At 45.8% G+C, this 71,918-nt stretch overlaps 1 protein-coding gene, 1 long non-coding RNA gene and 1 other non-coding gene across 38 annotated transcripts; all 3 read right to left on the bottom strand.

Annotated features, from left to right (window-relative positions):
* Positions 1-30,102: 30,102 nt before the first annotated feature.
* On the bottom strand, positions 30,103-34,864 carry LOC120651283. Of its 13 annotated transcripts, none has more exons than XR_005666064.1 (4): positions 34,743-34,864; positions 34,612-34,645; positions 30,888-34,377; positions 30,103-30,204 (listed from the first exon to the last, which is right to left on the bottom strand). It is a non-coding gene; the product is annotated as an uncharacterized LOC120651283 (long non-coding RNA). The 13 variants fall into 13 exon arrangements; XR_005666070.1 differs by having other exon boundaries at positions 30,888-33,229; positions 33,382-33,447; positions 33,939-34,850; XR_005666069.1 differs by having other exon boundaries at positions 30,888-32,508; positions 32,591-32,621; positions 33,082-34,849.
* A 4,619-nt stretch (positions 34,865-39,483) lies between these two features.
* LOC120651284 (translation initiation factor IF-2-like) lies at positions 39,484-46,406 on the bottom strand. 24 transcript variants are annotated; one of them, XR_005666081.1, is made up of 7 exons: positions 45,596-46,406; positions 45,050-45,131; positions 44,411-44,713; positions 42,163-44,236; positions 41,834-41,914; positions 41,536-41,651; positions 39,484-41,450 (listed from the first exon to the last, which is right to left on the bottom strand). XR_005666081.1 is itself a non-coding variant. In XM_039928742.1 (4 exons), exon 4 carries the CDS (start codon positions 43,911-43,913, stop codon positions 43,011-43,013), a length of 903 nt encoding a protein of 300 aa, XP_039784676.1. In that variant the 5' UTR covers positions 43,914-44,236; positions 44,411-44,713; positions 45,050-45,131; positions 45,596-46,406; the 3' UTR covers positions 39,484-43,010. The 24 variants fall into 24 exon arrangements, 1 of the variants encoding a protein (XP_039784676.1); XR_005666088.1 differs by having other exon boundaries at positions 41,536-44,236; positions 44,411-44,463; positions 44,628-44,713; XR_005666089.1 differs by having other exon boundaries at positions 41,536-44,236; positions 44,411-44,466; positions 44,628-44,713.
* Positions 46,407-54,055: 7,649 nt separating this feature from the next.
* Positions 54,056-54,162, bottom strand: LOC120653144. Its single transcript, XR_005666824.1, has one exon. It is a non-coding gene; the product is annotated as a small nucleolar RNA R71 (small nucleolar RNA).
* Between the last annotated feature and the right edge of the window lie 17,756 nt (positions 54,163-71,918).

Genomic DNA, 71,918 nt, shown 5'->3' on the forward strand with positions numbered 1-71,918 from the left:
TGTGTACAGCTGGTGGACTCTACTGTGAGGTATCCCAAAGGAGTCATGGAAAACCTCTTGGTAAAAGTCAAGAACACCTTCATACTCGCAGACTTCATGGTCCTCGATATGGAAGGGGATCTCGGGATCCCGCTCATACTTGGTGTTGGGTATTTTAGCGTCACGAATAAATCCGCAAGCACACGGATACCATTGTAGTTTTCACCCACTACGTGGTTTTCCCCCTATAGCCACGAAACGTTTAGGCATCACCACTAATTTGGGTGCAATAGGGGGGTTCTATGGCACCGAAATAGTGATTCGGTTGTAATATGCGCGCCTATTACTACACATAAATTGTGTTGCGATATTTATTTTTTGTGTTGCAACAGGGTTATGCTAATGCAGCCATTTTTAGGTTTTATGTTACAATTGGTTGGGAATATTGCTACACCATTTCTGAGTTGCATTAGCATGTCGTGTGTTGCAATAGAAAGGTGCTATGGCAACCATACTAGCATTGGTTGCTTCTGAACAGCAATATAGCAATGTCTGATTTGGGTTACAAATTTATTGGTGCGTTGTTGCAATACATTGGGGGCTATTGCTTCCTTTCTTGCCTCACGATGCAATAGCATGTAAGTCTTGCCACAAAATTTTGTTGTTGCACTAGTTGTCGTAGTCGTTGCAACTGTATCAGACTTATTGCAACGAGGTCTTCCTTGGTTGCACTTAAATTTGTCTATCACCACGCTTTTTGTTCCTACGGGAGAGCAATGATCAGCTCGGGAGTCATCCTTGATCGGGACCTGATCTAATTCCAAGTCTTTGATCTCCATCCGGGGGCAGTGCATGTCCTCCACGACGTCTAGATCTCCACCTAGATCGGAAGGTATACCCACGACATCAATCAACATCTGCGGTGCCACCGGTACGGTTGTCTTGATCTTGTATATATCTCCCCTGCATATATATGCATATTGGTAGATCATGATCTCTTGGTCGTTTCAAACATGCATGCAGATTAATGGCATCACATGAAGGTAGGAGTTGGATGCACTTGCCTCGACATTCAGAGGTGTAGAAGAGGAATTTCCGATCTTTTATTAAAACCTTTGGCAAATCATCGCGAGGTCATGCATCTGTTGCGTGCCCATGTACTTCATGTCAATGCATGATCAGATATCATAACGTGTTTGAGATTCAACTTCATTTAGTGAATAGAGGGTTTGCTGATTGTTTCATCAATAATGAAATCGAAGGCCAAACTAGTTCATCAGCTGATGGTCGTGTGAATCATGATGTCAGTCCTGATCTCAATAATACTGGTATAAGAGAACCTGAAGATGCACAACCTACAGCTGATACGGCACCTTATTTTGGAGAAGACGATGAAGAAGACGCATGTGATGACCGTGCTGCCACTAGTACTCTGATTAGAAACATTATCAGTGGCTCTATACATGGACAAATCATAGATGCTGAGGAGCCAAATAAGAATGCAAAGATATTTTTGAAACTATTAGAGCAGGCAGAGAAGGAATTGTATCCAGGATGCAAAAATGCAACTAATGTCTCTTTTATCGTGGAACTTTTTCTAATAAAGTGCTTGTATGGAATAGTAATGCAGCGTTGGAGGCTATACTTAATCTGTTTTCAAAGGTTCTCCCTGAAGGCCATTGTCTTCCTGACTCCTTGGATAAAGTGCAAAGGGTGGTTCGAGACCTAGGCTTGGACTATGTCAAGATACACGCATGTAAGAATGATTGTGTGTTATTTTTTAAGGAATACGCAAGTCTGGAGACATGTCCCATTTGTAAGGAGTCAAGATGGAGAGTTGTAGAGAAAACATATGATAATGATAGTGCAGATGGTGCTACTACTGTTAAGAAGCGGTTACCAGTTAAGATCCTACGATACTTTCCTCTTATTCCTCAGTTGTAAAGAATGTATATGTCGAAGCGCACATCAGAAGAAATGCAGTGGCACAAGAAAGAATTGGTCAACGATAGAAAAATGTGTCACCCTGCTGACTCATTGGCATGGAAGCACGTGGATAAAGAATATAGCTGGTTTGTAAAGGAAGGTCATAATATTAGGCTTGGTCATGCTTCTGATGGCTTCAATCCCTTTGGGATGCAAAATGTTACATACTCCATATGGCCTGTTATCCTAATACCTTACAATTTGCCTCCATGGTTGTGTAAGAAACAATCAAACTGGTTGTTGTCAATGTTGATACCTGGTCCAAAATCTCCTGGAATGGATATTGATGTATATTTGAGGCCCCTTATATTGGAGCTCAAGGAGCTTTGGGAAAAAGGTGTTACAGCATGGGATGCAGGGACTAGGAAGAATTTTAAATTGCATGCTTTTCTTCTTTGGACAATTAATGACTTCCCAGCTTATGCTATGCTTTCTGGTTGGAGCACGAAAGGAAAGTTTGCATGTCCATACTGCCACAAAGATACTGAGTATTTGTGGTTGAAACATGGGAGGAAGCACTGCTACATGGGACATCGACCTTTCTTGCCCCCGGACCATCCATGGCGCAACAACAAGGTCAGCTTTAACAACAAGGTCGAAACCTGGGAGGCACCAGTACCACTGACTGGTGCACAGGTACTTGAGCAGTTTGAAAGTTTTGAACAAGTGAAATTTGGAAAGACGACAGCATCAAAAAAAGGAAGCGTGATGAAGACAAAAGATGGCACAACTGGAGGAAGAAGTGTATTTTTTTTTAGCTCTCTTACTGGTCTTCTTTACTCATTAGGCATAATTTGGATGTCATGCACATTGAGAAAAATATATGTGAGAGCATATTAGGCACTCTGCTTGAATTGGAAGGTAAATGTAAGGACGGGGAGAAGGCCCGGCTTGACATGGAGCATCTATGGATACGACCAAATCAGCATCCTATGATTAATAATGATGAGTATAGCTTGCCACCATCCTTGTACAGGTTAGATAAGGAGGACAAGGAAAGTTTGTGTGCATTTCTATATGGAGTGAAGATGCCTGATGGAGTTTCCTCCAATATAAGAAGATGTGTTGACGTAAAGTCATGTAAGGTGTCTGGCTTGAAAACTCATGATTACCATCTAATTCTACAGAAACTGTTACCCTTAGTGGTGCGTAGGATTTTGCCAGAAGCTATTGTCATCGCATTGATTCAACTTAGTAATTTCTTCAATGCACTATGTTCCAAGGAGCTGGTGGAAGCAGACTTGAACAGACTTAGCAGTTCAATTAGGGAGGCTGTTTGTCGACTTCAGATGCTATTCCCACCTTTATTTTTTGATATCATGATGCATTTTCCTATTCATCTAGCTGAAGAATCTAAAATTGGCAGGCCCGTGTGTTACAGATGGATGTATCCAATGGAGCGGTACCTACGTACTGCGAAAGAATATGTGAGGAACAAGGCGTACCCTGAAGGTTCAATAGCTGAGGGATACATACTCGAGGAATGCCTTACATTCTGCTCAAAATTCTTGGACGTGGACACCAAATTGAATCGTGTTGATCGACATGAAAGAATTGCTGTGAATGAGCCACCATTTGGTCTGAGCATATTTCTTGAAATGGATTACAAGAGGAGAGGATAGACTATCGAGATCATTGAAGCAAATGAGATGCTGAAGATCAGGCACTACATAATTTCTAATTGTGATGAAGCTAGACCATGGACTGAGTAAGATATGTTACTCAACATCATTACTTTTAAATTTTATATTTTAAACTAACAGTAATATTCATTTCTATGCAGTGCGCATTTGGAAGAACTGAAGAAATATGGATCACGAAATCTTAATAAGCGACACGAGGATCAATTTGTAAGATGGTTCGAAGGCAAGATCAGATATCTACATGCGAAAGGGGAAGTAAGTTCAAAGATGTTTGCACTTGCTCAAGGACCGGACAGTCGAGCTCATACATTGCATAGATGTCATATCAATAATTGTCTGTTTCGGACCGTTGACATTAAGAAAAGCCTCGTAACACGAAACAATGGTGTGCTTGTCAAGGGCGACGGTACTACTGGCAACATGAACTGGTATGGGGTGATTAAAAGAATGATCTCACTAGAATTTCCTGGACAAAAAGATGTTATTTTGTTCCAGTGTGACTAGTTTGATGTGCCTGCTACCACTACCAACAGAGGTAGAGGATACAATAAGGATCAATTTGGGGTTATTGATATCGATACTACTCGATACAGGTATAAGAATGAACCCTATATTCTGGCGGCACAGGCAGAACAGGTGTTTTATGTGAATCTGGTAAACAAACCTGGTTGGAGCAGTGTTATTGCATTGAAACAAAGGGACTTGTTCTCCATGCCTGAATTAGAACTTGAGGACTCAATTGATGTGGGTATCGAAGGCATTAATTTACTCGGTGGACAGCAAGATTTGACAAATTGGACAAGATCGGACAAGGAAGGCACAACCGGGGATGTCTCAGTTATTACTCAGGTGCAGGCCCAAGCAGTTGATGAACTAGACGATGCGGTATTTGATGTTGATGATGAAGATGACACGTACATTGATGATGGAGTTGTTGCACCAATTGCTTCTGTGGTACAAGGCCAAGATGATGACTTTTTTATTTGATACTTACACGATTTTGTTTGGCGTCTCAAGAGACAATGAGCCATTTGTTTGGCGTCCTCAAATTCGGATTAAGTATGACCGAGAAATACCAGTTACAAATTTTAATTCTAGATTTAAAGGATTAATACCAACTCTATCTGCATCCCATAGAACTGGGCCAATCGCGTGTTTACACCCGCAGTAGCTATAGAATAAATACAGGTAAAATGAATTCAGCTTCCATGACCAAACACCGAAGTTGTGTAGTAGTAGTGCTTGCACCAGAGGAGCATCAGGTTTCAGGTTCGAGTCCCATTTTGCACTCTTTTTTTTGGCACAAATCTTTTTGCCAAAAAAAATAGGGTGATGCCCCAAGCCAAAGCAGGACTCGAACCGCGGTCGCGGCGTTTCAAAGAAAATAGCCATACCATTGCACTACTGAAGTACGTCCGGTCAGTATCAATATATCTATTTACTTATCCAAATAGATTACAAGCTTAGTATTTACTGAAGTACTTATCCAATGAAAACAAACTTAGTAGCCACATGATAGGCTGATTCGATGTGTGGAGTTCTAAACTCATATTAGTTGGTTTCACATTGTTCATTTTGACATCCAATGTTTACAAATTTTATAAATTTTGTCCATGAATGTGGTTGCAGGGTGACCACACATGGAAGTTGTCTTATGGTACTTGAAGTGAAGTTTTAGGCGAGTGCGACATGTCAAATTGTTTGTGCATCTAAACCTCATACAAGACCCACATGTTAATGACCCATGAAATTTGTATTGATTTGTCAAACTTTAAATCATTTGATAGGCACAAGCATATGATTTTGAAGAGTGTTTCCATGATTTGTTTCTGAATTTGCAAATCTTTCAGGATATAAGATTGACATGTGGGGTCACTCAGAGTCATTGACATGTGGGTCCGGCTGCCATATTTCCATTAAGTCTTGACCATTGCCCGACGTATGTATACTAATTTGTGGGCCATGTGTGAGCCAAGACATGGCTAGGTCCACGCGCCAGGGACATAAGGGGATTCAATTCTCAGGAGGATTGTCCCAACCCACTCCAAACATAAAGAACAATCGCCGCCCCTTCGTCTCGCACTCTCCCATTCGCCTCTCTACAATGCAGACTCCGATCACTTTGCAAACCACCCCGCCGCCGGCCCCTCACGCGATCCCATCTAGCGGAGGCCAGCAGAGCGAAGATGGCCGACTCGTCCTCGACGGCGGAGTCCAGGGTTTCGATGCGCCGTCGTGCAAGGAGTCGGGCGCCGAAGCCCGCATTGGCGGCAGCATCGAGGCGCCCGGAGACGGTGGTGGCAGCGATTGCGAGGGGTCCGGTGGCAGCGGCGGCTGCAGCGGCGGCGGAGTGGGAGCGCTTCCCTGATGTTTTGCTAGGATTCAAGAAAGCTGACGCTGACCCCGCCCGGGTGGCTCTGAAGCGCAAGGCCGACGAGGGTTTTCTGCACCCCAACAACAATAAGGCCAAGAACGAGGCTGCTTCGCCAGACGAGGAGGAGGAGTACCCGCCGAAATTTCCAGATTTCGACTGGCTACGTCCGGTAAGTTTTGTTCCTCCTACCAAATTGCCCCCTTTACAATTGGAGAACACAATTTTTAATTCTCCTTATTATTCAGTGTATTTAAGTGACTCTTTCTGTGTGTGTGAAATTGTTTTCACGTTGTAATTAATTTTATGACTTCAAATTTTGGATTTATTGGCTAGTATACCATGTTATGCATTCAGTGCCAGCTAGTATGCAAATGTGAACAGAACTTTGTAGCATAAACAAATTTCTGCATTTATTTAGTGTAGAACTATGTAGCATAAACAAATTTCTGCATTTATTCAGTGTAGAACTATGTAGCATAAATTGAGATCACAGTTTAACTTCATTAGACACCTAATGATGAGGTAATGCAAGTCAAGCTGCTAATGGTCTGGTTTGCAACCGGTTATATCAGTTTGGGTTTCAACTGGTTGAGCTTTGGTCTAGTGGGAATGGACTGGGACTAGAAAATAGTTTGGTACGGTTTGGTTTGTAGGTAAAAGCAGTTTGAATCGGTTTGGACTGGGCTTGAATGGTTCTTGCAAATGTCCCAGATGCCACTCATCATGGCTTCGACGCTCCACACGCCACCACTGACGAGTAGCAGTGGTGGGTTCGGTTAGGTTTCTAGACCATTAGCAGCTTGAAATGCAAGCTGACAACGTACCATGTGTTAGGTCATACATTGCTTGCATTAACTGAACTTGCACTTCGTTTAATCAACACTAAAATCTAGTTTTCCAATTTATGTGGATATTGTCCTTTTTTTGGAAAAGCATATCATGCAAATGCCAACGGACAACTAATTTTACTAGGAATTTCATATACCATGTTAGGCACTCAGTGCTAGCTAGTATGCAAACTATAATATATCTGTTATTGTAAAATTTGTTGCATCCAAAAATATTAATATCTGTTACATTTTCTGCTAATATCTATCCTTGCTGTTCATTCATTTCAATTATTACATAATTCAGTATTAATTCATGACTCGATTTCTTAATTTAGGGATGTGGGCCGAAGGTGACGTATGAGCTGAACTTTCCGCTAGTGAGGATTTTCGTGGAATGCACTTATGACAGTGATGATGAGCTCTACCGGCCCCTCACGCATAGGGCCCCTCCTAACACCGAGGTATTTGCTTCATTCCCTATGTTCTATCTATTCCATATGCCAATATTGATGTACTTATCTCTAATAATGCATACTTAAAACATGTCAGATCGAGGCTATGGTGGAGGACCTTCGCGTGGCAATCAAGCGCTGGACTTATTTCTGCCCATAGGATAGGAGGGAGCATACTGACCAGTGTGTCAGATAACACCACCGTGATGTCTTGTGAGAGTGTCATGGCGATACTAGCTCGCGAAGGTTGCCAGGAATTGGAGAAGATTGCTGCTCGGGATTATGCCTTCCCGGAACATTCTGAGCTTGAAGAGGATATTGCGAAGGTTCAAGCTGTAAAGAAATCCTTTCTTCGTAAATTTTGGAAAGTTTCTGGCCGAGAGGTTGTCCAAGAAGTCGTGCAGCAAAGGCTAGAAGATGTTAGCACCTCTTTCCTTTTGCCTTCTTCAGAGTTGATTTGTTGTTGCGATGATATGCTACTGACTGTTTCACTCTTTCTTTGCAGGCAAAGGGAGCTCATCAGGCGGCGAAGGGTATCGTGGAGTAGGGAGCTCTTCTGGAGGACATTGCTGGGGATTCTGGTGCCAGTCAGCCTGAAGGCTCCACCGATGCAGGATCTAAGGTTTAGATTTGGTCCTGGGGGAGCAGGGTTGTGATTCTTTGAAACTTTCAACATGACATGTTGCTGTTATTTTGTTTAGGCGATCGTGCCTGTTGAACCGGCCTTGATTGTTTGTCCATTGCAGATACGTGGCGATGGTATCGTTGTAAGTGGAGCGGATTGGGAACAGTATAGCTTTGCTAATCTAGGTGCCAGTATCGCGGAGTTTTTGCGATGATCTGGGCAGGACTTGTAATTAACTGGTTGTGTGCCTGTGGGAAACTGAATTTTCATCTCTTTGGTAATTGTTTGGTCTGGCCTGTCCCATCCTTCGGGATGGTTTGATTTTGCTCTGATCCGTCCTTCGAGAGGGCAAGTCTAAGTTGTGACCCGTCCTTCGAGATGGCTATTTGGTGGTTTTTGGTGGAACAGGGGCTTTTATTGTAAAAAGCGTCTCCCCCTCCCAAGCTCTTGTTCCTCTGGAAAATGGATTTTTGGATAAAATTTGCAAACTTTTTGAAAGCGTCTCCCCTTTCCTTTGCAAAATTGCTCCGAAGGTGGGGTCTTATTAATTTAGTATGCCATGGTTTTCGGGGGAAAGACCGCAATATTCTTCGAAAGCATCTCCCCCCTCCCTTGCAGCCTTGCTCCGAAGACTTGGCTTGTGTATGGGATACATTTTTGCTTTAGCATGGCTTCAACTCATTCTTTGGGTCGTCTGCCCCTTGGCACTTTTTAGTGCAATATGTACACTTATTTTTTGGCCGAAGGTTTTGTGGCTCTGACTTCTTTTAGTCGTGGGCCCCTTGGCATTTTTAGTGTAATATGTACACTTATTTTTTGGCCGAAGGTTTTGTGGCTCCGACTTCTTTTAGTCTTGGGCCCCTTGGCATTTTTTAGTGTAATTTGTACACTTGTTTTTTGGCCGAAGGTTTTGTGGCTCCGACTTCTTTTAGTCATGGGCCCCTTGGCATTTTTTTAGTGTAATTTGTACACTTGTTTTTTGGCCGAAGGTTTGGTGGCTCCGACTTCTTTTAGTTGTGGGCCCCTTGGCATTTTTATAGTGTAATATGTACACTTGTTTTTCGGCCTAAGGTTTTGTGGCTTCGACTCGTTCTTTGAGTCGTAAGCCCCTTGGGTTTTGTTAGTGTATAATATACACTTTTATTTTTGGCAGAAGGTTTTGTGGCTTCGACTTGTTCTTTGAGTTGTAAGCCCCCTGGCATTTTTATAGTGCATGATATACACTTTTGAGATAAGTATGCACAGCTTGTTACGGTTGCGAGCTGTGCTGACTTAGTAGTTTCTAGCCTTGGCGTAAATGCGAAGGTCGATGTTTGAGGCCTTGTGGTCGCTTTGACAAGAGACATTTGTTTGAAGGGAATTGTTTATAAGCCTAGGGATTTTACATTAGGAGCCGCCTCGTCAAAAACCTCACCTCCGAATTGGAGTTCCCTTCTGTAAGGAAAAGAGTATGGTCCTAGACTCAAAGAGAAGAAAAAGGCACGAAGGTCTGAGTGTGCTTATATTTTTGCCACTCGGCCCTTTACAACTTTGCTCTAGACATGAAACTTTTTGAGACTATCAGCATTCCATGAATGTTGTAGCTCGTTTCCTTCGAGGTCTGCCAAATGATAAGATCCTGGCCTGTTGGAGTATAGCACTATGTAGGGTCCGTCCCACTTGGATTGGAGCTTGCTGATGGTTTCGGCATTTGGCTTCCTTTTTAGAACCCAATCTCCTTCCATGATGTCTTTGTTGACGATTTTTTTTTTGTTTCTCCATTTTCTTGTTTCTTCTTGGTAAGCTTCTAGATTTTCGAAGCTTGCAAGATGTCGAGTTCTGTGAGGTCGGCCTCGATCGAAGGTTTGAAATTGTTTAAAACTCTGATGCTTTTGTGCTTGAGTTCTTCTGGGCTCATGGCTTCGGCTCTGTACAGCAGCTTGAATGGAGTGAATTTTGTTTGTCTGCATTCAGTTGTGTTGTGAGACCAGATAACCTTCGGTAGTTCATCTGCACACTCACCCTTTTTCAATCCTAATAGACATTTTTTGATGGCATTGAAGAATAAGCCATTGGCTCTTTCTATAGCATCATTAGATTGAGGGTGATAAACTGATGCGAACATGACCTTCGTTCCCACAGAATGGCAGAACCCTCTGAAGAGTTGGGAGTCGAATTGTTTCTCATTATCGATAGTTAGCTCCTTTGGCACCCCGAACCTGCAGATTATGTTTTGCTAGAAGAATTTTCTGACAGCTTCGGAGGAAATGTTCACTAATGGTTTTGCCTCAATCCATTTGGTGAAGTATTCCACAGCAACAATAGTGTATTTGTAGTTGCCCTGAGCTGTTGGCAGTGGGCCAACCAGGTCCATGCCCCATCTTTGGAGTGGCCATGCCGGAGGTATGAGCTGTATTGGGTGCGCAGGTCTGTTGGATTTGGGTGCCATCATTTGGCATCCTTCGCAAGTTTTGACTATCTGTTCGGCGTCCTTTAACGCAGATGGCCAGAAGAAACCTTGTCTGAAGGCTTTTGCGACCAGTGGTCTTAAGCCAATATGGGATCCACAGAGTCCAGAGTGTATTTCATTCAAGAGCTCTTGACCTTCGGCCGTTGCTATGCATCTGAGCCAGGGGGGCAACTACTCCTGATTTGTAGAGCTCACCTTCTATAAGGGCGTAACTTCTTGCTCTTTGAAACATTCTTTTCCCTTCCTTTTCATTTGCGGGTTCATAATGTCCCCGAAGGTATGCCATGATTGGCGATCTCCAATCTTCGCTTACAATGGCATTGATTTGCTATGCCTTTTCTGCCCTTGTGGAGGGTTTTGTGATTTTTTCATAAAACACGTCCGGAGGTAGTGGCTCTTTGCATGCAGCAGCTTTGGCTAACTTGTCTGCTTCATCGTTCTAAGCTCTTGGGATGTGAATGGCTGTGAAGCCCTTGAAATATTTTTTCATGGCTCTTACTGCATCTAAGTACATTTTCATTTATGGCTTCTTTGCTTCAGATTCCTTCTTTACATGATCAGTGATGACCTTTGAGTCTGACTTGATTACAAAGTTTGGATGACCCAATGCTTTCATCTTCCAGAGGCCCAACAATAATGCCTCGTACTCTGTGGTGTTGTTTGTGCAAGGGTCTGCATCATTGAATTCCAAGCGTGCAGTGTATCTTAGTTTCGCACCCAAAGGTGACTGAATGATTGCCGCAATGCCAACTCCTTCATTGCACCAAGCGCCGTCACAGTGTATTGTCCACGGCTCTATTGGGGCTTCTGCCTTGAAGGTTGGGGAGGTCCAATCCACAACACAATCCACAAGACCTGGGATTTGATAGCTGTTCTTTTTTCAAAGTCAATGTAGTGCTCTGAAAGTTCTGAAGCCCATTTGCTTATTCTTGCTGACGCTTCTCTGTTGTGGAAAAGGTCATGCAACGGTTGGTCTGTGATTACCACAATCTTGTAACCTTCGAAGTAGTGTCTCAATTTTCTTGATGCCATGAAAATGGCGTAGGCAATTTTCTCTAGCTCAGAATAGAATAATTTGGACCCAGATAATGCCTCTGAGGCAAAGTATACAGGCAATTGCTTTTGCCGACCTTCGACTGTTCTTTCCACCACTAGGGCTGCACTGATAGCTGTTTGGGAGGCAGATGTGTAGAGTAAGAGGGTTTCTTCGGGGTTGGGTGAGGTCATCTTGGTCAACTTTTCCAAGTAATTTTTTAGTTCCTTGAATGCTTTCTTCTGTTCTTCGCCCCACTCAAATTTGTTGGAGCTTCGAAGAGTTTTAAAGAAAGGTAAGCTTCGATCAGTTGAAAGAGGGATGAGTCTGTTCCATGCTGCAATTCTGCCAGTTAACTTCTGCACATCCCTCACGGACTGTGGCTCTTCCATGTTTCTGAGTGCTTTGACTTTATCTGGGTTTGCCTCTATGCCTTTTGTTGATACTAGGCATCCGAGGACTTTGCCCTTGTCTACTCCGAAGACGCATTTTTCGGATTCAGGCTAAGATTCGACTTCCGAAGGTTGGCGAAGGTTTCAGCCAAGTCTGCCACATGGTTCTTTCTTTCTGCACTTGTTACCACTATGTCATCGACATAGGCCAACACATTTCTTCTGAGTTGAGGACCCAGGACTATTGACGACATTCTTGAGAATGACTGTCCGGCGTTTTTCAAACCTTCGGGCATTCTGACAAAGCAGTAAGTTCTGAAAGGAGTTGTGAAGCTTGTTTTCTCTTCATCCTCTCTCTTCATCCAGATTTGATGGTATCCGGAGAAGCAGTCTAGGAGTGACATCAGTTAGCTATTAGCTGCATCGTCGACGACTTTGTCAATTCTTGGCAAGGGGAAGTCGTCCTTCGGACAAGCTTTGTTTAGGTCAGTGAAGTCTATGCACATTCTCCATTTGCCATTTTTCTTTTTTACTGGCATGGTGTTGGCTAGCCAAGTAGGGTATTTTACTTCTCTTATGACCTTCTCATCGAGAAGCCTCTGAACTTCCGCTTTTACTGCTGCAACTTTGTCATCAGACATCTTGCGAAGCTTTTGCTTTTTGGGCTTTATCTTCGGATCAATGTCTAGCCTGTGTTCTATGATGTCTCGGTTGACGCCGCGAAGGTCACATGCTGACCAAGCGAAGACATCTTTATTTTTGTTTACGAATTCCAAAAGCTCATGTTCTTCTTCTGGTTTGAGAGCTGCACTAATTGTTACTTGCCTATCTGGGAGGTGCCTATCAAGTGGTACTTTTTTCACTTGGCACTCTTGCTGGAACGTTTCTTCTTTGTCCCTGTTTAGCTCTTTGAGTGGCAGGGGTTTTTTGTCAGCTTCGACCAGATGGACATTTTTCTGTCCGGGAGTGACACCCCGTTCGATGTCTCTAGCCAATTGTTGGTTGCCTCGAACAGTGATTACTCCTTTACTTGCGGGCATCTTCATACACAAGTACAGTTGGTGGACGATTGCCTCGAATTTGTTAATGAGGCCACGACCGAAGATTGCATTGTAGGGGTAGTTCATTTCTACAACGTCGAAGGTGACGTGTTCCGTTCTTGGGTTTGAGAGGTCCCTGAAGGATACTAGGAGAGTTATCTTTCCTAAGGCGTTGACCCGTTTGCCTCCAAAGCCAATGAGTGGGACATCTGCTGGCTGTAGGAGGTTGCGGTCTATGTTCATGCGATCAAAGGTACTTGAGAAGATGATGTCTGCGGAGCTTCCGGTATCGACCAGAATTTTTCCGATGGTCCAGCCTTGTGTGAGGAAAGCTGAGCATTTGTGCGAGGAAAGCTGAGCAGGTCTACATCTTCTTCAGAGAAAATTATTGGCATGTGTGACCATTGGGTTTTCTTGACGGGTCCATCCACCAAGATAGAGTGGACCTGTCTAAAGTAATTTCTTCTTTGCCTTTTGTTCTCAAATTCGAGGGATGATCCCCCTGATATTGGCATTATCATGCTGAAGGTTGGAAGTGCTGCAGGTTGGGTATTTTGTGTAGTTTGGTTTTCTTGCTTGAGTGGGGGGCCTGGTGGAGGTGGTGGCAGCTCTTCTTAGGTTGCTTAGGTTGTGGCCTGAGGTGGCAGCCTTGGGTGGTTTGGCTGCAGAGGTTGCCAGTTGATTGGGTAAGGATTGTAGCCGAAGGTTGGCATGGGTTGAAAGGGAGGGTTGTATGTTAGTTGTTGAGTTTGGAACTGTTGCGCTTGCTGAGTAGGCCAGCTAGTGTGCCCCACAAGTTTGGCTTTCTTTTCAGCCTCCATTCTCTCAAGTGTTTTCTTCATTTCGGGACACTAATTGGTCTTGTGACCAGCGTCTGTCCCATGAAAGTGACAGAATAGTTTTTGCGGGCCTTCCAGAGGTCCACGGCCTCAGCCTTTCCCTTTTCCGCGGCCCCTGTTGGACCTGCTTCTTTGGTTGTGCTCCTTGGAGTTGTTGTTATCTTGCTACTTCAGCGGTTGTGTGGATGGTGGGATTATGTATGGATCAAGCTCTTCTTGTTGATCTGGGTCTTGCAAAGGTTCCACGGGAAATATGTATTGGAGTTGTTGATTTGTGTTGATTTGGTTGTTTTGCTACCAGCTCTGTTGTTGCCTCATTAGCTTCCTTTGCTCTACTCGATGTTTGTGGTCTGCATCAGACTTTGCATACTTTTCTACTTCTGCGTATAGTTCTAATAGACTTCTTGGTGGTTCTTTGTCAAGGTGGGATGCCAATTGACTGGGTAGGAGTCCTTCAATGAATTTTTCAATGGCGTCTTTTTCGGAGAAGTTTGGAGTCAGTGCTTTTTTTGCACAAACCTCTGGAGGTATTCGGGCGGTGGTTCTCTATCCATTTGTATGTAGCTGAATTGCTGCAGAGAGGTAATGGCCATCCTTTTGAAGACTTGGAAGTCTTGCTTGAGTTTTTCTTTGAGTTGTACCCAGCTTTGAATTGAGAGTGGCTGGATATATGAGTACCAGTTTGCAACCGGGCCTACGCATGCCATGACGAAGGACATTGCCATGATGGGATCATCTCCGCCAGCTGAGGCAATTGTAGCTTCGTATGTCATTAGGAGTTGTGCGGGATCGACTGATCCGTCGTACTTTGGCAGTTGGATTGGTTTGTATCCGTATGGCCAGGGGTGCACTGCAAGGTGATTGACAGCGGTGATGTTGGGTCGAATGGAGGGTTTGGGTGGAAGTGGTGATCTTGATGGATGTGATTTGTCTGTCGAAGGTCTTGACCTTCGTGGTGTCGGGATGTTCCAGCTGCTATGTGATGGTTCTGTGATTCTTGTGCCTGCCCAACTTCTTCCTGCAATTTCTGGATTTCTGCCCGCATTTCTGCGACTCTGCGTTTGGCTTCAACTAATTTCTGGGCTGCTCAGCTGCTCTCCTCTTGGTCGCAAGTTGATTGGCCAGATGAGCTTTCTTCATTTCTAGTGCTCGAAGCTCAAGGTTGAGTTCACCATGCAAGATTTGCTCAGATTGGTTATCTTCGTGCTGTGAGAGGTTGTTCTGTGTTTCAGCTTCAGCTGCTGCAGCTTCTTTTTCTGCTTGTGATGCAGCTGCTGCCTTTTTGCTCGTTGTTGTAGCTTTTTTTGCTTGGAGAGCGCATTGTGCTTGCGCGCGCTTCTCCTCCTCAGCCAGTTGTGTGGGGGTTGGTTCAGTTGGGGGTTTCTGAAGCGCCCGGGTTGGTGGTTTTCCTCTTTGGTGGGGCCATCGTAGGGTGGTTTTCGAGCTAAGAACACGGGTGGGCGCGTTTGTTGGGATCTTGGGCTTGATCGCCACACAGAAAAATGGTAACGAAGGTATTGAAAGATGGAAAACACAATGGAACTATTCGCACAATCACAATTGCACTATAATTCTCAGAATGTTCAACCCCGTACATTGTTTGGGTAGGGGGCTATTTATACCCCCAACCTTATTACAACATTCCAGGAATGCCCCTCCGGTTTTCTCGGAGGTCGAGAGGTTACAGTAGGGGTATTTGGTAATTTCACTGGGTAAGACAATTCGATTTGTACCCTCCTACCCGGATCACATGCTTCATGATGCTTGGCAACCTTCGGTGGGAACCTTCGGCGCGCCTCGTGAGGCTTCGCCTTTATTGCTTTCCCCTTCCGAGCTGCCCGCCGCATCCGAAGGTTTGTGACATCTCCTTCGGGAACATGGCCTCGATCAATCACCCGAACCTTTGATCTCTGGGATTGATCAATGTCCCTATTTTTGTCAAGAGAAAGGGAAAAATGATCCTGTCTGTTAGTGGGTATTACAACTTTCGGCGGACCTTCGGGTCTCGCCAGCTTCGCGAGGGGGCGATCCCCAACAAATTAATACTCCTATTTCTAGTTTTGGTATTTATTGTGTCATTATCATACACAAGAGTTGATGCTCAGGTTTGATTTAAGAGCCATCAACACCTGGAGCAAGTGAAGATAGGCACCTCCCACTACTGCTATGTCTTTCTTGCTAGGCTGTGGTTTAAGATGGAAGAAATATTTGAAAAGACCGAAATGGGTTCAAATAGATATGTGCGTGATGAAGTTTGGGTTCAAATGGTGTGTTTGAATCCTCCAGTGATATAGAAGACCGCGGAAGAAATCGGTAGTTGGAATACCAAATCCGTGTTGAACAAAAGAAAGGAAAAGAACTATCTCGTTCGTTTCTTCGAACGGACGAGTGTGCCCTAACGCAGACCACCACTTGAGGGTTTCTCGAGATTGAAGAAGGCATTCATCAACATGTGATTGGATCTCGGTTTTAGAGAACTTACTCAGCAACCATCCATCATCCAACGATGGAGCACTGCTCACCGCCTCCTTCCCCTTCCCAATTGACTTCTTGGGAGCCATGCGGAAGTCCACAGACTGCTTTACGCGCATACACTCGGGGGTTTCAGTGTGACAGCCTAGGTTTTTAATTTGCTAAACAAGGGTCATTACCACCAAATCATGCATCATTAACCTGGAAACAACGAAATAAATGCATGTGTATGTATGTGTGTCTATGTGTATATGTGCATAGGTCAAAAACTTTAAATAACTTTTAAACAGATGCAAGTATGCATATGAAATTCAATTGGCATCTCATTAATGTCATGATAAACTAAAGTCTAGTTGAAGGCAAAGTGAGAAAATGAAATTTAGCACATGAAATGACGAGTCATTCGAATCATAGTTTTAAAGATTTAAACTTTCTTTCAAATTTAAACAAATAGGCTTTTGTTGATGCTCCTTAGCGCCCCGATTTGTATACCGCAAGGGCACGTTTCGTGTAGCTTTTCCCTTAGAGTATTCTCCCAAGATTTATCAATCCACGGAACCAAAGATACAAGAAACACTCTACTAACATAGAGATTCCTTTGTGTTGACATGGTGAAAAACGAATCTAATCTACTAGAACGACAAACACCAAAGGTAGCAAGAGAAAGTTAGAGATAACCAATCTAGATCACCTAGATCATGCATATGTTGTAGTTCCAGCTAGATGTAGTGAAGCAAGATAGATGTGAATCTCAATGAAAAGCATCTTTAAACCCAAAATCTCCAATCCGATCCTTCGATACCCCCATCTACTAAAGAAACGCCCTGTCACGACGCCCCCCTTTGGACGAAAGCACCCAGAAGCAAGTCGAACCCCCTTTGGTAGTTCCACCATGAACCTCTAGCCACCATGACTACAAGATCATGCTAAGCGATCTATCTCGATAATAGATCTAGGATGAAGCAAACCCAAAGAAAAGAACGAAATCGAAAGAGAGAACATGGTCGCTAAACATTCGGAATCACAAATAACTTCACCATGAATGATTGTACATCACAAGATCACAACCGGGGCCCTACCTTGATCTTGATGATCCTAGCTCCAGAACTCCGATGTGGTCTTCCTTGCAAGGTTCCCACGTCAGCTAGGGAAGCCCCTAGACAACTAGCACGACCCTCGGCTCTCTGAGAGGTGTCCCTCTATCTTCTCTGCTCCTTGGCGTCGTCTCGCGAAATTGATCTCTGCTTGAGCCTCGGGGAGGGGTCTTTAAATAGCCCCAAGAAACCCTAGGTCGAAGGGGAGGCCGAGAAGCCCTGGAAAAGGCCTGGGCCAGCCGGCTCTTGGCCCAGGCCGGCCGGCCTGGCCCATTCCCTTGCCGCCTCGCGTCCTCCTTTCTCCCCAAGTCTTCTGGAGTCTTCTGGAGTTTATGCCTTTCACGATTGCACCCCGTGGGACGTCGTTATCTTCGAGATATCTTCGAGGAAAAGGATAGGATGGAAAATCCTTCCTTAAATCTCTCTTTGCTTTGCTTATCCCCGAAGTATCTTGATCTTATCTTGTGGGCTTTGTCCTTTGGGCTTCATTGGAGGGTGGATGTGCATGAATGGGCCTCTAGTCTTCATGGCCTTCAGTCCTTTGTTCGAGCTCTGGCCTTCGTCTTTCTTCGTGTCATCGTGTGATCGTGGGCCTCGTCATTTCATGCTCCAAAATTGGTCAAAAACATGCAAAAACGAAGTACCTCCAAAATATATGTGCAAATGCGAAAACTACCAATAATCGGGCCGAGGTTAGGATGGTTAGTGATTTTGATATTAAATTCATGCCATTATCAAAGTTAAACAGGGGATAAAATGGATACTTGAGGAGCGCCAACATTCCCCCCATGCTTAAACCTTGCTCGTCCTCGAGTATGTCTTTGATAAAAATCAGCGTTGCCTTTCGGTGTCCAATCCCTGCACTTGATCATACACGAGAAAACACAATGCTCCCAAAAATATTTTGCAGTTAATAGTTCAAGTTGTAACTAGCTCTTTCAATGTGGAAGGTAGATACAAGTTAAATGCTTCCCCACAATTATTAAGCACATGCTCTCAAAATTAAACAAGTCTCAGAATTAAGAAAGTAAATTCCATAAATAATGCTAAACCAAGATCAATAATTTAAACCTCATTGCAGTTTGCTCCTGGAAACTCTCAGCTCATCTTGTCTCTCAAACTTGCAAGAACCTTCTCCTTTCTTTCTCTCATATGTATGTGTGAGGCTTTATCTGGAGCTCTGGAAAGGTTAGTCCTAACAAAAGATATTATAATCAAGATATTATCAAAACAAGAAATACTTCTTATGGATTTACCGAGACTCATCAAAAAGACCATTGGAAAATAATTTCTTTGTGGAGAGGGAGAGAATGGAACACACACTTTAGATGGTGGACATGTGCAAATGGCAACGGTTGATCCCAAGGCACAACTGAAGTCCTTGTTATCGGATTGCACATGGTTGGAATAATTGAGTATAGAATAATCTTCAAAGTACTTGGAGTTTAATGAAGCAAACGGAACCGAGGAGCTTTTCATCATCATTCATTTTTTCTTTCTTTCTTTTCTTTTTTTTTCTTTCTTTTTGCTCCTCAGAACCGTTGGCAACACAATGCACTTACTCCACCTCCTCCCATGCTTGAACGTTTGCTTGTCCTCAAGCAATGAAGTGATGATAACTTGATGGAGTGAGTGCACAAAACTCGTATCAATTCTCTGGACTCAACTTTGGAATTCAATGGGGCATCTCCTCATAAAAGATTGAAGCCAACAGAGGAGGAAAATGGGCAGGCCGGCCGGCCGGCCTACTGCCTGTAGGCCTCCACTTCTTCGGATTTTTCTGCTGCGAACTCTTTGATGCTTCCCAAGCTTATGTTTTACTGAATTTTGCTCTTGATTCCACAGTTTTGCCATCGAAATAATAATATATACTCAATATATAGGTTGTGGTCAAGGAGGTGTTTCACAAAAAAGATGTTTTTGGTTAAGGGTGGATATCCAGCGAGGTTTGCGATGTTCCCGGTATAGAAACACACAATGCATGGATAGAATGGCTAGCAAAAGAGAGGTACACAAAAATACAGAATGGTCAGCTTCTTAGTCTCGTACCAAAGAAGATAATTCTTGAATTAATTCACCTGAAAATAAATCTTGCTCTATGGTTTGTCATGATATAACATTTAGGCTTTTAGAAGGGTAGAGCAATTGCAAAAGATATCATTGACAAGGTTAGCTCAAAATTAAATCCGAATTAAATTTTCCTTGACAAGCTTAAGTAAGAGAGCAAGAATAGAAAGATGTGGGTCTTAATTTATCATAACCTCCACAATTGAATTAGCCGGCATTTAATTAATTTTTCAGATCATGTTAGGGAGAGCATTAGTTTAATCATGCATAAACCAAGCACAAGAAAGTAGACAAGGTGGCAACGATCATCATATTAACATAGCACAAACTTTCTATCATCATTACTAACCATAACATTAAAGCGTGGGTGATGCATTTATTTATCATGGTGATGAAAGCAAAAGAAAGCAAATTGCACACATGCTGAAAAAAAATAAAACAGAAAATTGTTACGCACACACAAGCTTGCACACATGCTGAAAATAAATGAAAAGAAATAGAAAAATCCAAACCACACGTGCGCGCATTTTATTCATGGTCTTGTCGTCGATCACTCTTCTTGATTGCCTCTTGCGTTGTATCCTTGGTCATAATATTGTTGAAATGCTCCTCCATCAAATTGTTCCGGTGGCGCTAGGCCTAGAAGTCCCATTTGATATGCAATTCCCGCGGTTCCCTCTTCTAGTTGGCTTGTGTGCCTCCGGATGGCGTCTATGTCTTCCATGTTTCTTCTTGCATAGGCACCCATGATTCTCATTCCTTGTTCCGGTTGAGGGAGGTCAAAACATTGTGCTCCAAATGACGGGTCGGGCATCTCTCCTTGGTATGATGGGAGTGGGTAGCCATAGTTGCTAAATGGTGGGGGCGCCGGGTACACCGGTGGAGGCGCCGCCATAGCATGCCCCCATGCTTGATCTTGATTTCCTTCCCATTGACTCGTCCATCCTTGCGGGTGTCCTTGCAAATGTTTTCTTGTTGGTGGTGGAAGCTTTACTTCTAAATTTTCTTGTTGTGCCGACTCCGATGTTCCTTCAATCAACCTTTCCCTTTTTGTTTTCTTCACTTTTGCTCCAATGTTTTCAACTCGCCAATCGGTCCTTCCTCTTACGAATAATTTAAGCCTTTGATCGGGGAGGGAAATATCCATCTCGGATATAGTGAATCCCTTCTTTTCATCCCCTCTGATATAATGGCCTTGCCTCAAATGTTCAATCCCTATATCTCTTCCCGGGACATAATATTTTTGGATCACCGCTAACCCCGGATTCATGGCTCGGGCTATTAGTGTAAGATAACACCCTGAACCAACTTCTCCCGTGCCGGATGATGCTTTACAAATCCACCTTTCAACCATGATGTAGGTGGGATCAGTCACTTGCTTCTTCACCAATGCTGCATACATCCAATTCAATTATTGGTCGGTGACCTTTGATTCTCTCATCCTCCCAAGAATTCTTTTGCTCACCCAAGAGTGGAATATTTGGAGGATCACATTACTTATATTCTTCCTTTGGCGGTTGACATCTTTTGCTATCTTTGTCCAAAACTCATCGAGTTCTCCATCTTCGACTTCCACCATTTCATTTGCATTGCTTTTGAACCCGAGCAAACTCCCTATTTCTCCATAGGTGATGACTTTTTCTTCATTCTTGAGCCGAAATTTCAGACATGGAACTTCTTCTTCATCCACCACCTCTGTTATTTTCTCTAGTGTCATGAACATCTCCAAAGCCACTTCTTCTTGCATGTCTACCGTAACACCGTCGGAAAATAACTTCCAACCGATGTTCTCCAAGAGCTGGTGGATGTCATGATGGAATCCCAACTTCTCCAATGCTTCATCATCAAAATCATAATTTGCTCGCAGCCTTCCCTTCATGAACTTGAGCCTTTCTTCTTCTTCCTTCGACAAGATAATAAACCCATATTCTGAATTCTTGGGCTTGTATGGTGGTGGTGTGGATGACCTTGTCGAACGTCGTGGAAGAGGTGGCATCCCTTCGGCGAATCTCATGGAGGAGCTTCTCGGGTCTCTCATCCCACCAAGGAGCAACATGTCGCTCCTCGGTGCGGGGTTGTCTTCCTCCATGCTCTGCAAAGACTCGGAGACTGAGTGCCTCCGTGAAGAACTTGTCGATGCGTCGGATGTTGATGAACGCGTCCTTCTCCTCCCGGTGACGAACCTCATGATGCCACTCATGGTGAATCCTTGCTATACACACTCAAAAACAAACACATCGGGGGTTTCTTGCCGGTGGGAGAACAATATATCGAAGAATGGAGCAAACTAGGATTTGTGGTGAATTTTCGGAGATTTTTGGAGTTGATTTTGGTGGACGAATTTTTCAGAGCTCTAACTTATGTTTCTGGGTGAAGAACTTGAAGAACATAAGCAAGGAACTGAGTGAGGAGCGTACCTGTGAAAGGGGAGCACCAGAGCACTTAAAAAGAGGCCCGGCCGGCCGGCCTAGGGCATTCCTGGCCCTCCTTCACTTCATCTTTCTCTGGTGGCTTCCTGGTGCAATTATTTGCTTCTGTCCAGTACATCTTTTATGCTTTGCACCATCCAAATCCCGTGAACCACTCCTTTTTTTTCCTTTGATGTCCACTTGCAACATTATTTCTTCACTTTGTGTCATTCACCTTGTCCCATGCTTCATCATTCATCACATGGTGCCATCTTTGCTGAAAATCACATGTCCTTCCCATGTATGGCTGCTCCCTTCTTTGGATCATTTGCATGAGGTGGTAGGTAGAGAGCACAATTCCTTCCCGTGAACTCACTTTGATCAATAGATATTAATCAAGCACATAAACCCTCTCCAAATCATGCTTAGATGTTGAATCCTCCTCTAACTTCGAAATTTCATATTTAACTCAAAGCATGCAATGAGCTTAAATAAATAATCAGAGGGGAAATAAAACATCTTTACATTTGTAAGTCGAAAAATATTTTCCGACTACATTAATTTTGGTTGCACCGGAACCGTTCACTTTCATGAATTGATAGCGAACAATCTCGAATTCAACCGTGGGTCTTGGGTTTAGGTTCTAATTTTTGCCAAAATGAGAGAGAAATTTTTGAAAAAGAGAACAATTAAAGTTAGGAAAATTCTACTCCTATGATAATGAAACTGAAAATTCTCTCTATGTTTGCGCGAACCTATGCATCAAGAATTTAAATGATATAAACATAGCGCGGCTTTACTTGTGTCTTTTATCTCAACTTGGTCCGGCCGTCATGGAGAGGACGGTCGCCAAAAATAGGTATGGAATTTTGGATGTGGCTTTCTCAACAAGAGGCAAATAAATCATAGGATGGCTCATGTCATTGGTTTAAAATAAGAAGGGTAATTTTGCTGCTGGACACTCTACAATATTGATTTTTGTTGGTGGACACTACTCAATTTTATCTTTGCTCATGGACACTCTTCAACTATGCATATTTGCTATAAGACATTTTAGCCATTATAATAATCATTTTTAAGAGGAAGAAGAGAGAAAAATTTCAAAATGACCAAATTACCCCGGACTCCAACCCTAACCGGTTCAACCCATCCAAACCAACCAGACCCCCCACCCGTCCGTCCGCCGCCCATCTCCCACCCACAGGCAGGGGCCGATGCGCAGCCCCCACCCGTCCGCCGCCTCGTCCAGGCAAGGGGCCGACGCGCCGCCTCCACCCGTCCGCCGGCCGTCCCCCACCGCCCCTTCTCGACCGCGTCCGGCCGCCACCGTGAGCCGAGGCGCGCCTGCGCCATGACCGGAGAGGGCAGCCCGCCGCTCGAGGCCGAGGCCGGGGGCCTGCCCTGCCGCCGTGAGCGGCGTCGTGCGCTGGTGCAGGCGGCCGCGACCTGCGCTGCGAGTGCAGGAGGTCGGCGCCGCGAGCTGCGCTGCGAAGCCCGCCTCCGCGAGTTGCTCTGCGCGTGGAGGATGCCGCCGCCACCGCGAGCTGCCCTGCGCGTGGAGGCGGCGGCGGGCGACCGTCGAGCCTGCAGCGAGCGAGGAGGAGGGTGGCCGGCCATGGCCAGGCGCGCAGGGCCCCCTCAAGGCCACGCGCGGGGAGCGGTGGTGGCACGCGTTCGCGGCGGCGAGCATCGGCGGCGCGTGTCCGCGGCGAGCGTTGGCGGTGCACGTCCGCGGCGAGCGAGCGGCGGCGGCGGCGCGCGTCCAGGGCCCCGCGGCGAGCGGCGGCGGCGGCGGCGGCGGCTCTCCCATCGTGGGTGGAGGTCTAGGGCCCCGCGAGCTCCTCGTCCTCCCGGGCCTGCAGGGCCCCTTTCCACCGCCGTCACCCTCCTCTGCTCGCGCTGGAGGCCATGGCGGGGCAGCTGATGGCGGCGCGGCCGAGCTGCAGTGGCAGAGCAGCGGCGAGCGCCATCCCCTCCTCCTCCCTCCTCTCTTGGGTCTCCGCCGCCGGAGCTCACCGTTGGGGAGGGAGGCGAGCCGCTCAGCCTGCGCGCAGCCGGCCACCCGCGCCGCTCGGCCACCCGTGCGGCCCGCCATGGCCACCTCCGCTGCTCGCCGTGGCCCCGCCGAGCTCGAGGCCGCACCTGAGGCCGCGTGCCTTCCGAGCTCGAGGCCGTCGGAGGCCCGGGCCGCCGCGGCGGAAGCCGCAGGGGAGCGCACGGAGGTGCCGCAGCGGCCGGCGCGGGCACGGGCGGATGTATGGCCGGCACGAAGGCGGGCTACCGAGCGGCCATGGCGGCAAGGTGGGGCAGGGGCAGGTGCGGGGCCGTGGAGAAGATACGGAGTAGGTAGATTAAAAAAAAAAGAAGAAGAGGCTAATAGGTTGGAGGGGCATTTTTGTCCATTGACTCTTTTCTCTCTCTCCTCTACTCTAAGAAATCATTATTTTATTAGTTTGGTGTCATGAAGCAAATATTTGTAATTGAATGATGTCTTCTAGCAAAGACAAATTTGAATGATGTCTACTAGCAAATATCAACATTCAAGAGTGTCCTCTAGCAAAATTACCCAAATAAGAAACAACATCGAAATGACCGAGCGAATAAAATCCAAATCGAATTGTTCGACCGAATGACCAATTGTTCAAAAGTTTATCATGTCCTTGCGTAGCAAAATTCTCGACACACTTACCCAAATCTCTCACGGGTTGTCCTCCTGGCAGCTTATTCTTGACTCGACGAAAGGGTTGAACTCCCGGCAGCTTTATTCTTGACTCGACGAACGGGTTGCCTCCCGCAAAGCGCTTCGTTTATAGTCTATAGCTAGACTTTCTTCTTCTTCACTTCTGACCAATGCTCGGTGATGGCGCTGCAGTCTTGGGTACCCACTTCCGCACAATCCTTGGTGCGGGTTTGTCTTCCAGGTTAGTGTTCTTTTTGGTCTTCACAGGCATGCTTGTAGCTTTTATATTGACGGGTGCAGCGATCTTCTTTGTCGCGATGGACGCGACGACTTCTTTCTCCTTCTTCGCTTCCTTCTTGTTTGGCTCCTCCTCTTTCTTTGGCTTCTCCTCTGTGACATGGCAGTGAGGCGGAACATATTTGACATTGATCATATTGCATACCTTGATGCGTGGACGAAACTTGAACTCGCTTGTGGTGCCATTGATGTCGAACTTGATCTCCCCCTTGCCAACGTCGATGTTCGCCCTTGTGGTCTTGAGGAAAGGCCTCCCAAGTATGAGAGGCGCCTTGCTCCCTTCTCCCATATCGAGAATCACAAAGTCAACGGGGACTAAGTGTTCTCCAATCTTCACGGGCACGTCTTCGGCGATTCCCAAAGGATAGCGAACGGAATTGTCTGCTAACTCTAGGCACATGGCGGTGGGTTCCGGCTCCAGTAAGCTTAGCTTCTCGAACATGTTCTTTGGCATGACTGCGCCGAGATCACAAAGTGCTCTTTCGAACATAAGAGATCCAATGGAACATGGGATGGTAAGACATCCGGGGTCCCTCTTCTTCTCAGGAGCTTCATTAGCGATTGCCGCGCTACACTCCTCGGTTAGCTTGACGGTGCTTGGCGGTATCTCGCGCTTGTTTCCCATGATGTCTTTGAAGTAGCGAGAATATGTTGGAACTTGTAGAGCGTCCAAGAGCGGCATGTTGATGCTCAACCTGCGTACCATGTCAACAAATTTGTTGAATTGCTCATCTTCATGTTTACCTTTGCGGTATCGTGGCCTTGGTGGTAGAATCTTGGTGTCTATATCATCTATTTCAAACTCCGGCTCTTCGGTGACTATCTCTGGCGTAGGAGTAGGCGCCTTCTCCTTGATGATGGTCTCCACTTCAACTCTTGGCTTAGGCTTTCTTGCTCCCGCCGCATGTTCGGGTTCTTCGGTCTCCTTTCCCGAGCGAGTTTGAATTGCCTTTGCCGTCTCCGGACCTTGAGGTTGCCCCGACAATTTTCCTTTGTTGCTAGATAAGCGTCCGGCGAGCTGGGCTACTTGCATTTCTAGCATCTTCATCATGTTGAGTACTTGAAGGTTAGAGCTCCCGACCTCCGTCACCTTGCCATCAATGTTCTCCAAGATCATGTCCACAGCCTTGAACTTGGTGACTGTGTCCTTGTTGATCTTGCCTTGCTCCTCCATGAACTCCTTCAATTGTATACGAAGAGGCACCGAGTTTTGTATGGAAGAGCTTGCATTAAATTGAGGTCTACCTTGCCCGTAGCGGAAGTTGGGTTGCGGGATCCATTCTCCCTTCTTCATGTAGTCGAGCATCTTGGCTTCCTCCGGGCAATTGTTTTGGACATGGTCTTACTCTCCACATTGTTCACATGTAGACCTTGCTTCGGCCGCCTTCAAATTAATATCTTGGGCTTCTCTCTTTTCCACTTCCATCTTCTCCAACCTTCTCATGAGCGAGTTGATCTTCCCTTCTAGCACTTCTTCACGTTCCACTTGCAATACACTCTTCGCGGCGCCACGGCTTGGAGTGGTTGTAGGCGCCCCGATGATGCCCATGCGTCATTGTCCGCCACCTTCTTGAATAGCTTGAAAACTTGAGTCGGCGTGAGCTCAATGATCGATCCTCCTGCCGATGTGTCAATAATCCCCCTTGATGCAGTAGTGAGGCCTTGATAGAACTTCTGGACCACATCTTCCCTTGTGAACTTGTGATGAGGTACGGCGCGGATGAAGTCGTTGAAGCGCTCATAGGCTTCCGCAATAGTCTCCGTCGGGGCTTGCGCAAATGTAGCAATCTTGTTGCGCAAAATTTGGGTCTTGCCCGGCGAGTAGAATTCCGTCATGAATTCTTTCATCAAGGACTCCCAATTTTAAACCGTGTGTGCCGGTAGAGAATGAAACCATTGCAGCGCTCTCCCAAGTAGAGAGAACGGAAAGAGCCTCGCTCTCATTTGATCTTGAGTCATCCCTTGCATGTCGAAGGTGCGGCATAGTTGGAGGAACGCTTGAAGATGTAGATTAGCGTCTTCTTTTCCAGTGAAGGGTGAGCTTTGCACCATCCTTATGATTGAAGTCTTGATCTCGAACGGAACTCTGATGTTGTCGAGATTTTGGATCGGCAAGTCCCGAATGTCCGGAGTGCATAGCTCTCTGATCGTACGCTCCTGCTCTGGTAGCGCCATCCCTCGGTGAAGTGGCGCCTCCTTTGGACTTGTTGGTGGAGTCCCTTGAGGTGAAGATGATGAACCGGCGACTTCTTCTTTTGGATCTACTAGTTCCAGCTTCCTTGATCGTGCTTCTCGTCTCCTTTGCCTGTAAATTTTCTCTGGATCATCCACAAAATTTTCGGGTTTGTTGGAGAGGCTCCCGTCCATCTCCTGTTAGGGGTTAGTGAAAAGAAATATATATACGAGATCTAAAAGATGAATATACAAGATCTAAAACATAAAAGAAAAATAAAGCAAAATAAAGCAAACTCTAGATTAGATTGATTTTCGTGGAATAGATCCGTTTTTTAGTTAGCACGAAAAATAATAAGAGATCTAAAAAGCGTCAAAAAGAAAAATCAAGAAAAAGAAATATTTACGAATGCAAGTAAGATTGGATCTTAAATCGATGGTTCCCCGGCAACGGCGCCAGAAAAGCTTGTTGACGCTCCTTAGCGCCCCGACTTGTATACCGCAAGCGCACGGTTCGTGTAGCTTTTCTCTTAGAGTATTCCCCCAAGGTTTATCAATCCATGGAACCAAAGATACAAGACACAATCTACTAACATAGAGATTCCTTTGTGTTGAGATGGTGAAAAACGAATCTAATCTACTAGAACGACAAACACCGAAGGTAGCAAGAGAAAGTTAGAGATAACCAATCTAGATCACCTAGATCATGCATATGTTGTAGTTCCAGCTAGATGTAGGCAAGATAGATGTGAATCTCAATGAAAAGCATCTTTAAACCCAAAATCTCCAATCCGATCCTTCGATACCCCCATCTACTAAAGAAACGCCCTGTCACGACGCCCTCCTTTGGACGAAAGCACCCAGAAGTAAGTCGAACCCCCTTTGGTAGTTCCGCCATGAACCTCTAGCCACCATGACTACAAGATCATGCTAAGCGATCTATCTCGATAATAGATCTAGGATGAAGCAAACCCAAAGAAAAGAACGAAATCGAAAAAGAGAACATGGTCGCTAAACATTCGCAATCACAAATAACTTCACCATGAATGATTGTACATCACAAGATCACAACCGGGGCCCTACCTTGATCTTGATGATCCTAGCTCCAGAACTCCGATGTGGTCTTCCTTGCAAGGTTCCCACGTCGGCTAGGGAAGCCCCTAGACAACTAGCACGACCCTCGGCTCTCCGAAAGGGGTCCCTCTATCTTCTCTGCTCCTTGGCGTCGTCTCGCGAAATTGATCTCTGCTTGAGCCTCGGGGAGGGGTCTTTAAATAGCCCCAAGAAACCCTAGGTCGAAGGGGAGGCCGAGAAGCCCTGGAAAAGGCCTGGGCCAGCCGGCTCTTGGCCCAGGCCGGCCGGCCTGGCTCATTCCCTTGCCGCCTCGCGTCCTCCTTTCTCCCCAAGTCTTCTGGAGTCTTCTGGAGTTTATGCCTTTCACGATTGCACCCCGTGGGACGTCGTTATCTTCGAGATATCTTTGAGGAAAAGGATAGGATGGAAAATCCTTTCTTAAATCTCTCTTTGCTTTGCTTAGCCCCGAAGTATCTTGATCTTATCTTGTGGGCTTTGTCCTTTGGGCTTCATTGGTGGGTGGATGTGCATGAATGGGCCTCTAGTCTTCATGGCCTTCGGTCCTTTGTTCGGGCTTTGGCCTTCGTCTTTCTTCGTGTCATCGCATGATCGTGGGCCTCGTCATTTCATGCTCCAAAATTGGTCCAAAACCTTCAAAAACGAAGTACCTCCAAAATATATGTGCAAATACGAAAACGACCAATAATCAGGCCGAGGTTAGGATGGTTAGTGATTTTGATATTAAATTCATGCCATTATCAAAATTAAACAGGGGATAAAATGGATACTTAAGGAGCACCAACAGCTTTGAAAAAAAATTCTATAATATAGCTCAAGTAAAAGTTTGCCTAAAACCAAAGTGGCAGGGTTTCAAATGATGAACAACTCTCGTGTTCAAAGTTTTTCAAGTCGCAACACAGAAATGGTAGAAAAATTTGAATTCCGAAGCGTATAGGGCAATTTTCAAACACAGTCAAGTTTCAAATTTTAACTTGTGAACTAAGCTTCAAGCGAACTTCTACCTGAAAAGAAAGTTGTAGAGTTTTGAATTTGCTACAACTTTCATATTCAAAGTTTTTTGCGCTTCAATGCAAATTTTGAAGAAAATCACAATCAAATGGCGTTGACTCTTTTTCTCTCTCTTCCCTCCCTCCCCTGTTTTCTTATCGTCACGGGCAGAGGCCGCTGGCCACCTGGCCGGCGTTGCCTGACAGGCGCGTCGTGTCGAGGGCAAGCTCCCGAGAGTCTTTTACCTGTACTAGTAGGGTGCACGTGCGGCATCGCACGTGTCTAAAGAATAATGTTGTAAAAAATAACCACGCTAAATTTTAGCTGCAACAAACATTTTTGAGAAACTATATATCTGGTGAAAACAAGCGATAGGGTCTTAATTGTGGTGAAAACAGACAAAATATTTGAAACATAAAAAAAGTATATAATTATAAAAATAGGTAAATAGTATGTATAAGATAGTGTATAGTGGTATAAATTTTTTTTTGTATATTTGGTATGGATGCTTGTGGTTGATTGACTTAGTTGGACTAAAAGCAGTACCTGAGCCTAAGAACAAGGGCAAAATTGAGGACTCTACTAAAGAGATATTCTTTGGTGAAAGACTTTGAAACCTCATACTTTCCATAACCCTCATGTAGAGTCATCAATTGTACATTAATGTGCATTGCGAATAAAGCACACTTCCACGGCTTATGATCAATTTTTCTATGCCGTTGCACCGCACGGGCATATTTGCTAGTAATTATAAAAATAGGCAAATGGTATGTATAATATAGTACGAAGCACGTATTACACACATAATTATACAACATGATATAATGTTAACTGTCTTGATGGTTCAAACGCACAACAATAATAAAGTTAGACCGATAGAAAATTTTTATGAACTCATCATCAACTACCTACAAAATCAACCTTTTAATGGTCAATGTATTGTAACGCATCATTTATGCACCTAGATTAATTATTAGCAAAACGTGCATCACTAAGGTTGTGCACAAGAGCTTGGGTTCCTCATCGCGCTAGGGAAGCGGAGACAGAGGCGCTCATCACGCTCTCGCTAGGGTTCCCCACCGATGAGCTGCTCCTCATCAACACGAACCCCGCCGTCCTCGCCGGCACCGCCGCAGCCTCCCACCAGGTCAGCGGCATCCGCTCCAGCCACCTCTCTTCCCCCTACCCCCCCCCCCCCCCCGCTTGATGGCCTCGTCCTCTCCACCCGGCCTCTGTTGCCGCCTTAGTGCCACGTTGGCCATGTCGCCTCAACTCTCTAGATTATGAAGGCTGAAATTGATATAAAGTTTAGTTGTTTAAGTGATAGCTCTGGTTTGAAACAAATTGCATGCGACACCTTTTACTTACTTCTCAACGCCCAATGTTGCATAGTTGAAGAGGTTTAACAGAATTAAGGAGTAGCCTAAACTGAGAATTAGATCTACTCAGCAGGAAGATTGAAAGACTGTATCACCTAATTTCCACAATATCAGCTTTTATAGAGTTTTTAGATTCCCACATTGAGAAGCATGTTATGAAAAACTGTGCAGCTCAAGAACTTTGACAATTCGACTAGTTATTTCGAACTTGAGTAGGATAGAACAAAAAAGAATAAATCAAATTACCAGAACTACAATGATCCCAACTTAACAAACTATGATGATGTTACTAACAAATGAAGCAAATTAAAAAGACACGAAGCTACAGCTGCATTCTTCAGAAATCAGAAATGATATAAACCTAAGACCATGGCTAAGATTAATATACCTACAACTTTAATAAAACATTCAACTATGGGAGACAACAGAAATAGATTTATTATAGCCATTTGACAAATACAAAAAAAGATCTAGAATAAGCAATCAAGTATTCCTTTCCAATACACATAGCTCACATCTGGTAGACAACTGACAAATCTGTACATACTTGTCCGACGTACATCATATCCAAAGAGTAAGTGGCTAGTCAATTACCTGGCTACAATGAGTTGGCGGCTGACTGCTGCCCAGCAGTTGCTCCCTCCCCATCCAATGAAACTGCATCCAGGATGTAATCAATAATTAATAATGAGGAGGTGCCTGTAAATACCTGCAAGTCTGTATAATACCTGCTGTAGTGCTGGTAGTTGTTCTAACCGATCTTGTGAATCCAACTATCTAATTATACTATGTTCTTGGTGGAAAAAAGAATTAGTTCAAGAATTAATTAGAGGGCTCCAACTCATACTAAAAGAATCAATAGATAGAGGGCTCAAACTGATTCTGAAACTAAACACATGTGATCCTCGAAATTAATCATTTGCAGGCTTATAGTACCATAGTGAGATGCAATGTCCTGAACCTTTTCGGGACCTTGACCTGCTCAGCTATGACATTATACACTTCAGAGCTTTGAAGCATTCCAGTCTTTCCTCCAAAAACAAACCATATGTGCAAAACCCAAGAAGTATAATCCAAGCTGCAAAGTACTCACTATATGAAACCCAGGAAATTAGGAGGTAATAAGCAGTATTAGGGCAATTTTCTACTTTAAGTCTAGGATCACTACAAGTGTTTTGGGTGCGACCTACCCACACGTCTGAAAATAGATGTAAAATACCACACAAGAAATTGTTTCTGGGAAATTATTTCTCATAACTGAAATATATATCTCTGCATTACAAAATATGTATTATCAAACTGAATAGTGGAGTCCAATAGCTTGCTTGAGCTACATGGTAGACGCACGTGCGACACACACGTAATTAAAAAAATGTAATTAGCTTTTAATTCGAAAAAGCATTAAACTATATATTAATTAAATTAATATTCAAATTAAATCCTAAAGTGTGCACCATGATAGATGTCTGCTATCTTGTAACTTAGGTCGATATGGACCTATTGCAACAAGAATAGAACTAAACCATAATGTAGCAGCTGCAAAGCAACACCAGAAGAAAAGTGAGAATAAGTATCATCCTGAATTGGTATTTCGCAGTGAACAAATAAACACTTTTTTAAAAAAAAAATCTTGTCAGGATCCTACGTATTATCACAAAACTGTTAATTTTATAAAAAAAATGCAGAACTATTGTGGCATAAAGAAGCAAGAATAAGAAAAGAAACCTAATAGAATATTCTGGAGTATGATGATGTTCCAAGCAACATCTCAAACTCTTTGGTGAGCTGGTGGCCATATCTAACTAAATTGATTATTCTACGCAAATCATGTAGGCCCACTCTGAACTTGACTACCAATAATAGAATATGTGTGCAGCCATGATCTTAATGAACTACTTGCTATTCTCTGAACAATAGAGCATCAGATCATTTCCGAAATGAACAAATTAGTCACATTATTTTGAAGCTTCAAATATAATGTCAATAAATGGTGATTTTGTTGACTACCCACCATGCATGAACTAATTAAAGATGTACCTGATAAGAGGTGACACTAATTCGCCCGCACAAGGGTATTTGAAGAGCAGCCTTTTATCGCCATTGAGGTGCCTTTGATCCTGTTGAGGTTGTCTCAGCATTCTCTGACACACGGCTTAAACCACATCAACCAATATTTACATATGCTAACATCCGTCTTGCAAAATTTTGTGTTAAACTGTAATACAAAGGGAAGGAGAATTAGTATAATGGCAGATTGCAGAACCTCAGCATGCAAACCAGTGATCTTTCATCCTAACCTGAATGGATAGCATGCAATGCTCCTTTAACCTGACATGCTATAAATATTTTAGCATAGGTGGAACAAATACACCAATCATGTTTACACACAACCTAGGACACAGTTCTGCAGTTGGAAAATTTCAAGACCATAGAAAAGGGGGAATGTGGCAAACAGGCAAAGTGCCTATACACTATATCACACTGCAGGAACACATTTTACTATTTCCTGTTATGTTGGCTTTTCATTTGTGCCAGTGACAAACACAATCTGATTATTGAAGAAGCTTACATCTATTCTTGAACAAAAACCAAAAGAAATAAGTAAAAATTCAAAAATGAAAAGAAGGGTTCCAAAAGTTGGAGACAGAAAAGAGGCGATGGAATTCAACCTAATCAATGACACTGCTTATTTTGCATGCCAAAGGGATAATGATACCACATAAGCATACATGTATTGCTAAAAATAAAATTGAAGGCTTATAGGTTCAAGAACAGAAGTACATCTCACCCTGCTTATATCAGTGCTACCTGGTCGAGATTGTCTGCATGTTAAAAATGCACTGTATCTCAAACAACATACTCAGCTTCTGGGAACTCCAAGTAGAAGGCAAACATATGCACATGCGTCACCAAAATAAATGAGTGGCAACATGGAACTATGATATATATAATGAACCATTAATTAAAATGGACATGAGAGAATGATATGGGACTTGACATGAGGAAATCATCAAATATAAACTAATACGCAAAGAATATAGAATTTGAGAAATGATATTGAAACAACATTTCTCGCATACACTCATACCTAGCCATGATATTGTCCAAAGGAGCACTCCTCCCAGAAAAGATATCTAGCATCTGTTCTAACATTCTTTTAAGCATTTCAAAATAGGGTGAATTAGGGCCACTTATAACACCACATTACTGATGAAAAGAAGGCAACCAACAAGCAAACAACTATTCCCTTGTGCATGAGAAAGCTTCAATCTCTATCGATTTGGCATCTTAGAAAATTTAAAAAGTCAGTGATCCATCCATTTCTACAAGTATAGTATTTCAAAATAAAGTTACAGAAATTGGTCAGCATCTGAACATATCTTTGATATAATCTGTTAGCTTGAAATATTATTGTTTGTAACTGATGAATACATGTGCATCATAACATATTTATCATCATAAATTCTTATCTATAATATAGATGGACAATTGATTAAAGTATAAACCTATTTCTTTTTACCTAAATGGCAGAATGGCCAAGAACCATAATATCCAATTAATCCCACAATAAGGTTGTCAATTAATTCGGCCAAAGAAAATAATAAATTGATTAAACACAAGATTGATCAAAGTTCAGTCCCATACGGTCTGGTAAGCCAGGATGCAGTTGATCCAAGAACTGTAGGATAAAAACCTGCATAAAGTCCTCTCAGACCCTGCAAGAAGCCAGTTAAATCATAAATAACTTATAGTGATAATTCAAAAGCTATGCACAAACTAATATCTTAGGACCACAGATCTTACAACAAAACATTAACAGACCCTACAAGAAGCAAGTTAATTAAGGATATAGCCACCTTAATTAACAGACCACAAAAGGGCAAAAGAGTTATGTAAGCATGTCACTAGTAGGGATGTGATCATCAGAGATGTTGACTTTTCGTCACTGAAGAGTTATGTAAGCTGAAACTAATTTATTAATTTATCAAAAAGATATTGAGTAAAGAAAAGTTTCTGTATCCAGCGCATTTAAAACTGATTCCCCAAAAACCAGTGCATAGAGATTTTTATCGGTGCCAAGTTCCTGCAATACCACAAACATTGTGTAATTGTTTCTTTCAAGATAGCAGTAGATATGAGCAATGTGAATCATCTGTTTCAATATAGAAGTAGATACGAGCAATGTGTAATCATTTGTTTCAATATAGAAGTAAAGCATGCAAGCATTCTTTTTTAGTATAGATTAAGAAGCAGTGGCAAAAGCCTGGGAACTTTTCTTCCATACATTTAACTATTATGCATCCGTAGAAGATAGTACCTAAACCAAGCATGCTGTCATTGCAAACGCGTATCTGCAAAATCGGTATCAGGATTTATCACCTACGTAGCAGAGTTCGTTGGTGGAGAATAAACAAAGTGAGGAGAAGGGCGAGAGCCGGATGACCTTACCTCTCCCTACCTTCTAGTTGCCACCGGATCTGGAAGATAGAAGGGGAAGATCCGAAACCTAGGCAGCACCACATGGTTCATCGCTCGGAGTCCTGGTGTTTGCGACAGCGGAGATGTGGCCATGGGCAGGGATGACGCGGGGGGGACGTCGGAGGGGCGGCAGCAGCGGCGAGCGAGACAGGGAAGCGAGGGCGGATCATGGGGACGCGGCGAAGTGGCAGCGATGAGGCGCACGAGGGGAACGTGGAGCGGCGCGGCGGCTGTGACACCCTAGGTGTCTGCACAGTAGAATTGCATTTATTTTATGCATCATGTGCTTAAATTGGTTGATCAAGGGTCTTATTTTAAAAATATAAGGTTAATTGTGTAAATATGATTTGATGCAAGGTCCTTTCTATAATTAATTTGAATAGGATGGGTGAATATTGCTTTTGTGGAGGGTTTATTTGTAAATTTCAGTGTAATCATTACATGGTAGGAAGTTTTACTTTTCAGTCTGAAATTAAGATGAATTTGCTTTGGAAAAGACAAAACTCCATTAAATTCAAAACCCTTTCTATGTTTTTAAAATAACTCTTTAACCTTTGGTCAAATCAATTTTTGCACAATACCAAAGTTATAGATCTTGAAAAGTTGAACAACTTTCATGTTGGGCACTTTTTCATTTGAACCCTAGTTTAGGAGTTATTTTTGTTTTATAGTAGGACACCTATACTTTTCTGAATTCGCAAATAGGTCCAGCAGTCGTCTTCCTCCTCTCTCCCTCTCTACTTCCTCTGCCGCCAGCACAGAGCGGCGCCGCCCGCCACCGAGGAGGGCCGTAGGCCACCTCCTGCTGCTCCACCGCCCCACGCAGCACCCCCGCAACCTCCTGGCCCCACTCCACCCTGTGCTGGATCCCTCCTCCCCTCGCCACGCTGTCCAGGTCGAGCTCCGCGGCCGCCACCTCGCCGCCGCCGTGGCAAGCTCGGGGAAGAGCCCCGGCTCCCCATCTCTCATGCACTTCAGCACCTGGGGACACCCCGCAACCCAATCCCCTCACTCACTCGCCATTTCCCCGCCCCAAAACCCCCAGAACACCGCCACCGCCCACTCGCACGCCGGCGAGCTCGAGCTCACCGTCGCCCCGCTCCTCCTCGGCCGCTCCGCCCGCGCAGACCCCGCCATCAGCTCTACCTCGCTCTCGCACAGCTCACCAGCCTCTCCTCGTGACCTATCCTCCACCAGAACCCCCTCGCCGTCGAGCTCCTCCGAACCGCCGTGCCGCCGCACGTCGACGAACCTCCTCCGGCCGCCTCCTCCTCGACCCAACCCCACTAGCAGGTAGCGCTTGGCGCCCTGAAGCTCCCCAGTCCCTCCACCCTCGTCGCCGACGACCAGAGCCGCCGGAATCGGCCGGTCAAACCCCGCCTGATCTCTGACTCCGGCCAAGGGTCATTTTGCAATTATCTTTTTCTTTCTAGGGACCTATCTGCAAGATTTCAGTTCCTTCTCTTTTGTTTCTAGGCTGAACTTTGAAAATGCCTAAAAATTCGTAGAAAAATCAAAAAAATACCAATCCAAATGTTTTGGAATCCTTGTTACAAGACCTACAAGTTTTGTTACATACACATCTTCAGTTTTGGTCTGCATGTTAATCCAAGAAAAAGAATAGAATAAATAGGCTTTAATTGTTCTAGGAGTTGTAATCAGTAACTTCAAGTGGTTTTTGGCTAGAATGTGTCTTGCAGTGTTACTAGAACTTGGTAAAAATTTCAACCCTTTTTGACACAATTAACTAGGTCAAAGTTTCAAGATTCCTAGATTTACTAGTTTTGCTAATGTATTTATGCTGGTAGAAATATCAAAGTTATGAGTGTGAACCTTTTTCCGTGCATGCACGTCACTAAAGTCTTGCTTTTGTGCAAGATTGAGAAATTTTAGATTTGTTTAGCTATTTATTTGATTTAATACTTGTCAAGTAGTCTTTAATTGTGATAAATAGTTTTTTGCTTAGAAAACTCTGAGAATATTTGTGGAACTCTATTTTGGTCATTTGTTATTGTTTGTAAAATTTAGGATCCAGAAATGTTATATAACTTTCTGTACTAATTAGTTTTTCATATGTGGTTTAATTTTTTCAAAATTATTACTTCTGTTTTATGCCTAGATAAATTCTGGAAAATTTATGGTACGTTCATAAGAATAGGAAGCCTGTTCTGAGAAATTTTGAGCTTCATAAGTATTATAGTTTGTTCTGTAGAATTTAATCTTGTTCTAGGTATTGTCAGAGTAAATGTTTTATTCTGAATAATTGGCTGCCTGAAATGGTATGCAATTTACAGGATAGATTTCTCTCTGTACTTCCTGTTTGAAGTAATTTTTCTATGTTTAAGTGTTATTTGTGTGCTGAGTTACTTAATTCTTAGCAAACCATGAATTACATGCTATGTGAATTAACTAAAACTTACTTTGGGAAGATAATCAAGTTGTCTTGTGAGGTTAATTATGTTATTTTGTGTAGTAAGACATGTTAAATAACTACTCTATAAACGATTGCACATATACTAAGTTATGTTTGCTAGTTGTTAGACTGCAACTTTATCGTGAAGTGTGTGTAATTGTAATACTGTTTCTTGCATCATATATAGATACGACTGTTTTAGCGGACGGGACGTACGAGCTGATCCCGGAGTCCGAAGGAGGTGATCAAGAAGCCCAGCTGAACGCCACTACACTGACTGAAGACCCGGACCAAAGTCCGGAAGAGCCCAAGGCTGATCTAGCTAGTGACTACCGCGAAGGCAAGCCCCGGACATAAACCCAATATTTTAAATTATGCACTTTATATACTACTTACTTGTGCATTTACAGTTCTTAGAGTTTGAATTGAAACCCTAGCTGCATGATCCTAGGAACCTATGTACTGAACACTAGACTTGATTTCGAGTAACTGCTATGCTTATAGGACCGGAAAAAGTCGAGTGATTGCCTGTCACTCGCGAGCTTAATAGGAGTTGCTTGTTTACTTTCTGCAATCACAATAAGGACGTCAGACGGGGTCATGTTCAATATCATGACCTTGGGTGAGACCCGTCTGCGTTGATGAATTCTGCTAAGGTCGCAGTGTGTGGTAGCGGTGGTTAAGTGTTTGAACGTACTAGCCACATGCCGTAAATATGGTACGCAGTAAGCCTAGTAGCTGATCGGACCGGTGAGTGGATATACCTTTCACTCTCTCTTAGAGATAGGTTTTTATGTTTATGTTACGCAACACCATGGGTGCAGGGAGGAAGTTGGTGCCCTGTAGTCGGGGAGAGTGACCCTATCCACAAGCCGGAATGAAAGGTCAACGGTTGTTTGGCAATGACCCGTCGGTGTTCCAAATGTGTGTATTAGGTTTATCTTGCAAGGTTGGAAATCCGATTCGAATCGTCCGTCTCTCGCGGATATTGAGACTACTTGATCCCTTTGCCACACAGAGTAATAAGAGCAATGTTATTATGATCAATCTTGATGTTTGATTAAAGTTTTACCATGGTTGATTAGAATTAGTTGCTTACATAGAATGATTAATCAACTAGAATGTTGAAAGCTAAAATGTGAAATTAAGGACCTACTCTTTATTGCTTTTTAGCAAAAAGAAAACCAGAGCCTTACAGAACCCTGCATAGTCTAGCTAAGTGGATTAAGTATATCCGTTGACGGTTAAGTCTTGCTGAGTATTAGTATACTCAGCCTTGTTGTTAAATCCTATTTCAGGTATGAGTTTTGAGGACCAGATCGCTAGTCTGACTTGGCCTTGCTCTTTACCCTCTGGCTGGTCCGTAGAGTGGGATCCGTCTCCGGCCGGCAATGACCCCGACGAGTGATACCTTGCTTGGGCTAGCTTGGTATACTTTTGCGACATGTTGTAGCCGTCGTATTTTCTTTCTGCTGCTTAAACTCTGAACTTTAAACTTATGTCTTGTATAACATTTTACTGAATTTGGACCTGTAATAATACTTTGAACTTGTTGTAAGATATATGGTTGTAATATCTCTGGACTCGCCTTCGTGCGGGGTATGCTTGTTCGATCCGAGATCCAGTGGTTGTATCGGGACGTTACCCGACAGACCAAGAATTGTTCCGTTTGAAGTGCGTTTGAATCGGTGTTTCCTTTATGGTGATGGCCAGCGCACTTGAGCTGGGATAATTCAGGTGGTTCTGCCACAGCGGCGAGCGCAAGAGGGAGGTGAGAGCGCAAGCGCAAGCGCAGGTGCAGGGGTTAGGATGCGGCGATGGCAGCGGAGATGGGGGCTGATCCGGATTCGTCCATCGTGACCGAGGCGAGGCTAGGGTTCTGGCAGAAGAGGCCGCGGCGCAGAGGGACGACGAGACTGGTGGTTCGGCGCTCCCACTTGGCCCCTTCTAGCTGCCGTCCTCGTCGGCGAACACCTTATCCAGAGACGGCTTAGCAGCAATAAAGTGCATGTACCTCATTGACCAGTGGCAACAACGCCATCAGGTACCCAGCTTAAATGCCAAAATGCAGGGGAGCAGTAGCTATATATTCTTCCGAAAAGGAAGGTGCTAATAACCATTTGAAATGTTAAAGATGACCATGCGGATGTCGTCTCAAATACATATATTTAGATGTCAAAAAGTTATGCAATCAAGTGGGCAGAAAATGCACATAATTTGTAAACAGAAAATTATGAAGATACCAAAAAGTTGCTCACATAACTCTACACCAAACTTTAACCCTTTTGAAAACAGGAATACCAAGAACATGTGGGGTCACCCTTCAATTCTTTATATTCTTCGAGGAAGCTAGAGAGAACATACATACATACAAGCATTCTTCAAGTTACAGAATTAAGCCCCGAAACTATACAACGAGAATTGACCTTTCAAAAATAAGAAAAATGAAATGTAGAAGCATCTAAAAGAGGAAAGAAAAACACACTCACATCACACATCACCAGTAGTAGAGATTAGGCTCAGGATGAAGACCAAAGAAGAGCATAAGCTTGAGTTTCAATGGTTAGTTTCGAGAAAAGTCGAGAACATTTGGGTAATAACTAAACATGTCAAGAGAATCAACGCTGGGAAAAAAAAGTAGTAAATATGAATGGTGCTACTACTGGTTCCGCTGCCGACGCTGACGGATCGTGCCATGAACTCTATTCTACTGGCAACCAGCAGCAGTGTTTTTTTCTCACACCAAATCAGCACCGGCCACCAGCCAGTCAACGATATTTTTTTCCCATAGCAAATCAGCATCAGCCACATCCAGCCGAAGTGAGCAGGCTTGTGGATATAGAGGCCCGATCCATCCTTTATCTAAAAATGGATAATCCATTTGCCCATGAAACAGATTTAAGATCGCAGTGGGTGCATTTGCAAATGTGCTTACCTCCATCTAATCTCGAAATCTAAGAATTTCTAGGTCTTCTCTAAGTCAAACTACAGTTTGAATAAATAAATCTTACAGAAACGAATTGATAATATTTTCTATATCAAACAAGCACCAATAGATCTATTTCGTTGGTGCAGTACTCATAGTTGTTAATGCTCCTCAATAGGATTTAAACAAACTTAGTTGGACTTGGGATAAACTTAAAACATCTTTTCTCGCAAAAAAAAACTTAAAACATCTTTCATATGGCAATCCCGTTATTTTATTTTAGTTTTTGTTTTTGAAATAAATTATTTTTTTCTAGTGACGCATTAGGGTGCAAATTGGTATCTCCTAGGTGCACCTCCAATCCTTTTTAATTCAAAATTTTGTACTATTTTTTTAAAGTGATATTCTATTTTAGAAAAATAGTATAAAATTTTGAAGTGAAGAAGGTTGGAGGTGCACGGTCACCACTTTACACCCTTTACACCTTTAAGTGCTACAGCATAACACAAGGATAAATAACGTACATCAGGTACATAGTATATACAAACAGAGTTTCGAAATGAGGATATGCATACCTTCTCATTTTTCCTTGATTCTAACTAACTCAAAGATGTTATTTTCCATAGATGTCTGTGCCAATAGAAAATCAATGGACCTATTAAAAGATACCTCCAAAATGCAGGGGCGGGCCTGGTATTGATTCAAGGGTATTCAACTGAATACCCAAAAAAATTTGCAACAAAATTTATATACATAGTATATATAATATGTATATGTATTAAAATAGAAAATAAGGGTATCTCTAAAAGAATTCTTAAATTCGAGTCTCCAACTCTCTATATCCTTTAAGTAGAGGATCATCCAAAATATTATTTCTCTTTGTATTCTTGTGTCGCCATGGTACTTCCCTTGTACCGGATATTTTATTGTTTGAACCTTGACATATTAGGTAAATATGACCCATAAATTTGAAGGTTGAGGGTCTAAGATCCGGTTCTAAAATAGCAAGTATTTGGATAGGGTGTGGAGAGAGATGATTTAGGGTGTCTCTTGGAGATGATCTAACGTCACAATACAGGCTTCCCGATCTCATATTGCCTCTTGTGCTCAAATGGCTCACTTCACCTCTTCTAGGCCCAATAGCAACCCCCAACCGGCACCAATCCATCCCAATTCCACTTCCCCTTTCCCTTGTGGCCGCATCCTTTCCACTTCTGACCGATGAGACCTAAGCAACATGCGTCGCTGGGGACAACGTAGCGTAGCGAGCAGCGGCGGTCAAAAACATTTCATCCTTAAAAAATGTTGAATACCCAAACCCCAAATCTTGGGCCCGCCCCTGCCAAAATGGTAGTATGCGCTGCATTTATGAACCCCTTGATGGCAAAGAATGATTTCAAGAGGCAATGGAAATACAAATATACCTGTTCAGCAGTACTGCTACTGCAGCGTTGTGGCAGCACGTATGGTCTTTGTTTTGTAACCGCGGGTGTTTAGGCTTACAGCCAAATGGCTTAGCAGCTGCAGCCGGTCAAAATTGCTGAAACAAACTACTTGATTATAGAGCATAACAGTACTTAGATATCTCAGTAGACGTAAACTGCACACATGAATCACAAGGATGCTAATTCATATGCAGCATCAATTATACAAGCGGTGCAATTTGTTTTAAGCAAAGATGAGCAATCAATCATTCTTGGGTCGAATAATGGGTACACGTACCGTAAATGTCAGAGTTGGGATGGTGGCTGCCGCACTCCCTCGCTGGATGGTTGTCCTGCTCGCGCCGCCCACGGCTCTGCTCTGCTGGATCGGACAAGACCGCGAGCAACGAACAGAGGATGAAGCGGGAAGAGAAGGACAACGGGATGAAGAGAAAAACGCCCAAAACTCGACCAAATCAAAAGGAATCGCTCCCAAACATTGCACAGGTGATCTCCATGGAGTTGGTAAGCTATCCCAAAAGTCATGTCTCAATTCAAATTCAAACTGCGGGAATTTCAGATCACGTGCAAGAAAGGGCCAACTGCGGGGATCTGCCACGGCAGTACTTGGGGTCGCGCGATGTGGTCGTGGCCTCGAGCCCCTCGACGGAGGTGGCGTCGCCGGGGCGCGGAAAGGGCCACGGTCTAGCATCGCTCGCCGGCGAACCCGCGCGGCCTCGCCCAGCAGCGACGGCGGCCTTGGCCGCCAGGCTTCGCGCCCCACCCACCGCGGCCTCGCCCAGCGGCGACAGTGGGTCGGCGGCACGCCGTGCAGGAGCCGTAGCGTCGGAGAGAAGGACGATGGGGAAAAAAAGCGAAAAGAGATGTGGCTGGTTTTCGAACCGTGGCTGTAGTTGTGGGGTGCTAAAGGTGGGGTGGAGACGCGCGTTGAGGCGTGAGGAGGCGCCGCGGGGATGATCCAAAGAACGTGGGCTGTCCGATTGCGTTGAAGCCTCACAGGATAGCTGGTAGCCGTCGATTTTAATGTTGTAGCCTTTGCTATGTACGATTTGGTTGGTAAACGAAGTCCAGCTGTCTCAGCAGGGTGCAAAACGATGGGTGGACTTAGCTAGATAATTCCGTGCTTTAGTAGAGGGAGTGTAAGTTGGCCCGTGCTAACGCTACGAGTTAAAAAAATAAATATATTTATGTGCAGCATCATAGAACGTCTTACGATTCCAAGACCTCGAATGCTTCTCACGCAAATCATAAGTCAGTACCATGGTGTACATTGCACTCACTGGGAATGTATATTTCAGGTTCCAAAGGGCTGACCACTAACACCACCGCGATGGGCTGCAAGGCTGGCCATGGCGGCGGCCTGAGCGGCCGCGCCTCTGAACTGCGCACTCCGGCCACGGCAGCGACTCCACCCGCTGGGGAAGGAGCACCAGCGGACACTCCCTACACCGCCATCAAAAGCTGCTGAGACAATCCAACCCTAGGAAGAACTTTTCCCATGGACGGATAAGGAAGAAGAAGAGGTGGGAGTGGCAGAGGGGAGCCGGGCCCACCAAATCCGGCCATCTCCGTCGATCTAGAGCCGGGCGCCGTAGCTGGGGAGCCGGGCCCACCAAATCCGACCATCTCCGTCGATCTAGAGCCGGGCGCCGTAGCTGGGGATCTTGGCAATGGGGGCAAGGGTGGCCGCGGCGGCCGGAGCAGGCGAAGGGCATTGCAGCTCGCTGGTGCCGGCGAGCGGCGCTAGCCGGAGCATGCAGTGGCAGCCGCCCCGCCCCGCTGCGGCGAGGAGGCGGTGGAGGGAGCGCGGAGGCCGCGAGGAGCGCAGGGGGACACCGGAGGAGGAGCATAGGGGGCTTGGCCGGCCTCGAGCTCGGCCAACCTCGGCCTCGCCGAATCTGCTCGCCTGTGAACTCGGCCGGCCTTGAGCTCGCCGACCTCGGGCGGATCTGAGGCGGCAGAGGCCCACCGGCTAGGCGGTGGCGGAGGCCCCCCCCCCCCTTCTCCCTCTCCCCTTCCTGCTCGCCTCCTCCGTCTGCCGTGACCTCGGCGGACACGAAGGCCGGAAGTCGCTCGGTCCGTGGAGCACGGCGTCCGGCGGAGGGGGAAGCGGCACGCGTCAGGGCGGAGGGCGCCGCCGGCGCGGATGCGGCGGACCCGGAGGCGCCGGCTGCGGGCGAGGCGGAGGCGGGCGCAGGAATTGGAAGGCGGCGCTCAGGATCCCGCCGGGAGGAAGAAGAAGTGACACTTTTGGTAGGATTCGAACGCGGGGCGCGGGCGGCAGAGGGGCGAGCGACGCGCGGGCTCAAGACGTCTCCGTCCGCTTCAACGCGTTGAAGCCAACGATCTAGGGCCATTGGATTGGAGTTACAAGTGTTTGGAGCCGTTGATTTTTACAGAGTCGAGTTCCTGGGTACAATTTAGTTGGTGAACTGGGTTGTGTGCATGTCAGGGGGGCGCGACAACGGGTGGTCCTAGCCAAATTTGATCATTCCCTTTAGGGGTGGATTATAAGGAAAGGCAAGAGGGCTTGCTTCTGACTCAATTTATTTGGAAAAAGACGATCTTATAGTTAATGATATACTGTAGAATATGTATCTTGTCTATTTTATAAAACTCAATAGAAATTTCAATTTTTCACCTCACACTATTTTTTCGCATGCTTCCGCAGACCATCAACCTACAAATTGAGGCAAGTCAACAAATAACCCCTTTGAGAGCTGTGATCAGTTGGTAAACTAATATGGGAATATTCCAGGTGCGATGCTTCTTACGAAAATAAGCTTTCCACAGAGAGATTTCTTATCCTTTTTTGTAAAAAAAATCAGATAGAGTTCTAAGCAAGAATAGTTACCCGAAGGCTTTGATGGCTCCTGCTTAGGATTTTCTAAGGGGAGTAGCCATCAGCTGCTATCATCAAAGCAATGATTCCCCCCATCAGAATTACCAAGAACAGTATAAGAGAAATCTTTTCCTGCAAAAATTCTTCAAGCTGCAAGCAATGCTAAGCAGCATATTCAGAACAGAACAAACTTCTGTTTAGCAATAGCGTTCTTGTCCATGTTCTTTACCTGATGAGCTACTCCACCAGTCTCCTAATAACTTCGGCTGAGGGGTGCTTGCGCAGGCCATTCACATGCCAGCCAATGTCTGTCTCCTGCACGAACACGAACAGCAAAGTCAGTTCCACGAAAATAACAATCTGATTGCAAGCACAATTAGCAAAGTAGGTCGTAATAGGTGGTTTATATTGTCTGAATTTAATTGGCAGCTGCATCTAGGTTAGTGTCATGAATATACAGGGATACAGTTTTGAAGCAGAACAATGTAACAATGTAAATGGAACTGTGAACCACTACTCCCTCCATTTTTTTAACCTGACAAGTCCCAGAAAATTCAGTAAAAGGAAATTTCTATGAATAGAACTCCAATTAACATGAAGATAACACAATGCAGCAAAAATCAGCAAATGATTATTGACCAGCAAACTCACTGCGATGTGACCAGCATTGTGGCCAGCCACTACAGATCCTCTTTGGGCCTCTGCTCAACACAGGACCTACAACTCAAAACACCTGCAAGAATGGAACACAAAAAAAAAATTCGATAGTTGAGTTAGGAAGACTCGAGAATTAAGTGCCACCCAAGACAAAAAGAAAAGAAAAACAACAATGCAAGCAAATAAACTTGAAATAAAAGGCAAGTTTCTTTCCCACTTTCTGCCGATCCTCTTGGGTAGATCTTGTGCCTCGTCTGTTAACACATGCAAGTCTCAATTATACATTATGAAAATAAAATCATCTAAATATTCAATATAGATGCACACAAGACTTGGGGTTTATCCGCAGTCGGTTCCGCCCACCTGCGGGCACCACCAAATCGCAAATTTCTCAGCATGGTCACCTACCCCCAACCAAATTAAAAATCCGAAGGAAAGCGAAGAGACGCCGGAAATGTGGATCATATCAATTGAATGAAAAAGAAGTGCATCAATCAAATGGAAAAGCATCATATGCACAGGGAGGGTTTCAAACCTTACATCTCTTTGGTGCCCTTGGCTCGCATCTTTCGGGGCTCGACGTCCGTCTACCTCCCGTATCATCACTGGCATGCACCCCACCCGGCTTCGTGCCTCGTCCACTGCGGCCTCACCTCACCCAGTGGCAGTATAAAGTAGCATTAACTTCTCATTGGAACAAAGTAGCATGGTATAGTGCGACAATTCAGAAATTTCAAACTGAGACAAGCAATGTTATTTTTCTCATGGCTTATTTTTCAGACCTGGAGCTCGAGCTCGATGGCGATGTGATCCCCGGCTCCCTTTCCGGCTCAGGGGGCTCCATGGGGGCGGGGGTCTCTGGCGCGCTAGGGTTTGAGGGCGGAGGGCTCGGCGCTGGGTAGGGAGGAAGGCTTTGGGGAGCACGACGCTAGCTGAGAGAGGAGTGTCCCGACCAGATCCGGCAAGGAGGAGGCTGGATCCAGCGAAGGTGCGGCCGGATCTGGCCCCAGGCGACGACCGGCGACCGGCAGCGGCAAAAAACAGAGACCGACAAGTTTGGAGGCTGAGGAAAGAGAAAGGAGGCGGAGGGCGCACCGCACACCGGAGCCCCTTCCCCCGCAGTCCACGCCAGAGTGCCACGCCACACGCGCAGGCCGCAGTGCCCGCTGGCCGCGGAGCCCCTAGAGTCGGCCCTGATGGCGGTGGGGCCGCGCCGCACGGTGCACTCGCCGGCCACTGTGGGCTCGCGGCACTCCGGAGCCCCTCCCCTTACCCCTGACAGCGGTGTTCCGCGCCGCACATCAGCCGTCCCTCACGCCGGCCACGAAGGCCCTTCCCTTGCTTGAGTGGAGGACACATCGGCCGTCCCTCACGCCGGCCACGAAGGCCCTTCCCTTGCTTGAGTGGAGGACAGAATCAGAACTCCTCTTCTGTTCTGTACTCAACGACCACCATATATGTCCTATATTTCCTTGTTTGAGTGGAGTGAACCTTTTTTGCTAGTATTTTGACTGTTATTGCTTTTAAAGTAGTACACTTTTAGACAATTTGGTTCAATCTAGACTAGTTGAAAGGTGGCATAGACGTCCTTAAATCAAGAAAGTTAAATATGCATAAGATGGCTATTCAAACAACTTCTAGACTTAAGCATTCAAATGTAGTACGTAAATAATAACATAAGTTAATTGAAATTAGTAGGGGTAGATGCTCTGGTGCTTGCCTTGTTCTGATTCGAAAGGTGAAGCTTCAACTTGAAGTTCTTGTACGAGCTCTATCCTAATCAACTTCCTTTCTTCTCTCATAGATCCTCGGACGATGGCTCGATGAACTCGACTCTGGCGACCTCAACTTCAGACTCTAAGCATATGATATGCAGAGTTAGTGAATGTAAAAAAAAATTATGAAATGGATCACAACTTTCCTTATCGATAAAGTTGAAACCCAATACCTAACTACCCTCCTATAAACCCTTACACATTTTATCCTATTTGTTTAAACCCTATAACAAATTTTAAACAATTAATTAGGATCATTTGAGTTATTCTACTTAAGAGAAACCTTAATTTCCTATTTATTATTATTCCTAATTATTTCTAATATTTTTTTAAAAAATTATCCCTATTTTATAATTATATGAAAAAAGGATTTAAGTATTTATTTAAATCCCTTAATGAATAAGGAAAATAAATAAATAAAAATCCTTAATGTTAACCTATGGCTTTTATATTTTTAATGGATAAAGGAAAATAAAACAAACCTAATAAAATTGGTTTGACTATTTTAGGAGATCTCTACAATTTATAATGAAATAAACAAGTTAATATCCCATAAAAGAAATCTAAACTACATTTTTACACAAAACTCCCCGAACAGTCTTATAGTTCTCCCATCTACCCTTCCCTTCCTCTTCTCTTTCACTTAGCCCCCTATCTTTATTTCCTTCTTTCACCCAGCCCCCTTTTCTCCTTCCTTCAGTTCACCTGCTCTCCTCGTGGAACAGCAGGCGCGGCGCCCCAGGCTTGCCCGCCGGTGGCGAGCTCACCGAAGGCCGTCCCTGGCCCACGGCCTTCTCCTCGACCTTCTCCACCACTCGGCCCCCAAAACCCCCTCAGACCTGCCTCACCCCAGCAGGGGCACGCTCGCCCGCAGCAGCATGGCCGCAGCGCACGGCGGCCGGCCGCGCCGAGGGCTCCCGCCCTTGACCAGCTGCCCAGCAAGCACCTACACGCCTCCAGGAACCCTCCCCGCCCTTCATACTCGACCATGCCTCACCGGAGCGGGGCTCCCCGCGGCGGCGCCCCATGGCTGCGGTTCGGTCACGGCGGCAGCTCGCGTTCCGGCCATGCCGGGCACGGAGCAGACCAACCACGCTCTCCACCCCACCTACGGCCCCTCTCTACACTTCTGGACCTCCTAGACATGACCCACAACGCTCAGAATCTAGAGCTCACCGGCGTCCTGTTTGCTCCATGCGTGACAGCGGACAGACCACAAGGGCGGCGGTGGTGAGGCAGCTCCTGTGAAGGGTTTGTCCCGAAAACGCCGCAAATGGATCGTAGGTGGTGTGGAGAGTCTGTTTATGCGAGGAATTTGTTGGAGGTTAAGCGATGGAGATGAATTTTGCCAGAGAAGACAGCTCGGGCAAAAGGGAAGAATGGCGGGAGGGAGTCGATTTGGATGAGCTCGGGGTCAATTTATCTCATTGCAAACCGCCTTTGGCGCCCCCACGTCATGCCTGCTAGTCTGCTGTTGGATCTCCCCAAGAACGCCGCGTGGATACGTTGAATTTGGGCGCGAATTGGATGACGGGAGGATAGGAACGTGCTCGGTCTTATCTGCTCCGCTGTCTCTGCAGTCTGCTCCTCTTTGCTTCTTCTGAAATTGGATCTTAATCCTTCCTTTTTCTCCAGATTTGGTGTATGAACATTCAAATTGTCCAAAATAACATTTGTAGATGAAACATCACTCTTTAACTTTCATGTTGAACATTTGTCTTAAGTCTGCCTCGATCCCAATCAAAAATAGCTCTGAATATTGTTGAAATCGTTGGGTTTATTCCGAATTCAGAGTTTCAGTGTATTTGCTTGAACCTGCCATCTTTGGGTCCAAAGATCTTCAAGTTTCATCACTAAACATTGAAATTGGCAAAAATAAAAGTTGTAGAGGATACTTCCTTATACATTTTTCGTGTTGAACGCTTTCCCTAACTTGGCCTCAAACTTGCCCAAAAATGGCCCTGAACAGGTTGGTGTTAACTGAAATACAGGATTTTCAGTTAACTTGCTTAAACCTGTCATCTTTGCCTTTAATTATCTTCGAAATTGATCACTAAAATTCGAAATCTGTGAACAACAAACCTTCAGGGGGAACATTCCTCTGCATTTTTTTTATGCTGGCCACTTTGTCTAATTCTGCCTTTATCTTGCCCATAACATCCATAAACATTAGGGTTTTGGCTGAAATTAAGTGTTTCAACAGTATGCCCGAACCTGCTAGCTTAGATCTTTTTATCTCCCAATTCTGTGTGTAAACATCAAAGTCTCCCAACAACAAAGTTGTATATAATACATCCAGATACCTTTTTCATGTTATGCACTTTCCTTGAATCCAGCCCTAACCTATTCAAAAAGAGCTCTGCACATTGCTGTTTTCATTGAGTTAAAGCTGAATATTTCTGAACTTAAAAGTGGCAGTACACTTGTCTCCAAATTCTTCTACTGAACTTCAAAATCTCCAAAAAGCAAAGTTGTAGGTTTGATAATTATCTACAACTTTTTCTTCAGTAACATTTTCAAATTTGGCCTCTAAGTTGATCAAAACTTGAACTGAATGCATTGGGTTCAGGCTGTTTTCAGTCAAACTGTCTCCAACCTGCTGATTTGAACCAACTGGTTTTCATAATTCGGTTCATAAATTCCAAAATCTCCCAACATCAAAGTCACAGATCTGACATTTATCTACATTTTTACTTTCATGAACATCTCCTAATTCGGCCTCTAACATAGCTAAAAATAGCTCTGATCATGACATGTTCGCAGTTGTTCAGAATTTTTCAGACTTCCTTCACAAACTGGCATTTTTTAATTCAAATGTCATTCCCTTGCAGACTGTTTCCACTCAAACAAATGATACACTTGAAAAGCCTGAACAATCATCTTTCTATTTTGTTACTTATCATCCAAAGTTGTACTATCATATGATACTTTATTTGGTTTCAAAGTTGACCTCCCTTTTTACTGAAATGTCAAACCTAAAATATTCCCAAGTGTTGGGCTGATTCAGTACTTCTTTCAAAATTTGAATCCTCTGATGAAATTCTTATCATCCTTAACACACTTCAAACTTAGTTCCATTACTTAGTTCATACCTTTTACTGTATTTCTATGCTGACCGAGGGTTGATTTGCTTAGCAACATTTCACATAGTAAGTTGCTGAACATGGTTAAGTAACCATTTTGTCCTTTCGTGTAATTTTCGATATCTACCTCTTTCTTATGGAATTTGAATTCCATCCTTCAAACTTGAGTGTACTCTGTAGATATCTATTTGTTTACACTCTTCAGAGAGTTTGACATTCAAACTTCTCAAACATTTCAAATGTGGTCAAAGTTTGACCGAATTTGATCCAGATTGACTTTTCTTCACTCTACAATTCTTGATCCTTGATTCCAAATCTTAGGATTTCAATTCAAGGCTCGGAGGCTGTAGGATATGTGTCACTAATGGTCAAATTTTTTCGAAATTATGGAAAATAAAGCAAAGATAGATTTGACCCTCCGCCTGATTCTTCGATTCAAACTAAGGCTCGAGGGCTATTCTATATGGAGACCATGCTCACTGAAGTAGAGCCTTCAGAGCGACAGATGATAACATGAGCGAAGGGGAAGGAGACCATGCTCACTGAAGCAGAGCGTCAAGAGCAGTACAACAAGTTGAGGGAGGAGGAGCTTCGTTGCAAGGCGCTGTAAGAGAAGCTCCGTGCACAACGGCTGCAGCTTGAGAAAATGCAAGCACCACCACCACCACCGCAGAAAGAGATGGCTGCGGCCAACCCGCGGCAACACGAGCCACCAAGCGTCTGCTCAAGGATCATGCCGATTGAAGAAATCTCTGACCGTTCCGAGTCGGACGGCGAAGAGTATTGCCGAAGAGGCTATCAACGGAGATCACCATTATCCGAAGAACTGGAGGAAATATAGTGGCCTCATCGCCTCAACCCAGGAGTACTGCCACATTTTGATGGAGAGTCAGATCCCGAAGAGTTCCTCCTCAAGTACGAAGCCACCATAGAAGCATCAGGAGGAGGCACCGCGTGCAAGGCGAAGGCACTCGTCCTCGCATTATGAGGCTTGGCCCAGCGATAGTATGCAAACATACCACCTGGAAGCATTTTGTCTTGGAAGCAGCTTCGCTCCGAGTTGTGTGCAAGTTTCCGAGCCGTAAGGCCCGACGAAGTCACATCATGTGATTTTCACAATTTGAAGCAAGGAAGCATGACCCTACAAGAATACCTTCAGAGCATCATGAAGCTTCGCGCAAAAGGACCAAATGTTGCTGACCAGAGCATCATTGATTCAGTAGTGAAGAGGATCAATCTTGGCCCATGCGGATAATACATATCCCGGCGCAAGCCGAAGGCAGTGACCAAGCTATTCAAGATAATGCAAGAGTATTGCATATCTGACTGCGCAAAGAGGAGAAGGCTTGAGGAGATGGACGAGCAGAAGAAGCCGCGAAGCAGCGAGAGATCCCACTCGAAACCGTGGCATGCTGATGAGGCGAAGCACAAAAGAACGTCAACAATGTTTCCGAAGAAGAACCCCGAGAGTCAAAACACCATCACCGAGGGAAGGGGGAGAGGGACCGTCAGGACAGCCGCGATGATCGTTACCATCGCGAAGAGAGACACCAAAAGAACCGAAGAGACAACGGTGGCCGAAGAGAGAAAACCCCTTTTTGGTATTTCCATGGCAAGGACAAAGGCCATTGGACAAACGAGTGCCCCTTCGCCATTGAGAGGAAGGAAGAGTTCAATCGGCTAAACTCCCAGCCAGCGAAGCCAGTCAATCACACCTCGCAGTTGCCACCGCAGTCTTCGACAGTGGCAACCACTTGGACTCCTACGCCAAATTGGCCGGTGTCATATCCTGTCTACAACTACAACCCGCTGTTGACAGCCATTATTTCACGTTCTGGCTGTCAACTTCTCGGGAATAAACGAGCTTTACACTATGTTCCATTCATATTTTGTTTAATTCTAATAAGTTCCATGAATTTTGGATGAGTTCTGATTTCAGGAGAATACATGACAAAAAGGGACGAATTTGGGCCAAAACCCAGGCCGACCAGCCTATCCTAGGGCGGCCGGCCTGGCACCCCTACAAACCCTGCCACATCTTCGATCCAGGGGCATTCTCATGAACTCAAGTGTATCTGAGCCAAGGATTGGACGTCGGTTTGATCGAATGGACCGAAAGGCTTGCACAAGGATCAAAGGCCCCACCATTCAGCGCAAAGACCTGTCCAAGTCAGCAATCCACCTCCCTGGAAGATCACAAGCATCCACTAGCAACGTCGGTGCAACAGAGGGTCGAGAGGAGCCAGAGGGAGGCCGGCCGGCCTGGACTTATCTCCTTTCGGGCAACGCAAGCTACACTGACTCCAGGAGGCAATCAGGGGCGTCCACGCAAAGGCGGTGGCCAGATGGCCAAAATCCTAGGCCGGCCGGCCTAGGAGAGGCCGGCTGGCCCCACTCTGCAGCCACTCAGCCTCTGGCTTCGCATGAAGGTTAAGCACAACTGTCACAACCGCCTCCAACCGACGCCACGTGCTTCACCTGCTCAGAACCGACCTTGGAAGGGCTATAAATAGAGCACTCATCCCTCACTTGTAACACACACCTTGGAGCTCATTTCTCTCTTTACTTTCTAGAGTAGGATTAGTAGTTTGGGAGTTAGAGTCGAGTCGAGCTTGCTCGGGATTTCGGAATTCTCGGAAGTCTGGTAAAGCTCTTGTATCTTTCTTTCGAAGTTATCAATATAAGTTATCTTCTCTACCTTTCTGAGTCAGCTTTACTTTCCGCTTTCTTTTATCTTCTCGAGTCTGAGTGTTCAGCTCGAGCGCGGAAGTTTTATCCTTTAGCTTAGGCTAAGTTATCTCTCTGATATTCGGGAATTTATCTTACGGGTTTTCTCACCCGGAGTAGAGTATCTCAAGTTAGTGCTCTAGGTTGAGGGGGATTTCTCTCGAAGGCCTCGAGAGAAATCCTAACACCGAGTGCAGACGTGGTGTCTGAGCTTAGTGTTAGCTAGAAAGTGTGTTCCACCCCACGGTACCGTTGTGGTAGGCAGCAGGTGGTGACAGCCCTGTCCGTCCCTTGTAGTCCACCACGTTCGGGTGTTTTCATAGCAGTAGTGCCGACTGCCGTTGGACTCCCTTCTCATCCCATTCTGAGTCCTTCCCTGAGGCCGCCGAAGTAAGCTCTTCTTTCCCGAGGATTAGTTAGATAGTTAGTCTGATCTAGAGAGGCTAGCTCGATAGTTCAGAAGTGTTTCAGGTGTCTTATCTCGCTCGTTGTCCTCCCAACTGCTACCTCTCTAAGGAATTGAGTCTCCGTGTGTCACTCGGTCATAGACTGGCCATTTATCTTATTCTTGTATCTAGCTTACCCCCGTCTAAATTAGTCGGTTGATCAAACTAGTATAGTTATCATTCGATTTACGATACTCTTTACCATAGTGCTTCCCTGAGGAAAAATACGATACCCTGGAATACTCCATGGTGAAGTGCTACAGTGGTGATTCTGTGCGCTTGCGGAATTGATATTCTATTGGGGCATAAGAAACGCCAACAAGCATTTCTAGCGCTGTTGCCGGGGAAGCAATTGGCTAAAGATATCGTAAATAGTCTGATAGACTTTACTAGTTTGTCACCGCTAATCTTAGCGGGCTTACCATTGCTCTCTCTATCTTCTTGATTGTTGCAGAGCAGTGCATGACCGGTTTCGACTTACCAAGTAACTTCAATCCGAACCCAGAAAGAATGGGGAGAATTGTGAGACGCCGCGTCGTCCCACCTCAGAAAAGACTTACCTTGCCCATTAGTTTACCATTTACTTCAATCGCATCATCCATGGCCCAGAAGTCTCTTCGTCAGTTCTCGGCCCCGTCCAGTAGCCACATTCCCTCTGGACTGAACCAAGACCAAGCCGGCAATGACGGCTTTGAGCTAAAGACTGGACTGGTGAATATGGTTCAAGCTAGTCCGTTCTGTGGAAAGGCATCCGAGGATGCCAATGCCCATCTCCAGAATTTTCTGGAGGTGAGTAGCACCATCAACCCCAAAGGTACTACGATGGATATCGTCCGCCTTCGGTTATTCCCGTTCTCACTGCTCGGGAAGGCCAAGACGTGGTTTTACTCCAACAAAGAGGCTTTCAATACATGGGAAGCTTGTTCAAATGCATTCCTGGCCAAGTATTTCCCGATGGGCAAGACCAACGCCCTCCGGAACAAAATCTCCGGTATTCAGCAACTACAGGATGAGACCATCCCAGAGGCCTGGGAGTGTCTGCAGGAATACATTCAGGCATGCCCACACCACGGCATGTAGGAGTGGCTGATTATCCAGAACTTCTTCCGTGGCCTAAATCAGCAAGCCAAGGACCACGTAGATGCAGTAGCGGGTGGTTCCTTCCTCTCTCTTGATGTCGCCGGAGCGAAGACACTTATTGACAAGATAGCCTCCAATCAGAGTTGGAGAGGTGACAAGCAGCCAGCCCGTCCGAGGGGCGTGCATCAGATCGACAGCGTCAATATGCTGGCTGCCAAGATGGATCTTCTCATGAAGAAACTGGAGTCTCCGCACATGGAGGCTAACCAGGTCTCGGAGTCTCGGATGACATGTGAAATATGTGGCGAGACTGGGCACTTGGGCACGTCATGCCCCCTTACTCAAGAGGACGCGAACTTCGTTGGCACCAACAACAATAATCCCAACTCGGGATTCCGTCCTCAGCAAGGTTGGAACTCAAAGCCCAACCTCCCCTTCGGAAATCAGCAAGGTATGAACTTTAATAACAATTTTCAGCCTTCTTTAAAAGACCTAGTTTATGGCCAGAAGCAAATAAATGACAACATCAGCAAGAAGTTTCTTGCTAATGACAAAGTCTTGGAATCCTTGGCCTCACAACTAGAGGGCTTTAGCTCTGTTATTAAAAACCAGTTGAGCTTCAATAAAATGATAGAAACCCAGGTAGCTCAGCTAGCCTCATCCTGTCCTAACGCTAACACAGGGAAACTGCCCGGGCAACCGGAAGTTCCCTCGAAAGATAACGTTAATGTGGTGACTACGTGTGGCGGTAAGTCCACACGGGAGCCACCCCTCCCAGAGGATGCAGGAACCCGGTGGAATGCCGTATCCCCCAGCCATACTGAAGCTGAAGAAGAAGAGCAGGAGGAGGCTGTCGACTCCAACACTATTGCAGCCTAGGAAGACCCCATGGAACCCCCTAGAACTTCACGGGACTACCACGACACAACTGCCTTACCGTTTCCGGAACGGATAAGGAAGCCGGTGGCCGACGAACAATTCGGCAAGTTTGTCGAGGTAATAAAGAAGCTCTATGTCAATATACCGCTTCTTGATGCTATGCAGGTGCCTACGTATGCCAAGTATATCAAAGATATTCTTGGAAACAAGAGAGCGCTGCCCACCACCGAGGTCGTGCAGTTAACAGAAGAGTGTAGCACTGCTATACTCAATCCTCTCCTGGTGAAAAAGAAGGACCCAGGTTGCCCAACCATCACATGCCCTATCGGGACTCAACATTTCTCAAACACTTTATGCGACTTGGGAGCAAGCGTCAGTGTCATGCCCAAGGACAAGGTAGTCTATGACCGTCTTAATCATCATGCGCTTGCCCCTACTGCCATGTGTTTGCAGCTAGCGGACCAATCAGTTCGCTACCCCGCGGGAGTAGAAGAAAACATTCCGGTGAAAATCCGGAATTTCCTCATCCCCGTAGACTTCGTCGTCCTTGACATGGAAGTTGAAACCAAGACACCTTTCATCCTTGGAAGGCCGTTCTTGAGTACCGCAAATGCAAGTATTGATGTGGGAGCTGGAGAAATTCAGCTCAACATCAATGGTCAGAAGGAGACGTTCGCCTTCAAACCGAAGGTCGAATAATGTTCTCAAGTCAAGGCAATCAACCGGAAAAAGAAGTCCGAGAAAGAGACGGAGAAGCCATCCATCCCACCTATTGAAGCCCTCATTGAGTACGTAGAAAGTCTACGGATTCAAGAGGAGGCGAAGCAAATCAAGCTTCACTACTATAGAAATGCGAGACGCAGAATCCAACGTAAGAAATTTCTGGAATCGGAGAAGAAAGAGGTCGAATCAAAACCCACACCCAAGAAGGTGTGGCGGAAGAAAGGGTCATCGTCGGAAACTCCACCCAGCGACGACAAACAATCCAAAGGGAAGGATAGTCCAGCCCTGGACTCAAAACCCGAGCCCGCGCCATGAGGTTCATGGTACGTATCCATCATCGCATTGCATATAGGATAGTTTATTTATTCTTGCATAAATTTTACTTCATCTCTGCATAAGCATGTTTGATTTTAAACCAAAGCATGTTTGAATTTCGAAACACTACATTCAAAAGAACTTCACACTCTTTTGCTTTGGCCAGGAACAGCAAGGGATAAGGAGTATTGCATGCACATGGAGCAAAGGAAAAAGGATGAGCACTAAATGTGCCAAGGTCAGGCCTTTCGGCCCCATACAGGGCGGCCGGCCTCCATGCGACGTTCACGTCCCCTCACCACCGACAGGGAGCACCACCACCAGCAGAACTACGCTCTAGACCCTAGCCGTAGCACGCTCACCTCCGTTAGAGGCCGGCCGGCCTAGCCTAGGTCGACCGGCCTGGCCTCTGCGCGACGCTTTAAAACCCAACGATGGCGACGATCCTCGGCCTAGCCTAGGTCGACCGGCCTGGCCTCTGCGCGATGCTTTAAAACCCAACGATGGCGACGATCCTCAGTGCACCAGAAGCTCAGGTTTGCGTGTTCCAGCCCGAGCTCGTCCATCTCCTCTCCCTTCCTGAGTTCCTTTGCTTAATTGAGCTCTTTTGAGTTGATTAAGTAAAGAACTCAAGTGCTAGCTCAACCAAAAATAAACCCTTTAGCATTTAGTGAAGTTCTTTAAATCTGAAAATCCAAAAAAAATTCCCTTGAATAAAGTTATGGCACGCTGAATGACAAACGGTTGTGGTGGTTTAACGTCCCACAAGAACGACTAACCTCTCTATTAATTGTCATATCCTTCGGGTATTGTGTACTAACATTTTGTAGGAACCATTTTCGAGAAAGCAAAAGAAAAGATCAAGACGACGTTCTCGAAGAGCTCGAGAAGTTCACGGAGTTCGTCTTCCTCGCGGGATAATATGTCGGTCGACTCCGGTCGCCATACAAATGTGTCCCGTGAGGAAGAGGAGTCTCCAGCAGTCCCGAGGCACCATCTCCGCATCAGGGTCCTGACGATGATTGAGCAAATTGTCATTAAGAACGACTACGAACAGGAGGCCCTGGAGCTACTGAAGAGGCAGAACTTTGGCCATGCCAAGCGGTTCGAGTCACGCTTCCTCATGAAGACGGGACTCAAGAAGGACATGAACAACGCCTTCACCGCTGTCGGATGGGAGAACTTTGTCGACATCGTCGAACCAGGTTCGCAACTCTTAACCATGGAATTTCTGATTTCCCTTGCCATTGAAGAAACCGGTGCTTAAACTAAAGTTTATTTCCGTCTCTTCAATGAACAATTTGAAATGAAATTAAAAGACTTTAGCATCGCGTTGGGTTTTCATAAAAGATGCACCCTTGACCCCAATGAGCTTGCTAAGAAACATCGTTACGACCAAAATTCATGGTGGAGTGCAATATCAAATGAACATGTGAGTTGCAAAAACAGCATAGTCTCCATCCATAATCCTACTTTGAGGTTCCTAGCCAAGTGGCTCGCCATGGTCGTGCACCCTCGTGTAGACCTTCGCCTTTGCAGCTTGCCCGAGCTGCAGTACTTGTACGCCATGGCGAAGCAAATTCGCTGCTCTCCAGTCAGAACCATGCTCGCTCACTGGCAGAAGATGATCTCCGGTAGAAGCCCCATCGATATGACCTCCCTGGTCACTCGCATTGCGAGGTACGTCGGTGTGTTGGACAATGCCAAGGTCATCTTCATGCCAGAAACCGAGGCATTCAGATATGAGGTTGGCCTCGAGCACTTCGTGCAGGGACACATGATGCGCGAAGGGCCCGAAAATTCCATCTTTATGTGTTACCCCGGGTACGACAGAGAGATCGAGATCCCATGCCCGAGACTCTCTCTCTACGCGGTGAAGAGCCTGACTTTGCAGATGGAGAAGAAGGAGCCCGCACGACGGAGTGTTGCAGGTCCTCAGACGAGAAGCAGAACCCGGCTGGACCAACAAGCTGGAGCAGGTTCATCGCGTCAAGTGCCCCCGGTTTCCACTACTTCGCAGCCTGGACCATCCACCCAGAACATGAGCTTCGATGAAGCCTATGAGTACTATGCCCATGGCTACCCGAACATGTTCCAGGCTAGCAGTAGTGGGTACACCGGTGATCAGGGACCATACTACCCCGCAGGTATGCATCCGTCTTATGGTCCAAAGGTGGGTCCTTCGGCATCAGCACGCTTCAACTATGAAGACCTGATTATGCGAAGCATCTCCGACCTCTCGAGCCAGATCACCACACTCAGGACACATCAGCAGCAGATGCAGGACACCATCGCATACAACACCCAATTGACTCAGCAGAACTGGGGGCTGACTTTAGCAATGCAGTACGACGTCTCCAACATCTTCCTCCACATGAGGCTGGACCATCAACCGTCCCAGCCGTACTATTAGCCCCAGCAATACCAGCAGCCTGAACAAGAGGACAACGACGATGAGGATGAGGAAGAGGACGAGGAGGATCAGGACTCCGATGAGGAGGACTGAGCTTCTTCGAAGCTTGGGGGGTCATACCGTCAGGTAAGTCACCACATCCCGACCGTCTTTCAAGCAGCCATGCCATGATAGTTATGCATATATAATAATAATAATAATAATAATAATAATAATAAAGAATAATCTCATATGAGTGGAAATCCGTGTAAGCTCTTGCCTTGGAAATGATGAATAGTTGCTCTGTTCATGCCTCGTATGTGCCTCGTTTATAGCCTTTTACTCTCCTAGTACATGAGCTACTTGGCAAATTTTAGTTCCACTGAAAAATGGTTGAGTGGAGGCATGAGTTTAATTTCCGAAGTCTAAGTTGTTGTGGGATTTGAGATAGCCCAAACCGGATTTAAAACTGCTTGCTCTAGTAGGGATCCTCTCGGAATCTTTTGAAAATTAAAATTTTGGTGAAGGTTTCCCATATGGTTTTAATGACCCATCCAAAGCCATACATGCTATATAAACCAAAATGAGCTATCTTGTGTTATCATGAGCTTTGCCGAACGATGTGTCCGTCAAGGAAATAGAACTTGCCATCTGCCGATCAATTTCCTCCATATACCCATCGTCTGCTAGCCTCACATGTCTGGCCTGCTAACCACCCATTCCGGGATTAACATCCACTGCCAGACATCCTTCCCCTCGCAATCATACACCAAAAGTCTCCACCATACAACTGATCATCCCATATAAGGTCTTCTCATCATGAAACTCCAAAGTTATTAGAATCATTTCAGCAAAGAGAGAGGGGATCTTCGGAAAAAAAAGTTGCAAAATGAGAGAAGAAAATCCCACTCTCCCAAAGAGTTGCAAACAAGGAGTTCAAATAAAAAGACCAAATTTCCTTCCTAGTGTGAGCCCATCTCTTTCCATCCTTTGACACCCCACAAAGATCGGAATTTGGTTAAGTTCCAATCCTTCTCGGATCATCATTCAGCTCGGCAATATAGCTAACCAAGGTATGCGACACTCTCCCTACCTACAAACTCCACATATCAGCCTTAGGAGTAGGGAAAAGAGGGTCAAAAACTCCGACCCCATGTGAGGATCATACACCTTGAGTGACTCGAGGGTACCATTGGGAAACCTGAGCTTCTTTGAAAAAAAAAATCTTGCAAAAACTCCGAGTTAAGAACCTGAACAAGCAGCAGAAAATATTCCGGTTAAGGTTGTTCATTCCTTCAACTGCTCAAGACCAAGGGATGAAAACAGATACGCCCCATCTTCTAGAACCTTAGGTATGAGCCAACTTACTCATAGTACATACGGGACGAGTAATATGCTGTGCACAAGGTACCTGCAGGGTGTGAACATCGATGCAACTCCTGATCCACCGAGCCTCAGTTTGAGCTTTGCTCGAGGACGAGCAAAAGTTTAAGCTTGGGGGCTTGTTGACGGCCATTATTTCACGTTCTGGTCGTCAACTTCTTGGGAATAAACGAGCTTTACACTATGTTCCATTCATATTTTGTTTAATTCTAATAAGTTCCATGAGTTTTGGATGAGTTCTGATTTCAGGAGAATACATGACAAAAAGGGACGAATTTGGGCCAAAACCCAGGCCGACCGGCCTATCCTAGGCCGGCCAGCCTGGCACCCCTACAAACCCTGCCACGTCTTCGATCCAAGGGCATTGTCATGAACTCAAGTTTATCTGAGCCAAGGATTGGACGTCGGTTTGATCGAATGGACCGAAAGGCTTGCACAAGGATCAAAGGCCCCACCATTCAGCGCAAAGATCTGTCCAAGTCAGCAATCCACCTCCCTGGAAGATCACAAGCGTCCACTAGCAACGTCGGTGCAACAGAGGGCCGAGAGGAGCTAGAGGGAGGCCGGCCGGCCTCCCCTAGGCCGGCCGGCCTAGACATGTCTGCTTTCGGGCAACGCAAGCTACACCGACTCCAGGAGGCAATCAGGGACGTCCACGCAAAGGCGGTGGCCAGATGGCCAAAAACCTAGGCCGACCGGCCTAGGAGAGGCCGGCCGGCCCCACTCTGCAGCCACTCAGCCTCTGGCTTCGCGTGAAGGGTAAGCACAACTGTCACAACCGCCTCCAACCGACGCCACGTGCTTCACCTGCTCAGAACCGACCTTGGAAGGGCTATAAATAGAGCACTCATCCCTCACTTGTAACACACACCTTGGAGCTCATTTCTCTCTTCACTTTCTAGAGAAGGATTAGTAGTTTGGGAGTTAGAGTCGAGTCAAGCTTGCTCGGGATTTCGGAGTTCTCAGAAGTCTGGTAAAGGTCTTGTATCTTTCTTTCGAAGTTATCAATATAAGTTATCTTCTCTACTTTTCTGATTTAGCTTTACTTTCCGCTTTCTTTTATCTTCTCGAGTCTGAGTGTTCAGCTCGAGAGCGGAATTATATCCTTTAGCTTTGGCTAAGTTATCTCTCTGATATTCGGGAATTTATCTTACGGGTTTTCTCGCCCGGACTAGAGTATCTCAAGTTAGTGCTCTAGGTTGAGGGGGATTTCTCTCGAAAGCCTCGAGAGAAATCCTAACACCGAGTGCAGACGTGGTGTCTGAGCATAGTGTTAGCTAGAAAGTGTGTTCCACCCCACGGTACCATTGTGGTAGGCGGCATGTGGTGACAGTCCTGTCCGTCCCTTGTAGTCCACCACGTTCGGGTGTTTTCATAGCAGTAGTGCCGACTGCTGTTGGACTCCCTTCTCATCCCATTCTGAGTCCTTCCCTGAGGCCGCCGAAGTAAGCTCTTCTTTCCCAAGGATTAGTTAGATAGTTAGTCTGATCTAAAGAGGCTCGCTCGTTGTCCTCCAAACTGCTACCTCTCTAAGGAATTGAGTCTCCGTGTGTTACTCGGTCATAGACTGGCCATTTATCTTATCCTTGTATCTGGCTTACCCCCATCTAAATTAGTCGGTTGATCAAACTAGTACAGTTATCATTGGATTTACGATACTCTTTACCATAGTGCTTCCCTGAGGAAAAATATGATACCCTGGAATACTCCATGGTGAAGTGCTACAGCGGTGATTCTGTGCGCTTGCGGAATTGATATTCTATTGGGGCATAAGAAATGCCAACACCCGCTACCGTATGCACAACAGGCACCGCCTCCGCAACAACCGCTGCCAATGCTACCCCCTCCGCAGTATAGTCAAACATGGTCAAGGAGCTCCACACCACAATCTTACGACCCAACAAGTTTACCCCCACCTCCGTAGCTGGAGCCGGGGTAGATACCAGAGCGAGCAAGCGACGCACCCTCCGGCAGCAGGATTAATATCATCAATGCCATCTCCGGAGGATCCAACAAACCAGTGCTTGAGACGAAGAGGCAAGCAAAGAGTACTTCAGAACTGTCTCTCATGTGAGCGATGGCAGATGCTTCCGAACAACTTGGTCGCACGTCTCGATATCCTTCACACAGGCAGATCTTCGGCTGCAACACTACCCACATAATGACCCCCTCGTCATCAGGGCTAACATCGGCAAGAATTCAGTGCACTTCGCAAGGAATGATGTAGGGAGAATCTTGGTGGACAATGGGAGCTCCGCAGACATCCTCGTATGGCAATGCTTCGTCAAAATGGGCTTCACAGAAAAAGCCTTGCAAAAGTCACAGTACCCGCTCATTGGCTTTGGAGGCAAGAGAATCGAACCTCTTGGCAAGATAGAGCTCAATGTCACATTCGGCGAAGGTGCAACACAGAGAACCGAAGCAATAACCTTTGATGTGGTCGACATCAACTACCCCTACAATGCCATCTTCGGTCGCAACACCTTGGTTAAATTCGTAGCAGTAATCCATCAGTCGTATTTATGCATGAAGCTGCCCTCGACCGGAGGAGTAATCACAGTCTTCGGCAACTAGGAAGAAGCAAAAAGGTGCGAATACAACGTATCAACCGCCAACAAGAATGTTCATGCCATTGAAACACCAGATGAGGACACCGATGCTGCAAACAGCGAAGACTCAGAGGAGTCAGGAGGAGTGTCTCCGGCAGAACATACGAAGAAGGTACCTCTATGCGAAGATGTGCCTGACCGAATGGTAATCATCAGAAAAGGGCTCGAAGAGGCCGAAGAGGCCAGACTCATACAGTTCCTCCGCAACAATCAAGATGTGTTCGCTTGGTCCTCTTCAGATCTACGGGGAGTCAGTCGAGCGGTCATTGAGCACACGCTCAAGGTAAACCCGAAGGCGAAGCCAGTAAAGCAGGGCCAGAGGACAATGTCCGAAGAAAGGCAGAAAGTGGCTCAGGCCGAAGTGCAAAAATTGCTAGACGCGGGCGTCATCCGCGAAGTCCAGTACCCGAAATGGCTGGCAAATGTTGTCATGGTACCGAAGAAGAACGGAAAGTTGCGAATGAGCATAGACTTCACAATCCTCAACAAGGCATGCCCAAAAGACGAATAACCACTACCGCGCATTGACACCTTGGTCGATGCGGCAGCTTGCTTGGAGATGCTCACCATGCTAGATTGTTTCTCCAGCTATCACCAGATCTTCATGAACAAGGCAGACGAAGAGAAAACCAGTTTCACTACTCCCTTCAGGATGTATTGTTACGTGAGAATGCTAGAGGGCCTTCGTAACGCTGGATTCACTTTCAACAGAATGATCAAGAAAGTACTCGGGGATCAACTGGGGAGGAACATCTCCGCATATGTCGACGATGTGGTAGTCCGAAATAGGAAGAAGGAGGATCATATTCAAGACCTTCATGAAACATTCACGAACCTCCGCCGCCATGGTCTAAAGCTGAACCCGGAAAAGTACGTCTTCGGTGTCCGAAGAGGCAAATTGTTGGGCTGCATGATCACCGAAAGGGGAATCGAGGCAAACCCAGAGAAGATCGAAGCCATTAGGCGGATGAAACCACCAACCACAAAGAAAGGGGGTGCAGAAGTTAACAGGCAGGTTGGAATCACTGAACCGATTCATCTCGAAATCAGCAGAGAAGTGCCTTCCATTTTTTAAAGAACTGAAAGGCTCCGGCAACATGGAATGGGGTGAAAAGCAGCCGAAGGCGTTCGAAGACCTCAAGCAATATTTTGAAAAATTGGTAGTCATGTCCAGCCCCTCGGAGAAAGCGGAGTTGTTGTTATACATCTCCACATCAGGCGCAGCCGTAAGCGCTGCTCTCGTCGAAGAGCGCACAATCGAAGGGGCATTGACACAGGTGCCCATATACTTCTTTTCTGAAGCCCTAGACGGATCAAAACTGCTGTATTCAGAAATGGAGAAGATGGCATATGCGGTGGTCATGGCAGCGTGAAAGCTTCGCTATTACTTCCAGAGCCACAAGATCAAGGTCCCGACCTCTTTCCCACTTCGGGACATGTTTGAAAACAGAGAAGCCTCTGGCAGAATCGGCAAATGGGCTACGCAGTTAGCCGAACACACCATTGACTTTGTCTCTAGATCATCAATCAAGTCGCAGGTCTTGGCAGATTTCATCGCAGACTGGACTCCAACTACACCTTCGCAAGAACAGCCGAAGATAGAAACAATATGGCAGCTCGAATGTGATGGGGCTTACCAGAGAGATGGAGCAGGGGCTTCGGCGGTATTGACAGCGCATTCGGGCACACAACTGAAATATGCAGTCAGACTTGACTTCAAGGGGTACACCAACAACGTCGTAGAGTACGAAGGCCTTCTCTTGGGTCTTCGCAAAGCAAGAGCGCTGGGCGCGCGAAGATTGTCGATCAGGTCTGATTTAGAGTTGATCACACGCCACATCAACAAATCCAACAGAGCTCTAAAGCCAGAGTTAGCGAAGTACTTAGCAGCAGTGCGGAGCATGGGGAAATATTTCATTGGGTTCAGTATACGCAGTTTCTCGAGAACGAAGAACAAGCAAGCCAATCAGCTGGCAAAGGCAGCAGCACAATTTGACCCTCTACCACCGGATGTGTTTTTTGAAACACTAAAATAGGCCTCTGTCAATTGTGCCGAAGAGCCAGCAAAGTTCACCAACACGATAACTAGCGAAGACTGGAGGGCCACCATCATGGCCTACCTTCACGGACACTTCGTCCCGGAGGATGAGAAGGAAGAAAAGAGGATGACGCTTTGCACCCGAAATTACAGAATCATGGGCGAAGAGCTATATCGAGGGGGGGTCTGCGCACCACTCCTAAAGTGCATTTCGAGAGAAGAAGGCAAACAACTACTCAAAGAGATACATGCAGGGATGTGTTCTTCGCACATCACGACGAGGGCCCCAGTAGGCAAAGCTTTCCATGAAGAATTTTACTGGCCTTTGGCATTGGCGGACGCACATGATGTGGTTCTCACATGCCCAAATTGCCAAAAGCATGCCCCATACAGGAAATTTCCACCCGATGAGGTGCAGCTACTGCCTCTGGTACGGCCCCTCGCACGATGGGGCATCGACATTGTTGGGCCACTACCTACAGCTCCAGGGAACTACAAGTACGCCGCTGTGGCAGTTGAGTACTTCTCCAAATGGGTCGAAGCCAAGGCGCTCAGGGATATCACGGCCGGAGCTCTATAGAAATTCTTCAGGCAGAACATTGTCTGTCGCTTCGGGGTCCCGAAGGAGGTTACAGTGGACAACGAGAAGCAGTTCGACTATGCAACTTTCAGGGAGTTCACCACTCAACTGGGCACCAACTTATGCTTCACTTCGGTCTACCACCCGTAGTCAAATGGCGCGGTGGAGAGGGCCAACGGCATCATCTTCGCAGGCATCAAGAAAAATATCACCGAGCTGCCGAAGGGGAAATGGGCGGATGAATTGCCGAGGGTCATATGGTCGCATAACACAACAGAGACCAGGGCCACGAAATTCACCCCATTCAATCTTTTGTACGGCGAAGAAGTCGTAACACTCGAGGAAATCAAGCTCAATTCATGGAGAATAGCCAAAGGGGCAGACAACATCGAAGAAGACATGAAGCCTTCGATCGACACGATCGAAGCAGGCAAGATACAAGCAGCAATTAACTTGGGCAAATATCAATAAGAGACGCAAAGGTGGAAGAACAAGAAAGTGAAGCCCAAAGACATCAAAGAGGGGGATCTGGTGCTTCGAAGAATCCCGAAGGCCAAGAAAAAAGGCAAGATGCACAGCAAGTGGGAAGGACCATTTATCGTCGCATCCATGGCAAGGCCGGAGGCCTGCAGGCTCCGCACGCTGGAAAGCACCGAAGACCCATATTCATGGAACAAGGACATGTTACAGAAGTACTACGTGTAAGAAACTATGTAAGAGCCACCGGAGCGAAATAACCGAAGGGGCTCGTAGAGTAGTCCTTCCATTTATGCATTTTCTTTTTCTCGTTTGCAAAAATCCGCACAATGTACCGAAGGGCCCGTACTCTTTTCCTCACGAGGGAAGCTTTCGCGCATCCAAACTGGCGCTGGAGGTGTGAGGTTTTTAATGAGGCGGAACCCTATGTAACCCCTTGTGAAATATAAACAACCCAATTTAACTGTTCTTGGTGGAACAGGTATGCTCGGAAGGCACCGAAGCATCTATCCCTCTTCGTCGAAGCGAAGAGGGGAGTCATCGGCGCAAATTGCAAGCCATAACGCTTGAAAGAAGTAAGCACGGGGCGCAATCCCGAGTTGGGGCTTCGCTCCCCTTAGCTTCACTCCCAAGGAATTTAATAGAAATCCCTTCGCATGAAGAGCGAAGGGTGGAAAGTCTTGTCAGGCGAAAGCCGAAGGCTAGGCGTGACCCTCTCCGGCTAAAGAGCCGAAGGTCCCTTAACAAAGTCATTAGGTGCGAAAGCCTAAGGCGGAAAGTCCTGTCGGGCGAAAGCCTAAAGCTAGGCGCGACCCTCTCCGGCTAAAGAGCCGAAGGTCCCCTAACAAAGTCCTTATGTGTGAAAGCCTAAAGCGGAAAGTCCTGTCGCGCGAAAGCCGAAGGCTAGGCGCGACCCTCTCCGGCTAAAGAGCCGAAGGTCCCCTAAGAAAGTCCTTATGAGCCAAGCTCAAGGCGGAAAAGTATTATCGTGCAAGGCCGAAGGGCAGTAGTGCACGTTCAAAACAAGAGGCCGAAGGGGCTAAATGTCGCTACTCACAGGTTCATCATCCCCGCCAGTCGAGCGAAGGGGGGTGGCGCTTCGCAAAACCAATTCACGCGCGATGGCATTGCCGATGAACAAAACAAAGTACGTTCACCACCTCGCCAGCACAAAGGGGGGGTGGCGCTTCACAACACTTATTTTTGCACAGCCGAGGGGCAAATGGGAAAGAAACATACATCCATTACAGATCACATACAAAGTACAAGTTTTGTTATAATAAGAAGATACACTTCGCGCTAAAGCGAGAAGACATAAATCACATAGTTACATCCGAGGTCTCTTCCTCGAAGACAATACGGTCCACCTCAGATAGGACTTCGCGGACCGCAACATCTAATATTTCTTCGGCTGTTCGGTGAAGAAACGCGTCGAAGTCGTCTCCTGAAATCGAGGGCAACGCAACATTAACTAGAGCTTTCGTCGAAGATGCTTTTGCGACGATACATAAATTCGTGCGGAGACAGTAGCGCACTCATGGTGTTTTAGGGAAATTACGTGTACGTCCAGAAATATTCTAGGAATGTGACCGTTGTAAGGGTGCAGAGGTGTAATTGTACTTGGGAGGCGAAACGCCACCTATAAATATCCCTATAATGTTCATTGATGGGACACATTGAATAGAGAAAGAGAACATTCCCACGCTGGCAGGTGTCACAAATAGCCACGTACTCCGCCACAGAACGCTTCATCCCATACCACCAGAAACGTTCCTTCAGATCATAGTACATCTTCGTGCACAAACATGTTGAACTTAAAATAAATTTTTGATTACTTTATGAAGCAGAAACAAATTAGAAATGCAAGGCTAAGCAAATTAAATCCTAGAAAATTAAATAAACCAATTAAATTTATTATTAACTAGGAAAATTAAGTTAGGGCGTTACAAATCCTACCCCCTTACAGGAATCTCGTCCCGAGATTCTGGGCTGGCTAGCAACGAGGATCAGGATAGGTCTTCATCAACTCTTCTTCTTTCTTCTGGCAAGTCTTCCGGAAAGACATCCGGGAATTCAGACACCACGCGAATATCACCCGTGGGTCTAGCCTCTATCTGATGAAGAAAACCAGAAGGCTCTGTAGCACTGACCGTCATCTCTTGGCCATAAGATGCTGACAAGTGAACTGTCCGCTGAGCATAATCAATACGGACTCCCCATTTGGTAAGGGTCTCCATGCTCAAAATCACATCTATCCCCAAGGAATCAATGACGATCAAACCAGTGCGGAATTCTGCCCCCCTTATGACAATACTAACTCTGGAGCATATAGAGCATGTGTGTATCTGGCCCCCAGGTGAGGTAACTACCATAGCTGTTCTCATACAAGAAACTGGTATATGATGCTGCTCAGCAAATGTCTTGGAAATGAAAGAATGAGTAGCACCGGTATCGAAAAGCACCGTAGCTGGATAAGAGTTGACCATGAATGTACCAATAACCACATTAGAAGCCTTGGCTGCTGACTCGGCCGTCACGTGGTTCACCTTCCCCTGTCGTGGCGCCCTGGGTTGGGCTGGGCGCCCCTGCTGTCCTGCCTGCCGTGGAGTCTGGGGTGCTGGACAACTTTTAGCATAATGACCTTTTTGCCCGCATTTGTAGCACATGCGGTGGCGGTGAATGGCGCTACTTCGTTGACCTCCCTGTGAACTTATCTTCACATCTTGCATTATTTCTGCTGCTTGCTCTTTGGACTCCTTGCGACCGCGTGGCTGGATCACATTCATAGTGATAGTCAACCCATCAACATAATCATGGAGAGCTTGATTCTCGACCTGTGTATCTCCAGAGCACTTAGGATCCTTTCTCTTTGGCATGGTCTGTAGCTCTCCGACCGATGGACCGTCAAGGAAAAGGGAATCCTCCGCTAGCTGCCCTTGATGAGGCATCTTTCTCTTTGTACCGGAGAACAACCTCTGGTTCCTTTTAGTTGTGGCTTCATCTTCAGTCGCACGAACTTGACGACAAGGAACACCATAGAATTGGCAACACTGGCAAGTTTTCTCACCATCACCCGTTGCACTGTCTCCAAGGTCTTTTTGTTCTGCCGACATCTGAGCTGGGGCAAAAGGAAACACAGATGGGTAAGGTCAAGGAAGAGAGAAAAACTCCATTACTGCTGATAACTCCAGATAAATGTCACATAAATCCAGAAAAAGGGAACTAGAGCATAACTCTTCTGTTTCATCTGAGGGATTCTCAACTTCTCTTGTACTTTTTGTAGGCCGGGGTGTCACATCCCTACCCCCTTACAGAAACCGACGTCCTCGTCGGTGACGTCCTTGTCGGTGACCCCTGGATATCACATTCTCTTCGCACTATCCTTCTTCTCAACAAGTAAGACAGAAGAAACCCAAGGCAGGATAAGGTAGAGAGGATAGAGTGGATGGTTTTACCCCCAACGATCTAACTCATTTTATTAATTAGTTAACTTTAACATAAAAGTGATTTTCTTTAAACAAATTTAAACTACTAAACTATGCAATCAGTCAAAAATCCAAAACAAACATGTAGCATAATGACAAGCAGACAATTTTCACGACTTAGCCGAGTTTAGCAAATAGACTCGACTAACACAACGCGTCGCAGAACGTGCTATCGTATTATTATAGAAGGTCAACTACCTAATACTTATGGTGGTCAGATGACTGATTCAGGCCAAATCTACGAAAACTATTCTTCAGAGAGAGAAATCAAGGCAAGAAGGATAAAAGTCATAGAAGTCAAGGGGTATAATAGTAAAATAGTTTTCAGCAGTCAAGGATTGGTGAGAAGAAGTCCTAAAACTCGACCAGTTCTATCTAGGCTTCGTCCTACAGTCGATACGGCTCTGATACCACTCTGTAACACCCGGTTTATAAAAGAACATAAACCGAGCAATCATATACGTGCCAGGATCAAGTCACACGTATATACAACAGAATGAACAGTATATCACAGCACATATCACGAATAAGGCATAATAAATCGAAATACGAATGTTATTTATTACATTAATGACAAAAATGTCTGATACAGCGGAAGCGAAGTACAAATACGATAACAACTCTCCGAAGCTGAAGCAAGGCGCCACAGGGACATCGACTGGGAGACGAAGCACCTAGAAGTCCTCGTAGTCCTGGTAGCACTGAGCGAACTCCCTCGCGTCGGCAGGAACTGAGCAGCAGTAGAGTATCCCAAGAGGAAAAAGTATAGGAGAGGCAAGAGTGAGTACACAACCGTACTCAACAAGTATAACATAAACTATGAGGCTCTAGGTTGGCTGACTGACTGCATTAGCTTTTAAGTCTTGGCAAAATTTTATTAAAGCTATTTACTACGAGTTGATGAATTACCATTAACCCAGTTACATAGTAATTAATCAAGATTAACCATGTTACTACTGAGAACCATACCAAAACCAAGCCACCAAGGTAAACCCCGAGAAGCACCTCCCTCGTCGGAAGGAGATAACTTCACTAATCAAAAGGAGGATCTGGGCCGCTCATAACCGTGAGCACGGCTAGTATACCAGTTTCACACTCTGCAGAGGTTGCACATCTTTACCCACAAGTCGTGAGCTACCCCAGTTGTTCATCACACTTCCTTAGGTGAGATGGCCAGCGACTCACTACGAGGCCTTTAAAAAGAATCTCGTTGGTAAGGCGTAACCGCGAGAGTTAGGTCGGCGACGATGGGGCCCACCTCCAGGGGTACAAGCACGTAGCACAGACCAAGCCGGAGGAGCAGGGACCATTGAAGCTTACTACTCTTGCCCCGCAGGTAAGTTACTCCAAACCAAAAAGATCTAGTTATTACGCCAAGTCTATCCCATTCTAGCCTTGTGGTAGCGCTGTTGTCCCAGGTTGTCGCTCTATGAACCGGTCCTTATGGAGAGTGGCCAACCAGGCAGTAAGCACCGTGCTGGCCCCCTAAACCATGTTTCTAACAAAAGCCACTTTTAACGAGACGTGAGCCACTCAAGCCACACAGAGTGCCACTCTCAGAATTAAATTCAAGTAAACCATTAATCAAATTAATTAAAAAGGACCAGAGTGTGTTATAGCGCAGCAACCTAGCACAACTAACCAAAATGCAACCCAAAGGTATATATAAAGGGTATAAAGTGGCTAGGAATGTCCTTATAGGCATACAGTATTAAAATGCAGTATGAAATTGTAATTAAAGTGATAGGTTGTTCATGTTATACTTGCCTTCCTCGTACTCTCGTACTGCTCCTGCTGCTGCTCAAACTGCTCCGAAGACGGCTGCTCCGGGTACTGGTACTGGGGCTCCTCAGATAGCTCAGCGTCTACTCACGAACACATGGCCAAAACAATGCACAAGAACAATGCACAAAAAATAAGCATACAAGCAAATACTAACAAAAACTAAGAAACAGTACATCAATACATAAAAACAGCACACTAAACTAGTCTAATACTGTTCTACGCGTTACAACGATCGCGTGGACATAAAGAACGCTAAAAACGGAGCTAAAACGCGTTTTCTAGGCTAAAAACAAGTTCTAGGGGCTTAATTGTAAGAAAACTGAAGTTCCAGGGACTTTTCTGCTAAAACCGAGGGTCTAAACGTAATTAAACTAAAGCTTCAGGGTCTTACGCGTAAAAAACTCAAAGGCTGGACTGCGGGCGCTAAATCCAGAAAGCTCGGGGGTTAAAACGTTAAAAACAGGGCCTAAGTGGGATTATTTTTGACTAAGTCGGTACTGCGGGTTGATACTCAGTAACCCGAGGGGCTCTTCTGCAAAAGTCCATGCGCTGACCGGTACGCTGGGGATTTGACTCGGCTCAGAATCGTGGATGGCCGTCGGATCTCCATCAAACGGCCCTGGATGCGGGTTGGAGAGGAGGCGGCGGCGGGACGTCACCGGAGCTCTGCTCCGCGGCGGCGCCCGGCCGGAGTTGGCTTTCCCGGTGTTCCTGGGCTCATTTTGGGCTGCGGGCTGGTGCAAAGGAACAAGGGCGGCGTGCGTAACCCACTGGGGGTTAAGTCGGGTTCGGGGTGGTCCAGAGCGTGGAGCTCGTAGGCAATGGCGGCTCCGGCGGCGAGGCTCGCCGGTGTGAGGCAATTTGGGGTCTTCAGGGGGCCAAGGCTACCAAGACTTAGCACAAAAGAGAGAGAGAAACGGGATTTGGCTCACCGGGGGCTCGAATTGAAGGGAGGACCGGCGCAGGGCGGTCGGCGATGAGGTCCGGGCGGTGGTCGCGGGCGGCGCTCGTGGTCCGGACGGTGGGGTGCTTCTCCGGTCCACGAAGTCCCACTGGTCGACGCGGGGATGTGCTGTGAAGATGATC

Source organism: Panicum virgatum, chromosome 9K, assembly GCF_016808335.1.
Source record: "Panicum virgatum strain AP13 chromosome 9K, P.virgatum_v5, whole genome shotgun sequence".
NCBI classification, from domain to species: Eukaryota; Viridiplantae; Streptophyta; class Magnoliopsida; order Poales; family Poaceae; genus Panicum; species Panicum virgatum.

What these genes read in the sequence shown, in the direction of transcription:
- LOC120651284 (XM_039928742.1), bottom strand. Translation starts at nt 43,913, where the DNA reads ATGGCCCTAGATCGTTGGCTTCAACGCGTTGAAGCGGACGGAGACGTC.